Source organism: Phyllobates terribilis, unplaced genomic scaffold (genome assembly GCF_046119375.1).
Source record: "Phyllobates terribilis strain yellow unplaced genomic scaffold, ASM4611937v1 Scaffold_3__8_contigs__length_932513732, whole genome shotgun sequence".
In the NCBI taxonomy this organism is placed as follows: domain Eukaryota; kingdom Metazoa; phylum Chordata; class Amphibia; order Anura; family Dendrobatidae; genus Phyllobates; species Phyllobates terribilis.
The window spans coordinates 206,230,200-206,302,288 of NW_027362763.1; the positions used below are offsets into that span (position 1 = coordinate 206,230,200).

At 49.0% G+C, this 72,089-nt stretch overlaps 1 protein-coding gene across 1 annotated transcript; it reads right to left on the reverse strand.

Moving 5' to 3' along the window:
- Positions 1-6,152: 6,152 nt before the first annotated feature.
- Positions 6,153-56,445, reverse strand: LOC141258036 (dysbindin domain-containing protein 2-like). The gene is made up of 4 exons (XM_073673040.1): positions 56,298-56,445; positions 55,631-55,766; positions 25,275-25,412; positions 6,153-6,862 (listed from the first exon to the last, which is right to left on the reverse strand). The coding sequence occupies exons 1-4, from the start codon at positions 56,313-56,315 to the stop codon at positions 6,663-6,665; spliced, it is 492 nt and encodes a 163-aa protein (XP_073529141.1). The 5' UTR covers positions 56,316-56,445; the 3' UTR covers positions 6,153-6,662.
- Positions 56,446-72,089: the final 15,644 nt, after the last annotated feature.

The window sequence follows — 72,089 nt, forward strand, 5'->3', positions numbered from 1 at the left end:
TCAGAGCGCAGACTGTCCAGTTCTTTAGGGGACGTTACTGGAACCTTAGCTTCAGCAGCCACTGGGGAAAAGGTGGGTGTAGCAGGTACTGGGGTAGCCCCACCCTGGTAACATTGGATGGCATTTGTTTCCAGGGGCTGCAGTCCTTTTATAGCCATGTCCTTAAGATTATCAAAAATGGCATCTGGATGATCCAGGGACCACCAACGCACAGTCCTGCTCTCCTCTGGAGAACTCAGTCCCAGGACAAACTGTTCTTTCAGCATTTTGTTCTCATTCTCAATGCTGGTTGGACTAACCTGGTTCAGAGCCCGCAGGGCCCCCTGTAGACTCCTGGTCTGCGGCCGACCATGTTTCCACTTCCCGCTCCGCAGCACCGGTCAGTTGTCCTAATACAACGGCTGCTCTTTGTTTACCCGTCATGGAGTACATGTCCAAGATACCACATATCTTCCGTTTGAATCCAGACAGGGTATCTGGTTTGCCATTGTACTGGGGGAGCCACTTTGCTCCAGGAATGTACGGTAAAGTCATAGGAATGACAGGTGTTACAGGCGCTGCTGGTGGAGCGGCGGCTTCGGCCTGCTCATCATCTGGCGCGGGTTGAACCTCAGGGACGTTGACCGGCATGTCGGCGTTCTGCTGTTCGTCGGACATCTTGGCGCCCCCCTAGTTAACCGTGGCCTACTTTCTAGTTTTTCTTCCGGTAGGCCGCAGCTCCGCAGGTGACGGTCGTCTTCAGGACCTTGCGTCGCTTGCGTCCTACGTCAGCGCGTTCAGCGACGCTCCTTACAGGACCTGGCGCTTTTTGGTTTGACGTCGAGGCGTGGGGCGTGTCCGGGGCTTCGCGCTCTTTTGCAGGTACGCCCCTAATTTTCCCGTGGTTACGCCCTTCTTCTCGCTCAGCGGCCCAACAATGGCGGCAACCTTCACCACAACTTTACGTACACAGTTCAGAATAAAGGCGCACAGTACCCGGTGGCAACGGGCACCACACTTCGTCGTTGCAGCGGGCACGCTATCCTGTTCGTGACGCCAGGAGAAGATGACTAGCCCAGGGGATGGGGATGACTAGGTGGGCCTTTGCCTTGGGGATGTCGCAGTGGTCGGCTCCCGGGCCCGTACCCTGGGGTCTCTCTTTAAAAGGGTGGATATTTGTTAATTTTAAGAAAGAGTTCGTGACGCCACCTGTGGCTTCTGGTGAGGATCACCAGCGCTGCGCAGTCCACTGAGGCCGGTGATAAGGCAGCTTGATGGTATAGCTCCCCACAGTTGGAGCTAGGCCTCAGGGCAGTGTATGAAGGGCAATGCAGGACGGACGAGACCCAGCCGGGTCAGAGCAAGAACAGGGACAGACACGATAGTCACTTCAGTACCTTTTACTGATGGAAATTCAGGCACGTCCCGGAGCGCTGTAGGGTGAAGGGTGCATGTCAGGATCCTCCCCAATGAGTGGGTTTTAGGCCTCCTGTTTCTTGCCTCTGCGTAGTAAGTTTCTGACCTGCCTGGAGCTAGGCCTAACTTTATCTCTGTCCTGCGCTGGCTGACCTTGTGGTAGGGCCTTTTCTTGGAGGACACGCACCTTAGCTGCGGGCCTATGTGTCTCCTGGCTCTGTTACGTATCAGCACTTTAGCGATCCTTGGACTTGTAGTTCTCCAGGGATTCCGGTTATATCTTACTGGGTCGTGGAGATCCCGGTAAGCTTCGGACCCGGTGTCCGGTAAATTCTTCGGGGTGAGCCTGTTAAGCTCCTCTGCCCCCTATGTACTAACTCTCCACTCGCCTTCGGCCTACTCGGGCCCTCACTAGGCTACTCACACTAACGGCAGCTTGCCGCGCTTCACCGATCTAATGGCGCCTTCACACCTAAAGCTCACCTCTCCGAGTTACAACTGAGTCTGGATTGTGCTCCACTGCAAACTGACCTCTCTCAGGCTTCTTTGCTGCAGGAACTCTCTCAACAGGTTTGCTCTCTGTCGACTCCAGTCTAGACCAGACTGAACTAGACTCACAACTAACTGCTGCCTGGCTCCACCTTCCCTATTTATCTATCCATAACGGGCTCCCTCTGGTGGTCTGAGGTGGAAGGTAGAGATGTGTGAATGGTTATGGGGGCCTCTTGTGGAGGAATCCATCAATGCGCAGCTGGGCGTCACAAGAACGTCAGCTGTAAGTTACAATATATAACTGTGCTGTGATCTCTTATATGTTCTTCAGGACTGGCATCTATCAATATATGATCACCATATGGCGGTAATATCAGTGCTGGTCTTTGTATAGAGATTATTTTCAGTAACAGCGCGGTCATCTGCTGAGGTTCTCCTACATCCACTATTGGGGTGCGCCACCATAGCTGTAATCAGAGTTACCTGGTAAGGGACCCACTCAGAAGTTTCACCCCCCCCCCCCCCCCTGAACCAAAACCCTAGCTACGCCCCTGGGGCTGATTCATTTTTTAATATATCTTTATAGCAATCAGAGCATTGGAGTTGGATATGATGGATTCTAGTATGGCAATCCTATTGTGAGAGATAAGTCACTACCAGTGGTGCTTGGTAACAACTTATTCCCCTCCTGCACTGGAATAATCATATGTTCATGTTTTATAGTAGGATCTGAGAAAAAAACTCTATGCCAAATGACCATGTGTGTCGCCAGCTTATTAATACACAGGATTTGTTTGTAGTAAATACCATGGAGATACATAAGTTTGCATAGGAGCTGTAGACTAACAACGGTAGGACATTTTTTAGAAATATGAATTTGGGCAAAAATGTTGATTGCATGTATATATATCGTTCAAGAATCGTTATTCATGAGGCTTAAAAAAAATCATTACCGTACATTTATGACAGTCTCAGATGCAATCATAGAGATTTATTCCATATTCTTGTGGCTGTTGACGGACATCTATCTATAGCTGAGTAAATAAACAGCACTCTATCCTCATGGGGTCTTATTGTATGAGAAGGAAATTCAGATCCGGCTGTTTTCTCCTGCAGACTTCCATCCGGCCTTAATACACTGACTGAAAGCTGCCAAGAAAAATCTGAATGAACTTGTAAATATTCTCTGTAAATGTTCTGTAGCCGACCCCTCCACATGACATATGCTAAGAGACAATACGTAACAACAGGAGGGCGTCTGATTGGCTCCAAATTTATTCTACAGCACTAGGAACACCCCAAAGACACAGCCAATGTCATTAAGTATTGAAAAGTGCTGTGGAATATATTTGCGCTATAGAAATAAAAAAAAATATTACATTATTAAAACTTTCTTCAAATGTAAAGAAGAAGGAGTCCTGGAAGTGATGAGGTAGCCTCCACAGAGCCCTGGTCTCAACATCGAGTCTGTCTGGGGTTATATGAAAAAGCAGAAGGATTTGCACAAACTGACTTCCACAAACGATCTGTGGTTAGCTCTCCAAGATGTTTGGAACAATCTCCCTGCCGAGTCCCTTCACAAACTGTGTGCAAGTGTAAGGGTCACACTCATCAGCGTTAATAAAATCGGTCCGATGTAGTTCCTGAAAAGTAGTACAAGTGTCATGCGAGTGCCATGTGAGTGTTATGCGAGTACAATTTGATTTTTCTCACATACCATCCGTACGACATGTATAAACAATCCGTATCCAATGCTTTTTAACATCAGCTTGTACATAGAGAATTACTATATGTCATTTCAAGATAGTTTTCTAACTAATAAAAACTTATATACAGAGATAGATACAGTACATAGATGGTAGTAAAGAAATATGTCAGTGAAATTTATAGAATTAGTGCTTTGTGTGTGTAGTTTTCTGTACTTGTATTTCTGAATAAATAAATAAAAGAAAAAAAATGGTGTGGGGCCCCCCTAATTTTTATTAACCAGCTGAGGGAAAGCCGACCCCTGCGGGGTGATATTAATAGCCTAGGAAGGGGCCATGGATATTGGCCCCCTCCCAGACTAAGAACATCAACCCTCAGCCACTCTAGAAATGGTGCATCCATCAGATGCCCCTTAGCCTCGGCTCTTCCTACTTGCCCTGGTGCATTGGGGTTGATGTCAGCTGTTTTATGTCTGCTGACATCAAGCCCAGGCATTAGTAATGGAGAGGCGTCTATAAGACATACCCATTACTAACCCCATAGTCAAATGTAATAAAGACACACACAGAGTAAAATCTTTTAATTGAAATAAACACACAGAGTCCATTATTTTAAATAAACACTCCCCATCCTCTTTTTACCCATTTATTAGTGTAAAGTTAGAAATAATAAACCACAGTATTCCTCACCTGTCCACCGATAATCCATGTGTCCCTCGGCGAGCCCAACTCAGCTACATCTGGATGCCTTGCAGAGCCTTGGCATGATACGACCGTTCAGCCTGACATTCAGAAGACGCTGAGCGCTGACGTCAGAGAGGTGTCTGGAGTTCATAGCCGATTATTATTTTTAACTTTACATTAATAAATAGGTAAAAGAGGGTGGGGAGTTTTTATTTCAAATAAAAGACTTTATTACATTTGACTATGTGTTTAGTAATGGGGGTGTCTTATAGACACCTCTCCATTACTAACCGCTGGGCTTGATGTCAGCAGCCATAAAACAGCTGACATAAACCCCACAACTATTACCCCACTTTCCACTGCACTAGAGCAAGTGGGTAGAGCGGAGGCTAAGCATCAGAAATGGCACAACTGATGGATGCGCCATTTCTGGGGTGGCTAAGGGGTGATGTTCTTAGTCTGGGAGGGGGCCAATATCCATGGCCCCTACCTAGGTTATTAATATCAGCCCGCAGCTGTCTGCCTAGCCTTTGCTGGTTATTAAAAATAGGGGGACCCAATGCCATTTTTTTACAGGGTCACCCCTTCTTAATAACCAGCAAAGGCTAAGAAGCGCCTGAGAAGCGCCATGCTTATTACCCCCTTCCAAGACTATAAACATCAGCCCCCAGCTATTGGCTTTCCCTCAGATGATTAAGAAAATTAAGTGGGACCCAACACCATTTTTTTCTGTAATTTATTTAATTATTTATTTAGCTGAATACATGTACAGTAAGCTACACATGCACTGCACTAATTATATATCTTACTGACATCTTTCTATCTATATATCTATTCTATCTATATATCTATTTTGTTTTGACAGTTCATGCTGTGATTTTACTGTACTTGGCTGAAGAAATGTCGGGTTTCCTATGAGATGGGTGAGTCCCGTGTCCCCTGCGCTTTTTTTCTCGCACCCATTGACTTGCATTGGCGAGTCTCATCCGATACACGCGGCCACTAGCAGCATGTGCGATTATTTTCTCAGTCCGATCCGAGAAAAATCACAGATGAACACAGACAGATTCACTGACTAACATTAGTCAGAGGGCAATATGATTTTTATCGGATTGCACTAGTCCATTTTAAGCGCAGATAAGGATGGGCCGTAACTAGAAGAACTGATTTTGCTTTGAAGGCAAAGTGTGGTCAGATCAAGTACTGATTTGATTTAGATTTCTCTTTTATTCATTCACAGGTCTCCAAACCAAAATTATGTACGTACACATATAAATATAATGCAAAACTAATATCTACCGGAAAGGAAGTAAAAGCCCAGTTTTAACCCCTTCCCGACATGTCAAATTTTTATTTTTGCACTGTCATTTTTTTTTCTACCCCTTTTCCCTTTTCTGTATGTGAACATAGTCATACGAGAGCTTGTATTTTTTTTTGTGGAACGAGTTGTGGCTTTGAATCATACTGTTCACTTTACCGTTTGTATTGAAAATCTGGAATACAAGAGGGGTTCCACTAAAATGTTCAGTGCTAGCATGATTTTTTATATGAGCTAAGCCTTCTATATCAGTGTACGGCTTATTTAATATGTATATTGGGGGTGACAGACTCCTTTTAAATTAATCTTTGCACTAGAAACCAGTGCCAGATGATCAGACTCTCTGGAACATCTGATGGCACTAGATGAAATTTCACGTTTGTTTATCCAACAGTTATTCCCTGGACTAATGATAAATAGATTGTATCAAGAGGAATTATTAGAATATCACCGCTCCAGTAGAAACAATCTGCCCGGGTTCATTCAACCTGTTCGCCACTGACATTTATTAAATGCTTCATTTATTTTTTTCTAAGAAGAAATACAATATACAAAGCTTCTTTACTGCAAGCAGAGTTTTAATAAGAAAAAACAAATCCACAGTTAAACAATCTATATCTGAAAGAATCTGAATACTCAGAATTGCCACTTGTCATCATTAGTAGTTCCACTAGGGGGCGCCATAGGTAGGTTCTAATCTCGTGTTATAATCACTTGGGGATTATGATCATGTTACAGCTTCATCTGACTTCACATGGTGCGAACGGAAATAGAAGGATGTTAAACTTCAACACTCTCTTCCTAGACCATGATTATTAATAGATGGGGCCCCTGAAAGGGCAGCCTGACCTTACTCGCCAACAGACCCGAACAGAAATGTGCTGTGAAAATAAATACTGGAATGCATTAAAAACCCTTATTATTAAAATACAACTTTGTGCGGAGCTGACTGCTAATAAATGCCCATCCAATAGAGCCGTCAATAATAATTCATGGGGAACGCTTAGCATTATACATTTCTATTGGGCACTGGCGAGCACCATAGTCTTTTCAGAGGAGGCGGCAGGTTATTGTGGTTCAGACAAGGGCGCCTTGTTGTGGTCGCTGTGTTCAGATCCCAGATGGCGGAGGCGTTCTTTGGATTGCTCATCTGCAGCTTCCTCCTGTCTGTCACCGATGTCACCACTGTCATGGGCTGGAAGCTGCTGGCCGGGACTAGGAGAAAATGGGAAGCGAAGTCGAAAATAGTCAAGTCCTTGGAAGTCGCCTGGAACAAAAATGGAAAAAAAAACAACAGATCTTACACCAGGCACTGACACTAGTTCTCCAAATGCGAAGCAATAAAAGATCAGTCTGAGCACTTAGCCAAAAACATCAGCTAGGTAATATTCCAAATTTATATTTTACTGCTGCCATATTTTCCCCTCTTTTTTTTCAGATCGGGCCAAAAGAATGTCCTTTGGCTTTCGCTTGGTGTGAATACGCCTACATACAGTTTAGTCAACCATTTAGGAACGTGGAGCAGACGGTGCTTTCCTTTATGGAGGACCACCGGTTCCAGGACTGCTGATTTTAATGCAGACACATGCAAAGACAACCCTTCATTGACATCACTCACTTGGGATTCTCACTATATGGGCTCATTCACACGATCATATTTTGTGTCTTAGTGCCGTAAGTGAAAAAAAACAGATCACACTCGGACCAATGTTATTCAATGGGGACGTGCAGATGAGCGATTTTTTTCACTGACCGAATCTGTTTATAAAATAAAATGCAGCATGCGCTAGCTTCTTCCGTAAATCGGATGAGTCTCACCCATTCAGGTCTATGGGTGCGTAAAAAAAAAATCGGATGCCATATGGAGCCACAGTATAGAATCTGATTATTACAGATACATTGTAGTTCTGTAACAGGAACCTGTAAATAGTCCTGTAAATGCTTAATAGCTGCTGTACAAAAACGGATTGTATAGCGATGACAAGTGAGAATCAAAATCGACCCATTTTTCTAGATGAAACTGAACAATTTCTTATACTGAACCTACCCTATCCAGCACTGATGTATTCATTTGAGCTTAAATCCAGGCATTTGCTGAAGACACGTTTAATATCCCAAACAAATTATATTGTCCAAATGGAAGGTGAGTATAATACTTTTTTTATTTTTAAAACAAAATGCACGACAAATTATATTTGAAAGGGAAAAAAAAACATTAAAAAAACTTCATCAGGATTTTATACCCCAAACTTATGGCATGTATGTAAAGGTGCTTTATTGCTGATTAAATCCTAACCTTTCTTGCAGAAAGCAGTTTTGCTATTTCAGAGAAATCCATAGCTGAAAATGTATGCTAATGAGCTGCAAGTGCAGTGAGCGGGCCCTGCACCTGCAGCTTTCCTGCCCTCTCTCCCTGTTCCCCGCTCGCTGCTTCTAGGTCTCTCATATTTTAGTGACCCGTCAGTCAGAGACAGGGGGCAGGCAGCGGGTGGGGAATAGGGAGAGAGGCAGGAGAGCTATAGGTGCAGTGCCACGCCCACTGCACTTGCAGCTCATTAGCATACATTTTCAATTATGGATTTCTCTAAAATAGCAAAACTGCTTTCTACAAGAAAGGTTACGATTTAATCAGCAATAAAGCATCTTTACATACATGCCATAAGTTTGGGGTATTAAATCTTAATGACAGGTTCCCTTTAATTTCTCCTTTATGAAAGATGCCACTTTTAGCTCTTCTTATCCTCATTCCAGAGTCTGAGTGAAGCTCACACGATTGTTGTACTTATATCATGGCAAACAAACCCCTGCTTATGTGGCGCCCCTGCGGGTTCAGTCGCCACAGAGGTACTGCATCTCACCCAGAGGTGTGGTACCCCACTCTCAGGTAAGGAGGGAGTACTACCCGGGACCCACACATCCGCATTCAACACACTCCACTCCAGTAAGGAAGGGCGAGATTGCTCCTAAGGGAGAGCACAGTCCCTGTCCCTGGGTGGAGGGTGGAACCATGTAGTGGGTTTAATTGGAGGAAGGAGATCAGGGGAGCACCGTCAGAGTAGGAGTATAAAAGAGAGGGTGGAAGGTTCTGGAAGTGTTGAGAGTTCAGAGTCTAGAGTTGGGAGCAGGAGCTCTGGAGGAGCTTTTCTCAGGAGGAGTAGAGAGAAGAGAGTGAACCTGGTAAAAGAGGCCCAGGAGAGAGAGGATGGGAGCAGAGGGAATGCTCCAGAATCAGAGGGGATCCCAGGGGCACAGTGAGTGTAGGAAGCCACCCGTGCGCCCGAATCTACACGGACGTGGAGGGATCAGGCCGCAGAGGGGACTGGCCCCTATACTAGTGGAGAATAATCAGGCTCAGCTAGATAACCGGAGGCTGCTGTATTTGCAAGGTGCAGTAGCCAACCACCACGATTATATCGCCGAAAAGGTGGCCGCATAGGGTCCAGGGGACTGCACGTCGCCCGACAAGACCCGAGACTACCGGATTGGGACACTGATCGTGAGGCGCAGGGCAGGAGGGCGAGAGCCAGACGACCGTGAAAGGAATAACCATGAAAGGAACATAGAACGGGGTCCCGTTTAGTACTCCTGAGAGACTTGAGAGTTGCTGAACCCCTTCCCTGGTAAACACAGGACGCCATGGGAGGTTACACACTGGCCCTGGTAACCTGGAGTCTTGAACAACTGTGAGTAAACCTTGAAGAGTGCACCCCACTGTGTCCTGGAATTATTGCTGCGCCATCACCAGCCCTGCACTACACAGCACCAGTAACATCTACCTCATAAAATCACCATCTACTGCCCTGGAGCTAAGCTCTACCTGTGGAGAGCTGAACCAACTCTGCTGCATCACCATCAGCTCCAGTGCATCTGCACCGCAGCACCGGCCCCATATAGCCGCATACCACAGGTGGCGTCACAAACATTATCTCTAAAAACTTTATTCCCTTTTACTTTTCCCCGTTTTATTGACCGCCCTGGGTCACGGTCCGGGTCACTGCCACTGTGACATCCCCCAGCATCGACCGGCCCGGCTACCGAGTACCCCACGGCCCAGGGGGCACGTCAAACTTGGGATCACGAACAGGATAAACCGACCAGTTGCAATGGGTCCTGTGTGCCACAAAGACTGTTTATAACGGTATAAACCGCAGCAATTACTGTAGCACATACGGAGTTAATGATATGTGGGGTGTCCCATTGCGGGCGGAGCCTCAGAAACGGCGCCAAAATAGGCCTCTCCCACTTGCGTTGACTGTCACTCAGGCTGAAAGGTGCCAGCCTTCCCCTTTGCATCAGACTGAGGGGGAGATTGTCGCCTCCCCCTGAAGAGGGCTGTGTGATCCCATCCATCCCAGTTGCTGCAGCTCTGTGCTGTGTGATCCCATCCATCCAGCTGCTGCAGCTCTGTGAATACAACACAAGTGTGAGAATCTGTGCAGCATGAGTGCGGCTGTACAGTGACCAGCAGAGCAATCTCGGTGACCGGCTGTGTAAGGAGCGACGACATAAGCATCCGGAGCGGTGAGTCCTACCCCGGCAAGGGTGAACTAGGGAGGAAGAAAGATGCCCACCTTAGGAGAAGCTCCAACAGCGGATGCTGCCGCAGCTCTCATAATGCCACTGTCTATGCCATACATCCCAGGAGCTGCCTGGTTACCACAATACTCAGGAGAGAGGGGGTGTTACACCCTTGATGTGCAGAAGGCGAGCACGGAGGACATGCCCTTGACTTCTGGTGTCGATCACCCTGGCCGTCCACAAGGAGCTTCTGCTCCGGCTGCAGCTAAGTACCCTGGAGACAGGGTCACCTACACCATGGAGAATGTGGGTGGTACGCCCTGAATGTGTGCAGAATGGTGGAGGAGGAGAGCGTACCCCTGCCATCTAGAGCTGATGACCAGGCTGGGCCATCTAGTGGTGACCAATGCTTCCCCGGAGGGAGCACCACTACTAAATTGAACTGCACCAGTTAAAAGTCAAAGACTGTAAATAGTTACCCGGAAGGGTATTGATAATCATATAATCTGTGTTTAAAAAGTTTTTGCTCATTTAGTGTACCCGGTTAAAGTACAAAGGACTTATAGGTTGTGGACATTGAGCAGCCAAAAACTTTAATTGTAAATAGTTAGCACTTCTTAAGGTGCTTCATGTTGGTTTTATCATGACCACCGAACAAAAACCCGTTTGGCGTGGCCAAAGACGTGGTCCAACAACTGGATCAGTTATGCCCTGCAGCCACGCCCAGGGCCTACGTTGGGGGTTTGTTGTGGACGGGTCCCCCCACTTTGCACCTTCTTCAGTGAGATGGACACCCATCTACAGATCTCACTGTAGCTTGTTGAAAATGTGTTTTATATGAAAAATGTTTTATATATATGTCAAGGAAAATGTTATTTAAAAGGAAGTTTTATATCATAACATGTAACGTTCAAGGAAAGTGCCTCCCATAAAGGGAAGAAAAAGAGTTATGGTTATTCTTATATGTGATGCATCAAAAATTTTGTTTGTCTTAAAATTTGTTTTGCTCTGTTCCAGCCCGCGGATGGGGGGGTATGTGGCGCCCCTGCGGGTTCAGTCGCCACAAAGGTACTGCATCTCACCCAGAGGTGTGCTACTCCACTCTCAGGTAAGGAGGGAGTACTACCCGGGACCCACACACCCTCATTCAACACACTCCACTCCAGTAGGGAAGGGCGAGATTGCTCCTCAGGGTTTAGCACAGTCTCTGTCCCTGGGTGGAGGGTGGAACCATGTAGTGGGTGTGGGTGGAGGAAACAGGTCAGGGGAGCACCGTCAGGGTAGGATTATAAAAGGTTCTGGAAGTGTTGAGAGTTCAGAGTCTAGAGTTGGGAGCAGGAGGAGTAGAGAGAAGAGAGCGGGCCTGGTAAAAGAGGCCCAGGAGAGAGAGGATGGGAGCAGAGGGAAGGTTCCAGAATCAGAGGGGATCCCAGGGGCACGTTGAGTGCAGGAAGCCACCCGTGCGCTCGAATCTACACGGACGTGGAGGGATCAGGCCGCAGAGGGGACCGGCCCCTAAACTAGTGGAGAATAATCAGGCTCAGCTAGATAACCGGAGGCTGCTGTATTTGCAAGGTGCAGTAGCCAACCACCACGATTATATCGCTGAAAACGTGGCCGCATAGGGTCCAGGGGACTACACGTCGCCCGACATGACCCGAGACTACCGGATTGGGACACTGATCGTGAGGTGCAGGGCAGGAGGGTGAGAGCCAGCGCAGGGAAGAAGACCGTGAAAGGAACATAGAACAGGGTCCCGTTTAAGTACTCCTGAGAGACTTGAGAGTTGCTGAACCCCTTCCCTGGTGAACACAGGATGACGTGGGAGGTTACACACTGGACCTGGTAACCTGAAGTCTTGAACAACTGTGAGTAAACCTTGAAGACTGCACCCCACTGTGTCCTGGAATTATTGCTGCGCCATCACCAGCCCTGCACTACACAGCACCAGTAACATCTACCTCATAAAATCACCATCTACTGCTCTAGAGCTAAGCTCTGCCTGTGGAGAGCTGAACCAACTCTGCTGCATCACCATCAGCTCCAGTGGATCTGCACCGCAGCGGCAGCCCCATATAGCCGCATACCACAGGTGGCATCACGAACATTATCTCTAAAAACTTTATTAACTTTTACTTTTCCCCCTTTTATTGACCGCCCTGCGTCACGGACCGGGTCACTGCCACTGTGACATCCCCCAGCATTGACCGCCCCGGCTACCGAGTACCCCACGGCCCAGGGGGCGCGTCACTTACGTGACTTATTCTATTATGATCAATCTAGAAAATTATCTCAACGTCTGTAGAGTCTTAGTGAAATAAGAAGTTACTGAGAATAAAAACCACTAATCATATCTTCTATGTGAGCCGAGTGACTTTATACTGCCTAATGCCATCATCTTGCATATGTAAGAGCTTTGCTTTGTAATCTAAGTACAAGGATATTGACACCGCCTGATACTTATACAACCACATAAAAGAGCACTGGCTCCCTCAAGTCTTTATAAGCAAATCACATTTATGTAAGGACACAGTATGTTTATAAAGAATATCCAGTAAGTGTACTGTAGCAAATTATTGTCAGTGATTAAAGGGATCTGTCAGTAGGATGAGCCCTCCTAAGCCATCTATATGGGCATGTAGGTCATAGGAAGCTGAATAAAATGATACCTTGATATCTGCGATCTGATGTTTTATTCCAGAGATGGCCATGTTTTTCTTAATATGTAAATGAGCTGTTAAAATTTATGGGCCGGACATAGATCTCCCTGAAAATCTGTCTCCAGAGCTTATTGTAAATGAAAAGCAAGTGTTATCAGTGTGAGACATGTAGATCGGGGGAGCAGACTATCAGTAATTACATGTCTCACACTGGTAACTCCCCCTTTCATTTATAATAAGCTCTGGAGGCAGATTCTCAGGGAGATCTGCAAAGTAATACTAAATAAACCATGTGCATAAAGTATTATTGTGGCGAGAATACATAATCATTATATGGGGTGGGGAGGACTTAATAATAATAATTTGATTTATATAGCAACAACATGTTCCGCAGCACTTTATAATTAAGCGGGGACATGTACAAGCAAAAGAGACATCACAAATTAATGTCATAGGGCAGCAATACACAAAGGCCGTTGTTCTAGCAGATGGTATATTAAATAGACAGTTAGATTACTGTTATATAGGTGGTATAGAATACACTGCCAGACTGCTGTTATATAGGTTGTAGGCATTCACTCTCTCTTGGCAGGCATTAGGCATAAGGCCTTTGGTAGTGTTCACACAGGAAATGCAGATTTGGTCCAAAATGTGCAGTTTGTATTGCTTTCCACAGATTGCACAGCACCAAAACAAACTCAAAGACAAATCCCTAGCTTTGTCCTGTTGCTAAGTAAACAGAACAAACCCTGGCTACTCTGACAAGCTGAGCTAGCCCCAGCTTGGTCAAACAAAACAGCTATTGTCTATAGCAACCTGAGGTTCTCTGTACACAACCTATACAGACTCAGAGAGGGATTCTGTCCTGTCTCTCCTAGGCTCCAAGACACATCCAGTCTGGTCAGCTTCCCTGAGCTGACTGTCTAAGGAGAACAGCTAGCCTGGTTATATGCAGGGCTAGCCAGATGATCTAATCAGAAGCTGTAGAGCTAGGATTTAACCCTAGCTTACCTGGCTTTGCTACATACCCCCTCCTCCTGCCCAAACCCGGGGGCTGGGCACCATATGCCAACACAGTCTACAGAGCTTTAAATTGACCCAAAAGTGAGGCTCATGCTTGATGACACGAAGGTGACCTAGTACCTCCAAGAACCTGCCCCTATTTTGGTGTACAGATTTTTGGCTGTGCCGATTTTGGGAAAGCAGCAAATTTTCTGCCATTTTGATACCTGCCATGTTGGCTCCTGACTGGGTCAACAAGCAAGGGATTTTGAGCGGGTCACTACCCTTCCAAGGTTTTAGTACGTTGCCATAATATATGGGAAAGCGCTTCCTTTACTGTACTTTATAGTTAACCTAAACCACCTTTTCAACCACCATATGGGGCCTCTGCCACTAGGTAAGGAAATTGCTTTCCCTTGTGGGCACTAACACAAGTATCTGATCCCTAGGCTGAAATTGTCTCACTCAAGCCGACCAATTATACACCCTGGAGTTTTCCTCTTGGTCCTTGAGGAGGTGCTCTTTTACCTGTCCCTTCACTTTCTTCCCACAACAGAGCAAATCATTATGCCTGGCCCCTTGCAGAAATTGACTATCAGCTCCTGGGGAGCCTTATTTATATTTTCAAGAGTACCTTTTACTGTTAAGTCTCTGAGCTGGGCAGTCTCAAATTTGCCCTGGGACTCTTCCAGGTCTGAGTTATTGGCTTCAGGGTGTAGGAGGGTGAGAGGTCTGAGAAGACGCGGAGTCAAGAAGGGGTTACTGAGTTGTAGTTTTATGCTGAATTTGTGTCATGTGATATATGTGATAAAAAAGTTTTGATGTGTTTTATCCCTATGGCCGTTATTGTATGCCGGTTCTCCAATAGGCTATGCCTAAGGCTGTCCCTGGAATGCGAGAGGTCTGTCCGGAGCGGAGCCATACAATAGACAGGGATTCATATTAAACTACATTACTTAGATATTAGATAGTTAAATTCAGGCATTGCATGAAGCTGCATCATTAGCTGGGAGGGATTAGAACAGTTTTTATAGAAAAAAAATTTCGGGTTGCACACAGTTAGAGGGAGAGTCAGACAGAGTTAGGCAGTGAGGCTGCCAGGCGGTAGTCTGTGGCAAGACCACCCCAGTTCTGGGTCCACGACCGCAACAGCACAGGCCCGGTGCGGGTCCTGTTCCACACCAGAGAGAGTGGAGTGTTGGAGGAAGACTGAATAGACAGGGAGACAGATTCCAACAGCAGGTACAGCAGTGAAGAAAGTCTTTTAATAGTGCAAGTTGTCAGAACAGAAAGGGAACACATTTGATACTTGATCTGGACGCTGGCACAGTCCTAGGCTCATGGCCTGTCAGAGGTGCTCAAGGCGAGGCCTCTACGTCCTTCATGGGGAGATTCTCAGCTGGGTCGCAGAAGAAGTGGATTATGTTGGGTCTCAGGACGGGATGAGGACGAACACTGGAAAGGCAAATAACCAAGGGTACTTCACTAGATAAAGACTATGTCTTAATCTGTATGCTGCAGCCGTGTATAGAAGAATGGCACAGTAAAAGTGAGTCTGTTAATCCAGATCTAAGATCTCCTGTCTTGTTTGAAGTCGGTTCCGGTTCCGGTTCCATGGACGATGTAACAGTGAGTACAGAAAATGCTTCATCACACTACATATTCCACTGTCAATCCTTTATAGAAGAGGGAACACAGGGCGAAGAGAACTCAGTTCTGGCCCACAGCGTGTCAATAACGGCCCTGTGCCTCCCCCCTTCAAGGGGATGTTTCTCATGCTCCTTTCTAGCCAGTACAGTCAACGGAAATTCACCATTTACAACATGTGCCCTTGTTACCATAGCGATCCCTGGCGACATACTGCACTATTGGATGCTATAGCTTTAGCCCAAAAGTCCCAAAACAAAGGAAAATCTTGACTGATAACAATAGCATGCAACAAGTCCATTACCACTCCCACTTGGTGGGACATGGAACCACAGTCTGTGTGTAAGTCGACGTGGGTCATGGGATAGTTATTGGCATCTCCATAGATGCACCTTACCTACAATCCCTTCTCAGGGACTAGCACAAGTGTGGCTCTTGCCAGGGTCACCAAACTCTCTGAGTCTAGGAGTCCTGTCAATTTGACACCATTCACAGTCAAGTAGTATTCCTGAGGCCCCTCACCAGGAAGAGGTACAGTAATGCAGGCAGGGTAAGCAAAGTATGAGTAGCATCTGTTAGAATCTATGTTGTTTTACTTTTTAGCCATCTTTTTGTGGTTTGCTGGCTTCTAGTCTTTTCCTCTGGTGCTGGGTGTCTTGGTCACGTGATCTCCTCACTCTTTATTGCTCAGCACCTGTCTCCCATTCCTTGCTGGACATCAGTGTTGTTACGCTTGTGCTCTGGCTAAGTTGCCTCGTTAGTTCTTTGTGCTTAGGACAATTGATATCCTGGGACTTCTTGTTCCACCAGTTTTGTTCCCTTTAATCTTCGTTTCTGCAACTAACTTTTCTGTTAGCAGGTCTCCTGTTTTTGCTCCCAGTCATTAGATCTTTTAGGGACCCTTTTCCCCTTCCTTCAGGTCTTCTTTTGAGTTCAGTGCAGGAGTGTTGGTGGGGCTATTCACAAGGAATAGGGCACTCACCCCAGCGTAGGGTTTAAGCTGAGTCTCAGTGCAGGGACAGCTATTCCCTCCTATTCCCTAGTTCTTAGTTGCAGTACATAACAGCATCGACCTACGCTGCAGTCCATTGGCTCCTAGGTAAATGGACAAATGGCTGATATATAACCGAGGAATCGACACCCACAACAGATAATGATACGAGATGTATCCTTTAAACCCGGCTCTGACCCCTCCTGGGTCTTTGTACACCCTTAGACGTGGCCTTGGGCCCCCTCTTTTGGGATTCCCAGAAATGTGACCAAGTGTGACCAAGAAATGTAAGCCAAGTATCTTTCTACCAGGCTTACGAGATCATCTTTGTTCTGGGAATCTTCTTGGGCAACCCAGCTTTGCATGGATTTCGGTAGTGAGTGGCTAAATCGGTCCACTACCACTCTTTCCAGCATCTGTGCTGAAAAATAGCTCTCAGGCTGCAGCCATTTTTACACCAGGTGTAAAAGGTTGAACATCTGGTACCGGGGAGGTTTGTCCCTTTGTTAGTGCCAGAGGTGCATCCGTTGTGCTTGGCCTACCAGAATCACACCCATATGTGCCATAATCTCTGCTTTTAGCCTGTCATACTTCTTGGCATCCTGCAGGGCAAGGTCGTAGTATGCTTTCTGCTGCTCCTTCGTAAGATATGGAGCTAGGACCTTTGCTCATTGCTCTGGGGGCAGTTCCTCATTGTCTGCCACGCTCTCAAATACAGTCACTAAAGCCTCGACATCGTCTTCCAGAGTCATCTTCTGTAAGGCCTATCATACCGTTCGCCTCACCCAGATACCTTCACTTTGGCTCGCGAGTGATGCCATCTTCCAAGCCGGATAATTTCTGCCAGGAGAGCCATCTGTTGCTGATACTGTTGCTGAACCTGCTGCAAGTGCTGCTGATGTTACTTCTGTTGCATTTGCTGCTGCTGAAACAGCTAGATCAGGAGTTTGTTGGTTTCCTGTTGGCTTAGCTGCTGTTGCTGCACCTGGACTAATTACGTAACAAGCTCCACCATGCTTTCAGACGAGTGTTTGCAATGCCTTTACGCAGGACTTTCAATCTTTACACTGCAATCACCTGTGCTCTCTGGGACTTCATGCCCTCATTTTCCACCAATTGTAGAGATTTACTCTCTCTGGTAGGCATTAGGCCTTAGCTAGCGTACACACAGGCAATGCAGATTTAGTCCAAACACATACAGTTTTTATTGCTTTCCACAGGTTGCACAGCACTAAAACAAACTCATAAACATAAATCCTGTAGTGCCGGCGTCCCTGCCCTCTGCTAGGCAGGGACGCTGCTCCTCTCACCGCTCTGCTCCGTGCCCGGCCTCCTCCCCCCGCTCTGCTGTCAGCGCGCGCTCCGTCCCGGCGTCCTCCTCCTGCTCTGCTCTCAGCGCGCGCTCCTTCCCGGCCCCTGTGCTTAGGGCGCGCGCGCGCGCGCTCCCCTCCTCTTAAAGGGGCCGCGCGCGCCGCCCTAAAGAGTCCCCGGCCAATGGCCGGAGGACTTCATCATATATAAGGCACCTCCTCCAAAATGGAGGTGCCCGAGCAATGTTGTTTGCACCTGTGTCTCACCTGTGCTTCAGCCCTCAGGTCCCGTTGCCAGTTACCTGCCAGTTTCCTGCCAGTTTCCTGCTAGTTACCTGCCAGTACCTGCCAGTTACCTGCCTGATTCCTGCCTGAATACTTGTTACCTGTCTGCCAGTCTGAGGTCCGACGGTCTGCCTTACTACTCCTGTCAGTCTGTCTAAAGGACCAGCCTGCCCGCTCACCTGGGAGCGCATATCAGCTACCTGCCTGCTTGCCTGAGGTCCGACGGTCTGCCTTACTACTCCGGTCAGTCTGTCTATGGACCAGCTTGCCCGCTCACCTGGGAGCGCTTCTCCGTTATCTGCCTGCTTGCCAGCCCGGAGGCTCCGTTGTCACGTGCTGTGACCACCAGCTACTCCAGACTCTTGCCCGCTCACCTGGGAGCGCATCTCCGTTACCTGCCTGCTTGCCAGCCCGGAGGTCCCGTTGTCACGTGCGGTGACCATCAGCTATTCCAGAGACTCTTGCCCGCTCACCTGGGAGCGCTTCTCCGTTACCTACCTGCCTGCCAGCCCGGAGGTTCCGCCGTCACGTGCCGTGACCACCTGCTATTCCAGAGACTCTCGCTTGCTCACCTGGGAGCACACATCTACCACCTGCCTGCTAGCCTACCCGGAGGCTCTGCCATCACAGGTCGTACCTACCCCTTACCCAGAGACTGCCCTGATCACTTGCCGTAACTCCCTGTCCGTTCACCCAGAGACTGCCACCCGCTCCCTTACAAGGGCCGCCCCCTTGTATAGTAGCTCAGAGGTTCCGCCTCCCGGACCCGTTTCAGTCCGCCTCCCGGACCCGTTACAGTTTGCTCGGGCCATGGAACCCGGTGGCACCCAAGCTCCCTCGCTCTCGGACCTCTGTCTTGAACTGTCCCGTCAGAGGTCCCAACAGGAGGCCATCCTGGGTCACCTGCGGAATGTTAATACTCGCCTGAACACTCTGTCTGATCCACCAACAACCTCCGCCAGTGCCATATCTTGCAATCCGGCGGCTCCGCTGCTCACTAATACTATGGTATCCTACCCCGGACCCCGGCTTTCTGCACCTCCTCGCTTCGGAGGCGACCCCGTCCAGGCTCGGGGCTTCTTGAATCAGTGCACCCTGCATTTTGAACTTTTGTCCTACCAGTTTAACTCCGACCGGGCCAAAATTGCCTTCATCATGTCCCATCTCACCGGGGAGGCCCTGGCCTGGCTGAATCCTCTATGGGAGAGAGGAGACCCCCTGGTGTCCAACTTGCCTGCTTTTCTCACGGCTTTCCGGAAAGTCTTCGACGAACCCGGACGGAAGACCTCATCTGCATCATCGTTGCTACGCCTCCGTCAGGGGAGTCTCACCGTGGGCCAATATGCCATACGGTTCCGTACCCTTGCCTCGGAGCTGGCCTGGGATAACGACGCTCTGGTTTCCGTCTTCTGGGAGGGTCTGTCCGGCCGTATTAAAGATGAACTTGCCGGTCGGGACATTCCTACCACTCTCGATGACTTAATAACTCTTGCCACCCGAATTGACCTACGGTTTCAGGAGCGTGCCAAAGAGGTCACCCGTGAGAGAAGGATTCCACGTTTAGCTCCTACTTTCCAGAAACCCGTCATTCCCTCCATCTCTCCCCAGGTACACTCTCCTGAGCCTATGCAGGTCGACCAGACCAAGATGGTCAAAACCCGTCAGGACTCACGCCGTGCCGAGGGGAGCTGCTTCTACTGTGGCAGTAAGGAGCACCGGATCCGTGCCTGCCCGGAGAGGTCGGGAAACGCCTGTGTCTAGGTTCGCTCAGAGAGGTCCACCTAGACAAGAATAAATCCTCTCCATCCCTGCTGTTGTCAGTTTCGATCATCTACGGGGAGAACCGTTATTTCGAACTAGCCCAACTTGACTCTGGAGCAGCCGGGAACCTTATTTCACAGTCCCTGGTTGAGAAATACCGCATCCCCACCAAACCTCTGGCTGTACCCTTGTCTGTCGCTGCCGTGGATGGGGGCCTCTTACCTCGCCCCATTCAACTCATCACCGAATCCATTACCCTGCAGGTGGGAATGCTGCATTCTGAAAGTATCTCCTTTCATGTTCTGCCTGGACTCTCTCACGCCCTCTTGCTAGGTCTGCCCTGGCTCCAGAGACATGCACCCGTGCTAGACTGGCAAACCGGAGAGGTCCTTCGCTGGGGACAAGACTGTCATAAAACCTGCCTGGTTCCCGTCCATCCCGTCCGTCCCTCTCCTACCCCAGCTAATCTACCTGGACTTCCGATTCCTTATTGGTCTTATGCAGATGTCTTTAATAAAAAGGAGGCAGAGACATTACCACCACATAGACCATACGACTGTCCCATCGATCTGCTACCCGGTACTACTCCTCCCCGTGGGCGTATCTATCCTTTATCCGCTGCTGAGACCCGGTCAATGTCCGAATATATTGAGGAGAATCTGGCCAGAGGATTCATCCGGAAATCTACCTCCCCGGCGGGAGCAGGCTTCTTTTTCGTCAAAAAGAAGGACGGCTCTCTCCGTCCCTGTATAGACTATAGAGGCCTAAACCTGATCACGGTGAAGAATAAGTACCCCCTTCCGCTCATTCCAGAATTATTTGATCGTCTGAGGGGGGCTAGGATCTTCACCAAACTGGACCTTCGTGGGGCGTACAACCTGGTTCGTATTCGTCAGGGGGATGAATGGAAGACGGCATTCAACACCCGGGACGGCCACTATGAATACCTGGTAATGCCCTTTGGTCTCTGTAACGCTCCTGCCGTCTTTCAAGAGTTGGTCAATGACATCTTCCGGGACCTTCTCTACTCCTGCGTAGTGGTGTACCTGGACGACATCTTGGTCTTCTCTCCGGATCTCCAGACTCACCGGAGGGACGTTCGTCAGGTCCTGCTCAGGCTAAGGCAGAACCATCTCTACGCTAAATTTGAGAAGTGCCTCTTTGAGCAGACCTCGCTTCCGTTTCTGGGCTACATTATCTCTCAGACCGGCCTTCAAATGGATCCTGAGAAACTGTCTGCCATCGAGAAATGGCCCCGACCGGAGGGGTTGAAGGCCATTCAGCGTTTCCTGGGCTTCGCCAACTACTACCGCCTCTTCATACCACACTTCTCTTCCCGGACGGCCCCAATTTCTGCGCTCACCCGTAAAGGTACTAATCCCAAAGAGTGGCCACCCGAAGCAGAGGAGGCCTTTCTTTCCCTTAAACAGGCCTTCTCTTCCGCCCCGGTGCTGCATCGCCCAGATGGCAACAAGCAGTTCTTCCTGGAAGTTGACGCCTCCTCCTCTGGAGCCGGAGCGGTACTTACTCAAAAATCATCTTCCGGGAGGATGGTAACTTGTGGCTTCTTCTCTAAACTCTTCTCCTCCTCTGAGCGCAACTATTCCATAGGAGACCGAGAGTTATTGGCCATCAAACTGGCATTGGAGGAGTGGCGTTACCTGCTCGAGGGGGCTCTTCACCCGGTAATAATTTACACTGACCACAAGAACTTGGCTTACCTCCAGCATGCCCAGAGACTTAACCCGCGCCAAGCCCGGTGGTCCTTGTTTTTTGCTCGTTTTGATTTTGTCCTTCATTTACGCCCGGCTGACAAAAACGTCAAGGCGGATGCCTTGTCTCGATCCTTTCTGGTGTCTGATCTCGAGGAGGATCCGAAACATATCATCGATCCCGCCAGAGTAATGCAGGTGGCTCCCGTGAGTCTAAATCGTCTTCCTCCTGGTAAGACGTTCGTACCAGTACCTGATCGGGAGAAGATTCTACACTGGGGTCATTCGTCTAAACTAGCTGGCCACGCCGGTCAGAAAAAGACCCTCCAGCTTATTACCCGGCACTACTGGTGGCCTAACCTGCACAAGGATGTAATAGACTTTGTTTCTGCCTGTGTGTCCTGCGCCCGCAACAAAGTTCCGAGACACCTGCCGGCCGGCCGCCTCCTACCTCTGCCAGTACCTGCTGCCCCCTGGCAGCATATAGCGATGGACTTCATTACTGATCTGCCCGTCTCTGCCGGTTGTACGGTCATTTGGGTGGTCGCTGACCGCTTCTCCAAGATGGCTCACTTCATTCCACTGCCAGGTCTTCCGTCTGCACCCGAGCTGGCTAAAGACTTTATCCGCCACATCTTCCGTCTTCATGGCCTGCCCCGTCACATCGTGTCGGATCGTGGGGTACAGTTCACTTCCCGTTTCTGGAGAGCCACTTGTAAATTGCTGGACGTCACCCTGGACTTCTCCTCCGCTTACCACCCACAGTCTAATGGTCAAGTGGAGCGGATCAATCAGAACCTGACCAGTTACCTTCGGCACTTCGTTAATGCCCACCATTCTGACTGGGTGGATCTCCTGCCATGGGCCGAATTCTCGTACAACAATCACGAGAGCGAGTCTTCCTCCAAATCCCCGTTTTTTGTAGTCTACGGTCAGCATCCTCGGATCCCGTTTCCCGTCTCCACCTCGGCGGACAATCCGGCTGCGGAATCTCTTGTTAACAAATTTTCCTCCATATGGGAGAGTACCCGGTCCGCACTCCTTCTGTCATCCGAGCGTATGAAAAGACACGCTGACAAAAAACGTCTGGACCCTCCTCAATTCCGCCCTGGGGATAAAGTCTGGCTCTCGTCCAAATATGTCCGGCTCAAGATCCCTTCCTATAAGTTAGGGCCTCGGTTCATCGGCCCACTGGAGGTCATCAGTCAGATCAACCCGGTGGCCTATAAATTGAAACTCCCGGCCAACTTACGGATCCCTAACTCCTTCCATGTGTCTCTCCTCAAACCTGTGGTACTTAACTCTTTTTCCAAGTCTACAGGTACGCCTCCTGCTCCGGTTTCTGCTGAGGACGAGTTTGAGGTAGAGAACATTCTTGCCACCAAAAGGGTAAGAGGAAAGACCTTTTTCCTGGTAGATTGGAAGGGGTTTGGTCCTGAGGAGAGAACGTGGGAGCCCCGGGAGAACATCCATGCCCCTCTCATCCTAGCTAAATTTCTGTCTGGCCTAAAAAAGGGGGGGCCTAAAGGGGGGGGTACTGTAGTGCCGGCGTCCCTGCCCTCTGCTAGGCAGGGACGCTGCTCCTCTCACCGCTCTGCTCCGTGCCCGGCCTCCTCCCCCCGCTCTGCTGTCAGCGCGCGCTCCGTCCCGGCGTCCTCCTCCTGCTCTGCTCTCAGCGCGCGCTCCTTCCCGGCCCCTGTGCTTAGGGCGCGCGCGCGCGCGCTCCCCTCCTCTTAAAGGGGCCGCGCGCGCCGCCCTAAAGAGTCCCCGGCCAATGGCCGGAGGACTTCATCATATATAAGGCACCTCCTCCAAAATGGAGGTGCCCGAGCAATGTTGTTTGCACCTGTGTCTCACCTGTGCTTCAGCCCTCAGGTCCCGTTGCCAGTTACCTGCCAGTTTCCTGCCAGTTTCCTGCCAGTTTCCTGCTAGTTACCTGCCAGTACCTGCCAGTTACCTGCCTGATTCCTGCCTGAATACTTGTTACCTGTCTGCCAGTCTGAGGTCCGACGGTCTGCCTTACTACTCCTGTCAGTCTGTCTAAAGGACCAGCCTGCCCGCTCACCTGGGAGCGCATATCAGCTACCTGCCTGCTTGCCTGAGGTCCGACGGTCTGCCTTACTACTCCGGTCAGTCTGTCTATGGACCAGCTTGCCCGCTCACCTGGGAGCGCTTCTCCGTTATCTGCCTGCTTGCCAGCCCGGAGGCTCCGTTGTCACGTGCTGTGACCACCAGCTACTCCAGACTCTTGCCCGCTCACCTGGGAGCGCATCTCCGTTACCTGCCTGCTTGCCAGCCCGGAGGTCCCGTTGTCACGTGCGGTGACCATCAGCTATTCCAGAGACTCTTGCCCGCTCACCTGGGAGCGCTTCTCCGTTACCTACCTGCCTGCCAGCCCGGAGGTTCCGCCGTCACGTGCCGTGACCACCTGCTATTCCAGAGACTCTCGCTTGCTCACCTGGGAGCACACATCTACCACCTGCCTGCTAGCCTACCCGGAGGCTCTGCCATCACAGGTCGTACCTACCCCTTACCCAGAGACTGCCCTGATCACTTGCCGTAACTCCCTGTCCGTTCACCCAGAGACTGCCACCCGCTCCCTTACAAGGGCCGCCCCCTTGTATAGTAGCTCAGAGGTTCCGCCTCCCGGACCCGTTTCAGTCCGCCTCCCGGACCCGTTACAAATCCCTAGCCTTGTCCAGGCACTAACTAAAGAAAGGAGACCCTGGCTACTCATACACAGCTGAGCTTGCCCCCGCTCAGTAAAACAAAACAGCAATCCTTGCAGTTCCTGCACATGGCCTGTGCAGACTCTTCTCAGAGAGGGATTCTGGTCTCTCTTTTCAGCTCCAAGACACATCCAGTTTGGTCAGCTTCACTGGGCTGACTGACTAAGGAGAACAGCTAGCCTGGTTAAATGCAAGGCCAGCCAGTTGATCTAATCAGAACCTGTAGAGCTAGGATTCAACCCTAGCCTATCTGACTTTGCTACAAGGTGGTATAAAATACAGAACCAGACAGCTATTATATGGGGAGGTATAGAATACACAGCCAGACTACTATTATATAGGAGGTATAGAATACACCGCCAGACTGCTGTTATATAGGAGGAATAGAAATAGGAGGTATAGAATACACTGCTAAACTGCTATTATTTAGGAGATATAGAATACACCGCCAGACTACCATTATATATAGTGGTATAGAATACACTGCCAGATGCTGTTATATGGGAGGTATAAAATACCCGCCAGACTGCTGTTATATAGGAGGTATAGAATATACGCCAGACTGCTGTTACATAGGAGGTATAGAATACACTGCTAGACGGCTGTTACATAGGAGGTATAGAATACACTGCTAGACGGCTGTTACATAGGAGGTATAGAATACACCGCCAGACTACCATTATATACGGTGGTATAGAATACACTGCTAGACTGCTGTTATATGAGAGGTATAGAATATACCGCCATACTGCTGTTATGTAGGAGATATAGAATACACTGCCAGACTGCTGTTATATAGGAGGTATAGAATACACTGCCAGACTGCTGTTATATAGGAGGTATAGAATACACTGCCAGACTGCTTTTATAGAGAGTGGTATATATTACACCGCTAGACTGCCATTACAGAGGGGCTTCCAGGCTACATCTATTTATTTAAAATTTAATCTGAACCTGTTTTTAGTTCTATGAAAGTTGATTATTTGCTATTACTTTATATTACTCTGTCCCCTGTATGTTTATGTTAAACTTTTGACAACCTAATTAAAGAGTATATTACTAACCAGGAGTAACTAACGGGCTCATGGGGTCTTCAGACTGGTGAAAAGCATCGCTGGGTTCCAGCTCACTAATGTCCAGTGGTTCAGACAGTTCCAGTGAGTCAATATTCACTTCCATCGATGATACACTGTCCAGTGGAGCTGCAGGAGAGAAAAGAGGAATTTACCTTTACCATGCACAATGCACAAAATATGACTTATATCTGATGAATGAAGCTCAGTTATATCTGCATCTCGCATTATATGTTACATTTTTTGGTTTCGGCATCTTCATGAAGTGCATTCTTTCTTTTATGATGGACACATTATAAATTTCTAGTTACCCTTGTCACACGATAAACACTAGGGCCCCAATTCGCCACAACCCTAACCCTAGAGTTTATTTTTTACGCCGTTCCTCATGCGGTATAAGTGATTAGACGACTTTATTCTTCGGGCCGGTACGATGACAATAATACCAGATTGATATCAGGTTTTTATGATTGACAGCTGTCACACACTAAAAAAAAACATTTTTTTTGCAAAGACTAGTTTTTGCATCAACATATTTTGAGAGCTATAATTTTCCAGATTTCGGCCGACAGAGTCATGTGACGGCTTGTTTTTTTACGGGACAAGCTGACGTTTTTCTTTGTATAATTTTCGGGCACGTGACATTTTTTGATCGCTTTCTATTCTGATTTTTGGGAAGAATCTTTTTTTTTTTTTATGCTGTTCTGCGTGTGGTAAAATTGAAAAAGTAGCTTTATTCTTCGGGTTAGTACGTTTACAGCAGTCCCACATTTATATTGTTTTTTAATATTTTGGCGCCTTTACACAACACAATAAAAAGTATTTTATAGAAAAAAAAAATTTCACTTTCTGACACTTTTCCTACTTTTACACATTGTCTCACTATGGGACTTTCACTTTTTGCAGTCTGATCACCTGTATAGCAAAGTGATGCAGCAGCATCCCTGTGCTATACAGCCTGTCAGCGCTGCACAGGGAGAAGTTACTTTGCGCACTGTGCATGATCAAAGTAACTTCCTCTTGTCTGGTGACCCAGATGTCATCATGAGAGGAGGTAAGTATCGGCGCTTACCTCCCCGTGCTCGTGAAATGCTGCGATCGACTTTGATCACTGCATTTCAGGGGTTAATGTGCAGGGAGCGGTGCGCGACCGCTCCTTGCACATAGTACCGGGTGTCAGCTGTGACAATCATCTGACACCCGGCGGCGATCGCCCTGCACTACTTGTGTGCAGGCACGATCCCATTATGCAGTAATAGTACGTCCCTGGCCCAATAGGCCCAGGGCACAAGGACGTACTATTACCACAAATGTCAGAAAGGAGTAAATGTATAAAATAAGGGAAGTGGAAGGGCTAATTTTAAAGGGGTTGTTCTGTACTTAATATTGATGGCAGGCCTGGACTGCTAATCTGCCTTATCGGGCAGATGCCCGGTGGGCTGGTCTGTTAGGTCATAAAATGGGCTTCCTGGCTACTGTTGTTAGTGTACCATTGTGTATCAGTGAGTCATGCATTCTGTGTGGAGTCTGAGTTTATCTGCATATATATATCTGTATATATACACTGCACAGTACCAGTTCTCCTGTGCTGTATATACACTGCACAGTACTACTTCTCCAGTCCTGTATATATATACTGCACAGTACCACTCCTACTGTCCTGTATATACACTGCACAGTACCACTTCTCCTCTCCTGTATATATACACTGCACAGTACCACTTCTCCTGTCCTGTGTACATACACTGCACAGTACCACTTCTCCTGTCCTGTATAAATACACTGCACAGTACCGCTTCTCCTGTCCTGTGTATATACACTGCACAGTACCACTCCTCCTGTCCTGTATATATACACTGCACAGTACCACTCCTCCTCTGCTGTATATATACACTACACAGTACCACTTCTACTGTCCTGTATATATACACTGCACAGTACTACTTCTCCTGTCCTGTATATATACACTGCACAGTACCACTTCTCCTGTCCTGTAAATATACACTGCACAGTAATACTCCTCCTCTCCAGTATATATACACTACACAGTACCACTTCTCCTGTCCTGTATATATACACTGCACAGTACTACTTCTCCTGTCCTGTATATATACACTGCACAGTACCACTTCTCCTGTCCTGTAAATATACACTGCACAGTAATACTCCTCCTCTCCAGTATATATACACTACACAGTACCACTTCTCCTGTCCTGTGTATATACACTGCACAGTACCACTCCTCCTGTCCTGTATATATACACTGCACAGTACCACTCCTCCTCTGCTGTATATATACACTACACAGTACCACTTCTACTGTCCTGTATATATACACTGCACAGTACTACTTCTCCTGTCCTGTATATATACACTGCACAGTACCACTTCTCCTGTCCTGTAAATATACACTGCACAGTAATACTCCTCCTCTCCAGTATATATACACTACACAGTACCACTTCTCCTGTCCTGTATATATACACTGCACAGTACTACTTCTCCTGTCCTGTATATATACACTACAGAGTACCACTTCACCTGTCCTGTATATATACACTGCACAGTACCACTTATTCTGTCCTGTATATATATGCACTGCACAGTACCACTTCTCGGAGAGGCGTCAATATTGGTTTAGTATTTTCAATATTACTATGGCCAAATAAAAATAAATATTGAAAAACCTGTTTAAATTGATTATCCCAAGTAATCCCCTCTACTCTGGACTGACTGTTGGGACCCCCATGACTGAATCAGAGCTCTGTAGAGCACCATGTAAATGGTGCTGCGGCCGATCATACGCACTGTGGCGCCATTCACATGCGGCTCTTCAAATAACTCCTTTTAGGAGAGTGAGGGGCACGACAAAGTAAAGCAAAATTCACTGATCGGGGGTAATGAGTGATAGGGTACATGCACACGATCAGTAATTGCTGCGGATTGCACGCAGCCAGATGTTACAGCATAGAGGATTGAATTTGTAGAAATCCCATGTCCACTATGCGCCTCCATGCTCCTGCGGATCATCCGCGGACATGGATATGTGGTGCGTCTTTCCAGACCGCAGCATGTCAATTTCGCTTGCGGAGATGCTAGTCACCGCAAGAGAAATTCTATCAGTGCAATGTATAAGATGCAGTGAATCCGCATGGTTCAATGAACACATGGACGCAGCATAAAGTATACAAAGCGCTGCCAATACCAACCATGTGCACATACCCTTATAGTATGTGGGCTGGTGGGGTTTGTGTGGCAGGGTTGCTTTTTTGACCCAGTCCGGCCCTGATTGACGGTCTATACTTAGGATAGGTCATCAATATCAGATTGGTGAAGCTGCTCTCTATATGCAGAGCGGTGACTGAATCCGCACCGCCGCCACCCCTGTGACTGAACGCCGAACACTGGTGAGACAAATAAAGTTAATTTCCTCTTGGCAGCGGGGGTCTAAGTTCCTGCGCCTGGCAGGTTCAGAACACTATTAACCTGCTGATTAACCCCATATCTGCAGATTAATAGCATTTTTTCACATGACAGATTCCCTTTAAAAAAAAAACCCTATACAACGTCTTTGCACTGGTCCTGATCCTGATATCTCTTAGTCACTTTTAAATAGAAATTTAGCAGAAAAAGTTATTTCCTGTGAAGCCCATTCACATGGGAGAGGGCATAAATTACTAGATTTTTAAAATGTTCCACTCTCTTGCCCTGTACAAAAAGAAAGTAAATGAAAGCAGAGGGGAACCCCGAGCCCTTTCAAATGGGGGTTTCCATACAGAAAGCTTAACCATTTCATAGTGACAATTTATGTAAATCTATAATGTACTTTATGTTTCAATTCCTTATTTCTAGTCTCATCTTGATGTTAGGATGGAAATGGAAGAAATTCTTGTATCTACAGGGTGAAGTCTGACGGCTCGAGTCTTTCCTCTCTGTAACCCTGACATTATTGGAGTAGGACACCTCTCCGCTGGATGTCATGAAACGTGCACCTATCAGACATATCCATCCAGGATATGCCAGACATTTTTAAAAAGTAGAATCAGAGTAGGTAAACTCTATCACTTCTGATTCAGGACTATTTAACCTAGGGCTCATCCAGACGTCACTATTACGACTTATGAGAAAAACGGACCAATTATTCTGATCAGAGTGTGGTCTGAGTGGCATCAGGACGTGGAGAGAAAAAAAACAAGTTTCTCTACCTTCTCCATTCCGAAAGTCCATGAAAATCAGACCACACTTGGATGTCATCTGAGTGCGGTCCAATTTTTTCACAGACCCATAGACTTCCATTGCCAAAACTCGAATCAAAATCGGAAGTGTCTCTGATATTTTCGGTTTGAGGAAAAAAATCGGACATGTGCTTAACCCCATTGAATACATTTCCTAGGTAAAAGTGCTATCTGAGTAACACTCGTCTGAGAAAATCGGACGTGTGAACGAGCCCTTACAGTATATACCTAGACAGGACACGTAGCAACCTGTCAGTTGTGAGTCTGCAAAATAAAATCCACACTTTAAATTGTATTGCTTTTTTATAATCAATATCATGTTTTGTGGGTTTTGTTATTGACCTCGAAACTAGTAAAACAACTTCAAACCTACAATGCTTTACATAAAACTGCCACGTGTGTGTGACGCTCGCAAGCCCTGCCCTGGGAAGATGGGGTACTCGGAGCCGGGTCAGATGTTGAGAACGGGGATGCAGTCGTGGCCTGGACCCGTTCCGTGCCCAGGGCCGTCACATTGAAAATGATGTTAGGGCTTTCCGGGTTGAGTGGTAATTGTCGACTACGCCACCTGTGGTGTCTGGTGATGCGCCACCAGCGCCGCTACAGTTCGCTGAGGCCCGATGTCATGGCGGCTAAAGTTCTCGCTGCTCCCCACAGGCGGAGCGCGGCCTCAGGGCAGGCAAGGCAGGATGAAGGGGGTAGTAGTAGTAGCGCGGGGAGTGCGGGCACCGCGTCACGTGGTATGGCGCGTAATGAACAGTCCGGAGGCCATAGGGATGAATTTCCAAGGCTTTACTCACAGTTCTCATAAGCAGCGCAAGGCTTCTCCCTGCTCCTCGCGGAGTCCTGCGGCCACCAGGGACGGGGGTCCGACTACCTTCGAGGAAGTCCAGTGTGAGGTAGCATCCCTACACCAGAGTGTTCCTGCACTACAGACTTTACCCTTTCCCGTCTGTGCGTGTGTAGATAGGCCGGGTCTCCCTCTGAGCTCCTCTCAGGTGTAGGGCTCAGGTGGCAATTCCTCTCCAGCCGAGGCCCGGCGGGATCCTCAGGGCCTAACCGGGCTTTCCCGTCCTGGACATAGAGTACGAGGTCGGGGGCCGGTACCCCTCTCGCAGCCGGAATCCCTCTGAATAGATCAGGTAGGCGAGGACAGGTGGCGTACTCCACTCCGTCTGCATCCTCCCCGGGACCCATTTGCTAGGGAGCCACACTCTAAAGCTCCCGGGCCTTCTTGATCCTGGTACTTGGCCGGGTTGAGACATTCCTCGTCTGCAACCTACCTCTCGTCCCATAGATCGGGGTACGAGGGCTGTGTCCCTTGCCGGTGCAGGCCCACACAGGATCGACCACTTGACAGACACACTGTTAGAGACCAGAGAACAGACCGACGAAGAACCAAAAGACCAAGCAAGATCAAAGATGGCATTCTATTAAGTATGAAATTAGAAGTGTCACTAACTAACTGTTCCTCCACCCACACCCACTAACTGGTTCCTACCACTTTGTGTTCCCCAGTCTCCTTGTAACCAGGGGAGCCGCACCTAGTGCATACTAGCTCCCTCTGTTGGAGTGTGGTGTTGGATGCAAAAGGCTGGAACACTACCATTACACCAGGCTTACCTCAGAGGAGGAACACCACACTCCATTAAAGAAGTGCAGCATTCCTGTGGCGGCCGAACCCTCAGGGGCCCCACACTTCCCCCTGGTAAAACACAGCACGTCCGCGGGCTGCAAAGGAATAGTACCCAGGAAAATTTCTTTTTATATAACAAGTAAAACTATCATCCCTTTATGGGAGGCACATTTCTTGTAACGTTGCATAACAGTTATAAAAGTACAAAAGTGCAAAGTATAAAATTATAAAAGTATAAAGATATAAAAGTGCAAAATTATAAATTAAGACAAGAGACTTTTTGATCAAGGCAGCGGACGGCTTAAAGGTGATGACGGTCAGTTCAGTAGCAAGAGGGACCTGCCCTAAACCCTCTTCGTGGGCCCTGGGGTGGCTGCAGGGCATGAAGATCCGGAGCTGGACCCCCACACAAGCCACTCCAGACAGGTTTTGCTTCTGAGGTCTGAGGTAGAAAGTAGGCACGGTTTTGTATAAAACCAATAGGGAGCACCTAAATAGATGCATAACTATTTACAATGCAGTCCGCCGCCTGCCATAGTCCGCAGGGACCAAAGTCTCTATAAATGAAGGAACACACAAAAGTAGCAGCAATAGTCAAACTTCAAACAATAACTACAGCAGCCGGGGCTGCTTTAGACTTGGGGCTCACGTGGAGGGAAAGGCTCATTCCTCCCGACAGAGGCTAGCCGGTCACCTGAGGTTGAGGGCGTGGTGGCGTCACTCCCAGACACTTTGTGAACGTCCAGGGCGTACCACCCACGCTCCCCCTGGTGGCGAGTGAAAGTCACAGTATCGCCCGGGAAGAGGTTCCGGCCGGGATGTCCCTTCTTAAGGCGCGGCTCGACGCCCCGCCTGCTGACTGTGATGAACCTGTAGCCGCCATCTTGGTAATGATAAATCATATCCAGGGATGGCCACACTTCAGCAGCCCCCACCCTTGGGACCTTCTGTTAAAACGTCAACTAGATAGTTTCCCCCCATCCAGGCTCCTGTAAGATAAGAAGCCTACTTAACACTTGAATGCTAGGAGCTTCAAAGACTTCGAGAGGAAACACAGCCAGCAGGGGGGGGTGCTTCTTCTATCTGTACCTGACCATTTGTCCCATAGGACTAGTTTCTTTGTCTGTCACAAGCATGGAGGCATAAGATATAGAAACATGAATAGTACACGCATGTTGCGTGGGATGGGCCAATAAAAAAATATCACGGCGTCCCGGAGCCATTGCGCACACAAGCCTCCGCGGTAGACGTTTGTACGTGCTCTGGAAGCCAAGATATAGCGCGGAGCCATTCCTGAGGACCGTATGGTATCATAATTGATATCAAAAGGTCGGTTACGGCGGCCCGAATCCATGGGAACCCCTGGGGGTATCATGAGACCATCCCAGAAGAAGTTATTGGGTTCCATAGAATTTGGGCTTCTGATCGAAGTTAGACCTGAGGGTGGAGACTGAGCCAGCTGACCTCACCAGCAGTGGGCGGGACGGGGCAGGTAAGATAGCAGGACAGACAAGAGATAAGTCAGTCTTGACCCAAGAGTGGGGTGCTGAACATCTGAGCACCAGCTGAGGCCACCAAGGGGAGGAGCAGTTTGACCATGCGGTGGTAGGCCTCAGCCTGTAACAAAGAACCGTGCCTGCGACCGCAGAATCCTCTCCCTGCGTCACAAGAAAATCAAGAAACCGGTAACTGATATGCTGTGGTGATTCTGTGTGTTGTATTCCATTGTTGTATAGTTTAGCCTGACCTTATACCTGTGTATATTTAGTTGTATATCGTGTATCTAGTGTATTATTATAATCAATTACCTCAAGTAATTGTGGGCCTGCCTTTTATTCTGCATAACGAACGCACGTCCGTGTGAGCTCGGCTCAAGCCAAAAACGCTACCCAGGGTTGGTTCCTGACCCGATATAGGCCCATTCACGGACTGGGCGTATATCTAAAATAGGGACTGGTGGCAGCATACCAACTGGGGATTGGGGAAGGCTGGTAGGGACGGTCGGAGGTTCAGATATATATATTCCTGGCGCGGCCAAGGAAGATATATATACCGCCCTCACTACAGAGGGCCCCGATACCCAGTAGGTTACAGGACAGTCTCCCTGGCGACCGCTTATCCTAGGTGCAGTTCCTTGACTGACCTGAGGCTAAGAGGGCGCTAGCGAGTTGTGCTGTGTAGTGACGTTACGGTTTAGTGACGTTGAAGGGATAACACACTACCGTGTTCCCTGCGCTGGTTGCAGCTTCCTGGCACTACTTTCTCTAGGTGCAGTACCTTGACTGACCTGAGAGGTAAGGGGGCGCCAGAGAGCTGCACCCACCGGCCGGCTTTCATCACATTGGTGGCAGCGGTGGGATTGCAGAATAATAGTGTTGTGGGACCCCTACTCCCAGGCACTAAAGACTGCCAGTGGTAACTTCCACTGCTGGAGTCTTAAGGTCAGCCCAACGTTAGACGGTCAGGCTAAAAGTATAACAAGGTGTGTGCAAACTCAGGGTTGCAGCGGTGTCGGTTACCAAGATGGCAGACGGCACCAGGAGCAAGACCCTGCAGGAGGCTAATGCTACGGTCCGTGTGGCAGGAGGGGAGGACATTGTTACTCATGGCGAGGAGGAGTCCAGCCCGGGCACCTCAGGGAGCCAGTCCCCAGTATACGGTCCCGCAGTGGGCTGCCCACCACCTACCCAGCCCAGCCTGTCCAGATCACAAGCCCTTTTACAAGCGGCTATGGCAAGTCTCCAGTCTCATGGCGATGCCGTCTACAAAACCCTCCTGGCAGCATCAGAGAAGGCAGCGGAGGAGGAGCGCGAAGCTGCGGAGCGCCGGGAGGCTGCGGAGCGTGCAGAGCGGGCTGCAGAGCGCCGGGAGGCTGCGGAGCGTGCAGAGCGGGCTGCAGAGCGCCGGGAGGCTGCGGAGCGTGCAGAGCGAGCTGCGGAGCGCCAGCACCAACTGGACCTGGCCCAGCGGGGGCTTCCGCTAGAGCAACCAACCCATCAGGAGACCAAGTCGTCCAAAGTCCGAGCTGAGGACTTCCCTCTACTGGAGAAGGATGGGGACCTGGACTCCTTTCTGGTGGCATTTGAACGGACCTGTCTTCAGCACCATCTGGCCCGGGATCAGTGGGCCAGATACCTGACCCCCCGTTTGAGGGGTAAGTCCCTGGATGCCTTGGGGGACTTACCTGCCGGGGAGGTACAGAACTACGACTGCATCAAGCGGGCCCTGATCCGGCAGTACAACCTCACTCCCGAGTCGTACCGCCAGAAGTTCCGGAGCCTGCTGCGTGGCCCCAAGGACACCTGGACCGATCATATGCGGGCGCTGTTGAGAGCCGCAGAGCACTGGACCTCGGGTCTAGCGCTTACTACCCGCCAGGAGGTCCAGGAACTGTTCGTCACGGAGCAGTTCTTGTGGAACTGCCCAGAGGACCTCCGACAGTTCCTCCGTGACCGAAAACCAACAGGGGCTTCTGCTACAGCCGCCCTGGCAGACGAGTATGCCAATAATAGGGCGCCTGAGCTGAAGAAGTCTGCCAGCAGCACCTGGAGAGGGGGTAAGCCCAGTCATGCCCCTGTTTCCCCGGCCCCTAGAACACAAGGGGTGTATCCCCCTGTTGCCCTCTCCAGGCAAGGACCAGACGTAAGACGTTGTCATCTATGCAACAAACCAGGACACTTTAGGGCTGAGTGTCCCCAGCGCCAAAAGACCCCATCCCAGTCCCAGAGAGCGCCCAATGTTTTGTGTGTGGGAGGGGGTGGTGGTAGGTCCCTGGACAACATCCAACCCGTCACCATAGGCCGTTCTGCGGTCATGGGACTGCGGGACACGGGCGCTGAACGAACACTGGTACGGCCTGAGGTGGTGTCCCCCCAGGACTTGGTACCAGGAAAGACTCTTTCCGTCTCCAGGGTTGGAGGCGTGGAGCCGGCACTTCCCGTTGCCATGGTGTATTTGGACTGGGGTGCCGGAAGGGGGATGCGGGAGGTGGGAGTAACGCCAAATATTCCCGCAAATGTTTTATTAGGGACCGACTTGGGGCGTCTAGTATCGCAGTATGTACCCTCTGAACCCCCAAGTTCGGCCCCCCAAGAGTGTATTGATTTGTCTGCTGCTAATGCCAACCATGTTGTATGTAGTGTGTGTCCTGCTGAGGAGGAGGGAGTGAAACCTGAGGGTAACACCTGCACAGACACAACACAAACAGGGTTAGTGAAAGCAGGTGGGGAGTGTGGGGATGCCCGCAGAGGTGCTCAGCCGGCGTGCCGTGACCTCTTGTCCTCCGGTGAGGGAGGGGGCGGGCAGGATTCTGTAGAGGGAAGCTCAGGGATGGAGAGGGGGGCAGCTACCGGCAGTGTAGGGCTCCCAGGGGTATCCAGGCTGCTGAGTATAGGCCCACTGCAGGGGGAGGAACAGGCCATGGGAGGTGGGGGTGTCCCAAGAGAGGAGCCGCCAGGTAAGACCCCAGGGCAGGAGTTCCCCACATCCGAGATGTCCAAAGGCCTAGGAAGCCTGCCTGATCGGGCGGCTTGGTCAGAAACAGAGGGGAAGCAGGCACTACCCACGGTCACAGCGGTCATAGCCGCTGTCACCAGGAGTGGGAGCGCCGGAGCCCAAGGAGCCTTGCAGAGGTCCGACGGCTTCCCCACTTCTGACCAAGTGTCTGCCGGGTCAGACAGCGGCCAGGTGACATGCCCGGAGGGGCTGACGGAGGATGTGGCAGTTTCGTCGATTCTGGCCACATCAAGTCAGGAATTTCAGGCTGCGTTGGAAGCAGACGACAGCCTGAAAGCTCTCAAGGAACAGGCGGCACAGCCTCCCATGGAGTCAGACTGCGAGCGCGTGGTCTGGGACCAGGGACGGCTGTACCGGGTAACGGTCCAGCAGGGTTCACCGGAGGCGTGGCCCAGGGACCGACAGTTAGTGGTACCCTATCCGTTCAGGGCGGAATTGTTGCGGATCGCACACGAGATTCCGATGGCCGGACACCTAGGGATCGCTAAAACCAAGGCCAGGATAGCTCAGCATTTCTACTGGCCTGGGATGGGAGCCGCGGTGGGTGCCTACTGCCGTTCGTGTGACACCTGTCAGAGGGTGGGGAAGGCGGGGCCGCGCCCCAAAGCCCCACTGGTAACTCTGCCAATCATCGAAGAGCCTTTCTCGAGGGTCGCTGGTGATCTTATTGGACCTCTGTCCACTCCCAGCCACTCCGGGAAATGCTTCATACTCACGGTAGTGGACTATGCCACCCGGTACCCGGAAGCGGTAGCTTTGTCGTCCATTCGGGCCGACAAGGTGGCTACCGCCTTACTGGAGATCTTCTCCAGAGTGGGTTTCCCCCAAGAAATGCTCACCGACCGAGGGACCCAGTTCATGTCGCGGCTGATGGAGTCCCTCTGTAAGCAAATGCAGGTGCAACATCTGGTGGCCAGCCCGTATCACCCACAGACTAATGGCCTGTGTGAGCGGTTCAATGGCACCTTAAAGCAGATGCTTAAGATGTTGGTCGACTCCCACGGGAGAGACTGGGAGCGTTACCTCCCACACCTCCTATTTGCTTACCGGGAGGTTCCGCAGGCCTCAACGGGGTTCTCCCCCTTTGAGCTCCTGTACGGGCGACGGGTACGGGGCCCCCTGGCTCTGGTGAAGGAAGCATGGGAAGGGGATTTGGCCACCCCCGAGGTGTCGGTCATCGAGTATGTCGTGCGCCACCGGGACAGGATGATGGCCTTGGCAAAGCTGGTGCAGGACAATATGGCCCAGGCCCAGGCCGACCAGAAGCGGTGGTACGACCAGAATGCTTGTGAGAGGACCTACCAGGTGGGTCAAAAGGTGTGGGTACTGGTCCCCGTACCACAGAACAAGCTTCAGGCAGCCTGGGAAGGTCCCTACTTCGTGCACCAGAAACTCAATGCCGTCACCTATCTGGTCACCCTGGATCACGCCCGTGGAAGGAGGAAGGCCTTCCACGTGAACATGATGAAGGCTCATCATGAGCGGGAAGCGACTGCCCACCCAGTGTGCAACCTTCCCGAGGAAGGAGAGGTAGAAACCCTCCTGGATCTGCTCACCCAAGCCAAGGCGGGTGGGTCCATCGAGGATGTGGGGGTTGGCCACCAGCTCACGGAGGACCAACGGTCCCAGCTGGGGACCACCCTGCACCCCTTCCGGGGGCTGTTCAGCAGCCTGCCCGGAAGGACTGAGATGGCTGTCCACGACGTGGACACTGGCGATCACCCGCCGATCCGGCGTTCAGCATATCGGGTCTCTTTCGAGGTGCAGGGAAACATGCGCCAAGAGATAGACGAGATGCTGAAGCTGGGGGTGATCCAGGCATCCAGCAGCGCGTGGGCCTCGCCTGTAGTCCTCGTACCAAAGAAGGACCGAACTACACGGTTCTGCGTGGACTACCGGGGGCTCAACGCTGTAACGGCCACCGATGCGTTCCCCATACCACGCATCGATGACCTGCTCGATCGGATGGCCGGGGCTAAGTACCTGACCATCATGGATCTGAGCCGGGGGTACTGGCAGATTCCTCTGACCCCCGCGGCAAGGGAACGCTCTGCCTTTATCACCCCTTTTGGACTGTACGAGTCCACAGTGATGCCATTCGGCATGAAGAATGCCCCTGCCACTTTTCAGCGGATGGTCAATACGCTGCTTGAGGGACTTGAAGGGTACGCGGCTGCGTACTTGGACGATATTGCAGTCTTCAGTCCCACTTGGGAGGATCACCTAGAGCACCTGCGGCAGGTGCTCGGTCGGATCCACCGGGCAGGCTTGACCATCAAGCCGGAAAAGTGCCAGCTGGGCATGAGTGAGGTCCTCTACCTGGGTCACCGGGTAGGCGGGGGGGTTCTGAAGCCAGAACCGGGGAAAGTGGATGCCATCGCATCCTGGCCCACTCCTAGGACCAAAAAGCAGGTGATGTCCTTCTTGGGGACCGCCGGGTACTATAGGAGGTTCGTCCCACACTATAGCACCCTGGCCAAGCCCCTGACGGACCTCACCAAGAAGAAGCTGCCCGTCGCAGTCGACTGGACAGTCGCCTGCGAGACAGCTTTCGGGGCACTCAAGGCCGCCCTAAGTAGCTCCCCTGTACTGCAAGCTGCCGACTTCGACCGGCCGTTTGTGGTACAGACCGACGCCAGTGACTTTGGCCTCGGTGCTGTGCTAAGTCAGGTCAACACGACAAGCCAGGAACATCCTGTCTTGTACCTGAGCAGGAAGCTACTGCCCCGGGAGGTGGCTTACTCCACGGTGGAAAAAGAATGCCTGGCAATTGTATGGGCCCTGCAGCGTCTGCAGCCCTACTTGTACGGGAGCCATTTCACCGTGGAGACGGACCACAACCCCCTCAGCTGGTTACACACGGTCTCTGGGTCGAATGGCAGGTTGCTACGCTGGAGCCTCGCTCTCCAGCAGTACCACTTCTCCATTCGCCACAGAAGAGGCCGTGACCACGGTAACGCTGACGGGTTATCCCGGCAAGGGGAGGGTGCAGAAGGACGCACGGGGGAACACAGGAATGTGCTACCCCCTCGCGCCCTCGTATAGGGGGAGGTGTGATGAACCTGTAGCCGCCATCTTGGTAATGATAAATCATATCCAGGGATGGCCACACTTCAGCAGCCCCCACCCTTGGGACCTTCTGTTAAAACGTCAACTAGATAGTTTCCCCCCATCCAGGCTCCTGTAAGATAAGAAGCCTACTTAACACTTGAATGCTAGGAGCTTCAAAGACTTCGAGAGGAAACACAGCCAGCAGGGGGGGGTGCTTCTTCTATCTGTACCTGACCATTTGTCCCATAGGACTAGTTTCTTTGTCTGTCACAAGCATGGAGGCATAAGATATAGAAACATGAATAGTACACGCATGTTGCGTGGGATGGGCCAATAAAAAAATATCACGGCGTCCCGGAGCCATTGCGCACACAAGCCTCCGCGGTAGACGTTTGTACGTGCTCTGGAAGCCAAGATATAGCGCGGAGCCATTCCTGAGGACCGTATGGTATCATAATTGATATCAAAAGGTCGGTTACGGCGGCCCGAATCCATGGGAACCCCTGGGGGTATCATGAGACCATCCCAGAAGAAGTTATTGGGTTCCATAGAATTTGGGCTTCTGATCGAAGTTAGACCTGAGGGTGGAGACTGAGCCAGCTGACCTCACCAGCAGTGGGCGGGACGGGGCAGGTAAGATAGCAGGACAGACAAGAGATAAGTCAGTCTTGACCCAAGAGTGGGGTGCTGAACATCTGAGCACCAGCTGAGGCCACCAAGGGGAGGAGCAGTTTGACCATGCGGTGGTAGGCCTCAGCCTGTAACAAAGAACCGTGCCTGCGACCGCAGAATCCTCTCCCTGCGTCACAAGAAAATCAAGAAACCGGTAACTGATATGCTGTGGTGATTCTGTGTGTTGTATTCCATTGTTGTATAGTTTAGCCTGACCTTATACCTGTGTATATTTAGTTGTATATCGTGTATCTAGTGTATTATTATAATCAATTACCTCAAGTAATTGTGGGCCTGCCTTTTATTCTGCATAACGAACGCACGTCCGTGTGAGCTCGGCTCAAGCCAAAAACGCTACCCAGGGTTGGTTCCTGACCCGATATAGGCCCATTCACGGACTGGGCGTATATCTAAAATAGGGACTGGTGGCAGCATACCAACTGGGGATTGGGGAAGGCTGGTAGGGACGGTCGGAGGTTCAGATATATATATTCCTGGCGCGGCCAAGGAAGATATATATACCGCCCTCACTACAGAGGGCCCCGATACCCAGTAGGTTACAGGACAGTCTCCCTGGCGACCGCTTATCCTAGGTGCAGTTCCTTGACTGACCTGAGGCTAAGAGGGCGCTAGCGAGTTGTGCTGTGTAGTGACGTTACGGTTTAGTGACGTTGAAGGGATAACACACTACCGTGTTCCCTGCGCTGGTTGCAGCTTCCTGGCACTACTTTCTCTAGGTGCAGTACCTTGACTGACCTGAGAGGTAAGGGGGCGCCAGAGAGCTGCACCCACCGGCCGGCTTTCATCACACTGACGAACACATCGTCCTGGAGCATGGGACTCCGGATAAACCCCCACCCCGCCTCATGGTGAAAACGCACAACCTTGCCTTCATACTGGGGACTGGGACAGTTGGCCTCCTTCTGTCGCGACCGAGTTTTTGCAGCCTTGGTCCTGACTTCGAGGCGCTCGCAGCGTTGCTCCCGCCGACGTTGTTTCCGTGCTAGCTGGAAGATTTGGTCGCTGCACCATTGGCTCCTCCTTCGCGCTTCCGCTCGGGTCTCCCGCGGGAAGCCCATTAGGTCGCCCCCCTGGTTTTCCCAGGCCCACTCCTCGGCCTCGGACCAGGTCACCGCTGGTGCAGTTAGCGGGGCGAGGACGGGTTGCTGCAAGTCCTCGGAAGATGCGGACCAGTCCGGGTTGGAGCCGGTAGCCTCCTCCGCTGCTCCAGGCACCTCCGTTACCGAGCTCTCGTGACAGCGTAAGTTCCCACCAATAGCTTCCGGTTGCAGCTCAGGAGCTAGTGCTTGCTCCCAGGTGACTGCGTAGGGGACTATATACTCTGCCATGAGGTCCAGGATCGTCTCTGATGGCTCCGCAGCCAGGGCAGGGGTTGCACTCTCACCTGCCTATAGGTCACTCTTGACTTCGACCTCCGGGCCGACTGGTCCTGGAACCTCCTCTCCTCGACGGCGGTCTCGGATCCGCTGCAGCATCTCCGCTTTCCACGCAGCCGTCGCCGCCTCCTGGGCCTCCTTCTGCCTCCTTGCAAGTCCCGGAGCTTCCGAGTGGAGAAACTCAATATCTCCCGGTGTTAATACGCCGCAACTTCGCTCTCTGCCAGTTGAAGGGCCTGGACCGGGTTCAGTGGTCACGTGGTCTCGCTCCCCAGAGGCATCCATGACTGCCTCCGTTGACTGCCAAGCTCCGACTGACATGGCCGCACCTTGTTGCTTTCCTTCTTCCTCCTCCTCTTTCGGGGCGGTTCCTGGGCGGCATGCTACAGGCCCACCTTCGTTCAGCCCATCCTGTTTGACGGGCATTACCCCGCGGACCGTCTCTGATGGAAGGGGCAGTCCACATTTTTGGCGCCAAGCGGGAGCCCAGCCCACGATGGGAGGTGTACAAAGACAGTCTTTTCACAGCATTATGGCGCCTGTTCTTCTTGGGCGGGCGCCATTTTAAGTTTAAAACAACAGTCCAAGGTGTAAGGTACACAGTACCCGATAGCAATGGGCACTTTTCTCCGTTGCTGCGGGCACGCAATCCTGCCGACTACGCCAATGATGTGACGCTCGCAAGCCCTGCCCTGGGAAGATGGGGTACTCGGAGCCGGGTCAGATGTTGAGAACGGGGATGCAGTCGTGGCCTGGACCCGTTCCGTGCCCAGGGCCGTCACATTGAAAATGATGTTAGGGCTTTCCGGGTTGAGTGGTAATTGTCGACTACGCCACCTGTGGTGTCTGGTGATGCGCCACCAGCGCCGCTACAGTCCGCTGAGGCCCGATGTCATGGCGGCTAAAGTTCTCGCTGCTCCCCACAGGTGGAGCGCGGCCTCAGGGCAGGCAAGGCAGGATAAAGGTGGTAGTAGTAGTAGCGCGGGGAGTGCGGGCACCGCGTCGCGTGGTATGGCGCGTAATGAACAATCCGGAGGCCATAGGGATGAATTTCCAAGGCTTTACTCACAGTTCTCATAAGCAGCGCAAGGCTTCTCCCTGCTCCTCGCGGAGTTCTGCGGCCACCAGGGACGGGGGTCCGACTACCTCCGAGGAAGTCCAGTGTGAGGTAGCATCCCTACACCAGAGTGTTCCTGCACTACAGACTTTACCCTTTCCCGTCTGTGCGTGTGTAGATAGGCCGGGTCTCCCTCTGAGCTCCTCTCAGGTGTAGGGCTCAGGTGGCAATTCCTCTCCAGCCGAGGCCCGGCGGGATCCTCAGGGCCTAACCGGGCTTTCCCGTCCTGGACATAGAGTACGAGGTCGGGTGTCGGGGGCCGGTACCCCTCTCGCAGCCGGAATCCCTCTGAATAGATCAGGTAGGCGAGGACAGGTGGCGTACTCCGCTCCGTCTGCATCCTCCCCGGGACCCATTTGCTAGGGAGCCACACTCTAAAGCTCCCGGGCCTTCTTGATCCTGGTCCTTGGCCGGGTTGAGACATTCCTCGTCTGCAACCTACCACTCGTCCCATAGATCGGGGTACGAGGGCTGTGTCCCTTGCCGGTGCAGGCCCACACAGGATCTGCGCTCCCGGAGGGAAGTCACATTACACACAGTTCATGACAGCACAGTACGACCACTTGACAGACACACTGTCAGAGACCAGAGAACAGACCAACGAAGAACCAAAAGACCAAGATCAAAGATGGCATTCTATTAAGTATGAAATTAGAAGTGTCACTAACTAACTGTTCCTCCACCCACACCCACTAACTGGTTCCTACCACTTTGTGTTCCCCAGTCTCCCTGTAACCAGGGGAGCCGCACCTAGTGCATACTAGCTCCCTCTGGTGGAGTGTGGTGTTGGATGCAAAAGGCTGGAACACTACCATCACACCAGGCTTACCTCAGAGGAGGAACACCACACTCCATTAAAGAAGTGCAGCATTCCTGTGGCGGCCGAACCCTCAGGGGCGCCACATGTGAACTTGTCTTAAAGGTGACTGATTATGTTTTCAGAAGGGAAAAAATTTGCTGCGGATTTCTCCTCAGGGATATATTAACACACATTAAAGCACCACTCCAGCTGTTTTTTTTTTATTTCCACACTGGAGTGGAGTCACTAATCTGAGTTCTCTGCCCTTAGTATTATACTTACCAGCCACCATCTTCAGCTCTTCCTGTTGCCGTTTCAGTCCCACGCCGCCATCAACTTCTAACTGACCGGATGTGAGAGGTGACTGTCACAAGTTCGTAATGTAAGTCTATCAGGCCTCGTTCTAGCCTCGTTCTGCCTCTCATAGACTTACAATGAGTTGTGACCTCTGGATCACCCAGCAAACAAAAGAGCGATCCGCCAGGTCACAAACTGCTGGAGACCGACGGGAGCGGCGCCGGTAACAGATGAGAATGGCGGTTGGAGAGTATAAGACCGGGGGCAGGGAATTTAGTTTAGTAGCACCATTCCGATGCGGCAGTAAAAAAAAAAGCTAGAGTGGTGCTTTAAGAATTTACAGCAAACATTTCCTTGGTACAAAAACCCAGTGTAAAATATGCGGGTTTTTGCTGTTTTTTTGAGTCCGTTTCTGAGTTTCATTTGAATGGGTGAAAAAAATGCTGATAAAAACCCTGAAAGAATTGACATGTGCAGGATTAGATTTCAGAAATAGTATTCATTTTGCTGGTAAAGTAAAATGCTGCAGATTTTTTGCTGAAAAACACAAAAAACAGTCCCTTAAGGCTTGTCTGAAACCATGACGCTAACATGTTTGACACCACATATCTCTAGCAAAATTCTCATGTAATACCTGCAGATTGTCAGTAGATTGCAGCCGTTGCATTGCAAAATTCCACACCAGTAATTTTCTATAACATGTAGGTGAGTCTCTTCTACTGCATTACACACAAAGCTGCGGAAAATATGTAATGTGTGAGCATACCCTGAGTGTGATCAAAAATGTTACAATTTTTAATGTGGTTTTCACAAAATCGCAAGTTATCCCTTATCCATAGGATAGAGGAAAATTTGCTGACCACAGGGGGTCTGACCATACTATATGGAGGACTATGGGGAGTGCATTATACTATATGGATGACTATGGGGGTGCATTAAACTATATGGATAACTATGTGCTGTGCATTATACCATATGGAGGACTATGGGCTGTGAATTTTTCTATATGGAGGACTATGGGATGCATTATACTATATGTATGATATTGTAGAATTTACAATAGATATCACTCATGTAATATAAGAAGTAAATGAAATCTTTGGCATTGTACGATACCTATATTTCTCTGCCGTATCTGTGCATCATAAATCCTGGAGCCGGCCCTGGGTCTGACCAGTGGGATTGTAGAGCCTCGTCTTGAATGTAGAGGAGATGCACATGCTCAGCTTCCACTCCCTTCATTGCCAATGGGACTGCTGGAAATAGTGGAGAACTGTACTCGGCTTTCTCTGGCCTTGCCATTGACAATGAATGGAGCAGAAGCCGACCATGCGTACCTCAGCTTCATTCAAGACGAGGCTCTAGTGAGATTCCGTTTGCTGTTCCACAGCCATGTACTTGGGATCACTGGGATTCCCAGCGGTTGGACCTCAATGGATAGGGAATAACTTGCAATTATGGGAAAACCCCTTTAAGATAGTTGTAACTGCTTTTTATAATTGAGCTTATGAATTCAGTGTTTGACCCTAGACAGTGATTGAAAATTTTCTAAAAAAAATTGATACATATAAAGATATAGCTGTCCATCACGGAGCAGGACCACTCAGTTTGAGCTCATAAGTTTAAATTGAATATTACTGTCACGGTTCCACCCCTCAGTGTGTCTGGGAAGCAGGTACTGACAGCTCAGCCATCTAATCTGGTACAGGGGCATGCTGAAGCTGTCGGTACTTTGATTGACAGCTCGGTCATCCAGTCTGGTGCAGATGTGTGCAGAGCTGTCAGTGTGGTGATTGACAGCTCGGCTGTCCAATCTAAGACTGGGAGGTGCTGGCTGTCTCCAGGTGTTCATTATCCCAGGTTATTGCCAGGCTACTTAACTGAGCTGTTACTCCTAGACCTCTGCCAGACATGTGTGTGGTTTGTTCGCTGTGTCTTGAGTTCTGTGAACTGATCATCCATCTGTTTAACCCCTTCTACTCTGATCCGCTATTCTCCCGGTATTCTGACCTCAGAACGTTACCTAACTACGCCTTTTTCTCTTCCTTCTGTTTACGATGTGCCCTCCCGGCTTTTGACTTCAGACTCCTTGACTATCTGTCTCACGGCTTGGCAGTGAAAAGTGACTCAGCATCACATTTACTTTACAAAACAAGAAGTAAATCAGCATCGTGTATCCTGCTCTATGATATGTTGTCCAGTGGAATATGACAAGATCCTTTCATATTTTAGTTAGATAATATTTAGATGACTGATCTATTTTTATCACTTTGTTTATCTGAAAACCATTGATCGGGTTGCGGCATCCACAAGAGACTTCCATATGATTTCTGCATTATATCACAGTAATGTATGTGCAGCTGATCTTACTCTGAAGAAAGACATGCCTTCCATTATAGATCTCCGCCTCAGGAGCACACTGCATGTTTTCACATTTACAGTATAATTTGAGATACTGCACATTTTTTTTAGTGACGTTTGGAATATATAACATTCCATTCTGTATTTTTTTCTCTTTTTGGGGGGTTGCAGCAAAGTTGGAAGCAGTACAGTATGTATTTTAATTCCTTGTATGATATACAGTACATACACTTAAAGGAAATCTGTCAGCATAATATAGAGCAAGAGCCTGATTCCAGCGACGTGTCACTAATTGGGCTGTGTTTAGTTTCAATCAGTGTTTTTTCAGCAGGAGATTATCACATCTGACCAGATCTCACATGCAAGCCAGTCAGGCTAATCTGTGTAACTTCGCCCCCACCACTGTTGACAATATACAGTGTACACAGGAAGCTGCCAATCAGGGATGTGGGCGGAGTTATACAGAGCTCAGCATTCCAAGCTCTGCTACATCTTCGACAGAGAAAACAGGAATTCTGTGATACATCATTGGAATCAGAGTTTTTTTTTACCTTATTTTATGCTGCTCTTGGATTACATGGCAAAAAAATTGCAGACAGATTGCCTTTAAAGAGGACCTGTGATCAGGTCAAAGGTAGAAAGTTTTTGCTATTATTTTATTCCGGCTGCTCCTCCTGTGTTATCTTTTTTTTTTTTTTTTTTTTACGGTTCCAGAGATATGGACCTTTTTCTCATAATTTTTATGCTCTTTACAACAGATTGTGGTTCACAGGATTCTCGGGGAGGGCATGTTTAAAGGCTGCTCTGTATAATTACCCTATGAGCATTGCCCCCTTGGTAGAGACCTTAAAAATTAACATAAAATTAAAAAAAGCCCATATCGCAGGAACTGTACAGTGGTGGCCAAAAGTATTGGCACCCCTGCAATTCTGTCAGATAATACTCAGTTTCTTCCTGAAAATGATTGCAATCACAAATTCTTTGGTATTTTTATCTTCATTTAATTTGTCTTCTATGAAAAAACACAAAAAGAATTGTCCTAAATAGTGTTGAGCCACCTCCGTAGTGTTCGGGTTCGGTTCGGTTCGTCGAACACCGGGATGTTCGAGGAACTGTTCGTCGAACTGTTCGTCGAACACCTTAGAACACCGTCGAACACCGTTAAAACCAATGGCAGGCAAACAAAAACACATAGAAACACATAGAAAACACCTGCAAAGGTGTCCAAAAGCTGACAAACTGCTCAGAAGACACTCTGTTTAAAAAAGCCGGCCGGCAAATTCAGCAGCGGCATACACCGGTACCCGACAATTTAGACAAGAAGGAATAGAGCATCACACATAGATTAGATAGATAGAAACATGTCAGTCACACATATAAGAAGCACAGTGACAGTGTTGGTTACTGCATTTGTCATTTAGTGTAAAGGATTTATTAAAAAAAATATTAGTGTTTTCATGCACCGTCTCTTTAAAAAAGCCGGCCGGCAATTCAGCATCTGTACCCGACAATTTAGAACAGAAAGAATAGAGCTTCACACATAGATTAGATAGATAGAAACATGTCAGTCACATATATAATAAGTACAGTGATAGTGTTGCTTACTGTACTTGTCATTTAGTGTAAAGGATTTATTTAAAAAAATAATAGTGTTTTCATGCACTGTCTCTTTAAAGCCGGCCGGCAATTCAGCAGCGGTACCCGACAATTTAGAACAGAAAGATAGAGCATCACACATAGATTAGATAGATAGAAACATGTCAGTCACATATATATGAAGTACAGTGATAGTGTTGGTTACTGTACTTGTCATTTAGTATTAAAATAAAGGATTTATTATTAAAAAAATTGGCGTGGGGTTCCCCTTAATTTTAGGCTCTAGCGGAGGTTAAGCAGACGGCTGGGGCAGATGTTTGAAGCCTGGGAAGGGGGTAATACCCACGGAGCTTCCCAGGCTACTAATATCAGCCCCCAGCTGAATACATAGCCTTTACTAGCTATTAAAATGGGGGACCCCCCCAAAAAAATGACGTGGGGTCCCCCCTAATTTAATAGCTAGCAAAGGCTAGGCAGACAGCTGAGGGCTGATATTAATAGCCCAGGAAGGGAGCCATGAATATTGGCCCCCTCCCAGGCTAGAAACACCAGCCGTCAGCCGCCCCAGAAATGGCGCATTCATAGGATGCGCCAATTCTGGCACTTAGCCTCGCTCTTCCACGCTGCCCTGGTGCGGTGGCAGGGGGTAATAGGGTTGGGGTTGATGTCAGCTTATAATGCCAGCTGACATCAAGCCCAGGTTAGTAATGGAGAGGCGTCTATAAGACACCCCCATTACTAACCCCATAGTCAAAGTTAAAAAAAACACAAACACCCAGAATAAAGTCCTTTAATTGAAATAAAGACACAATCCTTTATTGTTCTAAATTAAACCATACCTACCATCACGCCCATTCCATCTGAAGCCAACGATCTCCTGCAATAAAAGAAAAATAATAAAGCAACCTCATCCTTACCTTTCCATGGTTCCCACGACAGCTTCAGCTCTGCTAAATCGAGATGACAGGCTGGACCGCAGCAGAACGCCGCCATCCAGCCTGTCATCCCGCAGACACTGAGAAGCGCAGGCTTGCTTGCGCTGCTCAGCGTCTCTCTGTGACGACATCCAGATGAGCCGAGTTCATGTCCAATGAACTCGGCTCACCTCATGCACGTCACTGACAGCGTGGGAAAATTCTCACGCTGAAGCGCTGATTGCAGGAGAATTTTCCCACGCTGTCAGTGACGTGCAGGAGGTGAGCTGAGTTCATTGGACATGAGCTCACCTCATGCACATCACTGACAGCGTGGGAGAATTCTCCTGCACTCAGCACTTCAGCGTGAGAATTTTCCCACGCTGTCAGTGACGTGCATGAGGTGAGCCGAGTTCATTGGACATGACCTCGGCTCATCTGGATGCCGTCACAGCGAGACAGTGAGGAGCGCAAGCATGCCTGCGCTTCTCAGTGTCTGCGGGATGACAGACTGGATGGCAGCGTTCTGCTGCGGTCCAGCCAGTCATCTCGATGTAGCAGAGCTGAAGCTGTCGTCGGAACCATGGAAAGGTAAGGATGAGGTTGGTTTATTATTTTTCTTTTATTGCAGGAGATCGTTGGCTTCAGCTGGAATGGGTGTGATGGTAAGTATGGTTTAATTTAGAACAATAAAGAATTGTGTCTTTATTTCAATTAAAGGACTTTATTCTGGGTGTTGTGTTTTTTTTAAATACTTTACTAGAAATTCATGGCGGTCATGTCTAATACTGGCGTGACCCCATGAATTTTGGGCTTGGGGCCAGCTGATAATACCAAGCTGGCCCTAACCCCTTTATTACCCAGTGAGCCACCGCACCAGGGCCCTGGATGAGTTGGGTACAGCGCCAGAAGATGGCGCTTCTATGAACGCGCCATTTTCCGGGGTGGCTGCGGACTGCAATTTGTAGCGGGGGGGGGCCCAGAAAGCTTGGGCCTCCCTGCGCTGCAGATTCCAGCCCCCAGCTGCCTAGTTGTACCTGGCTGGACACAAAAATAGGGCGAAGCCCCACGTACTTTTTTTTAAATTATTTCATGAATTTCATGAAATAATTAAGAAAAAAAGGCCTTCCCTATATTGTTGTGTCCGGCCAGGTACAAATAGGCAGCTGGTGGTTGGGGGCAGCCCGTTCCTGCCTGCTGTACCTGGCTGGACACAAATATAGTGCGAAGCCCCACTTCAATTTTTTTTAATTATTTCATGAAATTCATGAAATAATTAAGAAAAAAAGGGCTTCCCTATATTGTTGTGTCCGGCCAGGTACAAATAGGCAGCTGGTGGATGGGGGCAGCCCGTTCCTGCCTGCTGTACCTGGCTGGACACAAATATAGTGCGAAGCCCCACTTCAATTTTTTTAAATTATTTCAGGAAATTCATGAAATAATTTAAAAAAAATTGACGTGGGGCTTCGCACTATATTTGTGTCCAGCCAGGTACAGCAGGCAGGAACGGGCTGCCCCCAACCACCAGCTGCCTATTTGTACCTGGCCGGACACAACAATATAGGGAAGGCCTTTTTTTCTTAATTATTTCATGAAATTCATGAAATAATTAAAAAAAAAGTACGTGGGGCTTCGCCCTATTTTTGTGTCCAGCCAGGTACAACTAGGCAGCTGGGGGCTGGAATCTGCAGCGCAGGGAGGCCCAAGCTTTCTGGGCCCCCCCCCGCTACAAATTGCAGTCCGCAGCCACCCCGGAAAATGGCGCGTTCATAGAAGCGCCATCTTCTGGCGCTGTACCCAACTCATCCAGGGCCCTGGTGCGGTGGCTCACTGGGTAATAAAGGGGTTAGGGCCAGCTTGGCATTATCAGCTGGCCCTAAGCCCGAAATTCATGGGGTCACGCCAATATTAGACATGACCACCATGAATTTCTAGTAAAGTATTTAAAAAAAAACACAACACCCAGAAAAAAGTCCTTTAATTGAAATAAACACACAATTCTTTATTGTTCTAAATTAAACCATACTTACCATCACGCCCATTCCAGCTGAAGCCAACGATCTCCTGAAATAAAAGAAAAATAATAAAGCAACCTCATCCTTACCTTTCCATGGTTCCCATGACAGCTTCAGCTCTGCTACATCGAGATGACAGGCTGGACCGCAGCAGAACGCTGCCATCCAGCCTCTCATCCCGCAGACACTGAGAAGCGCAGGCTTGCTTGCGCTCCACAGTGTCTCTCTGTGAGGGCATCCAGATGAGCCGAGTTAATGTCCAATGAACTCGGCTCACCTCATGCACGTCACTGACAGCGTGGGAAAATTCTCCTGCACTCAGCGCTTCAGCGTGGGAGAATTCTCACACTGAAGCGCTGAGTGCAGGAGAATTCTCCCACGCTGTCAGTGACGTGCAGGAGGTGAGCTGAGTTCATTGGACATGAGCTCACCTTATGCACGTCACTGACAGCGTGGGAAAATTCTCCTGCACTCAGCGCTTCAGCGTGGGAGAATTCTCACGCTGAAGCGCTGAGTGCAGGAGAATTCTCCCACGCTGTCAGTGAAGTGCAGGAGGTGAGCTGAGTTCATTGGACATGAGCTCACCTTATGCACGTCACTGACAGCGTGGGAGAATTCTCCTGCACTCACCGCTTCAGCGTGAGAATTTTCCCACGCTGTCAGTGACGTGCATGAGGTGAGCCGAGTTCATTGGACATGAACTCGGCTCATCTGGATGTCGTCACAGAGAGACGCTGAGCAGCGCAAGCAAGCCTGCGCTTCTCAATGTCTGCGGGATGAGAGGCTGGATGGCAGCGTTCTGCTGCGGTCCAGCCTGTCATCTCGATGTAGCAGAGCTGAAGCTGTCGTGGGAACCATGGAAAGGTAAGGATGAGGTTGCTTTATTATTTTTCTTTTATTGCAGGAGATCGTTGGCTTCAGCTGGAATGGGCGTGACAGTAAGTATGGTTTAATTTAGAACAATAAAGGATTGTGTCTTTATTTCAATTAAAGGACTTTATTCTGGGTGTTTGTGTTTTTTTTAACTTTGACTATGGGGTTAGTAATGGGGGTGTCTTATAGACGCCTCTCCATTACTAACCTGGGCTTGATGTCAGCTGGCATTATAAGCTGACATCAACCCCAACCCTATTACCCCCTGCCACCGCACCAGGGCAGCGTGGAAGAGCGAGGCTAAGTGCCAGAATTGGCGCATCCTATGAATGCGCCATTTCTGGGGCGGCTGACGGCTGGTGTTTCTAGCCTGGGAGGGGGCCAATATTCATGGCTCCCTTCCTGGGCTATTAAGATCAGCCCCCAGCTGTCTGCCTAGCCTTTGCTAGCTATTAAATTAGGGGGGACCCCACGTCATTTTTTTTGGGGGGTCCCCCATTTTAATAGCTAGTAAAGGCTATGTATTCAGCTGGGGGCTGATATTAGTAGCCTGGGAAGCTCCGTGGGTATTACCCCCTTCCCAGGCTTCAAACATCTGCCCCAGCCGTCTGCTTAACCTCCGCTAGAGCCTAAAATTAAGGGGAACCCCACGCCAATTTTTTTAATAATAAATCCTTTATTTTAATACTAAATGACAAGTACAGTAACCAACACTATCACTGTACTTCATATATATGTGACTGACATGTTTCTATCTATCTAATCTATGTGTGAAGCTCTATTCTGTCTGTTATAAATTGTCGGGTACCGCTGCTGAATTGCCGGCCGGCTTTTTTAAAGAGACAGTGCATGAAAACACTATTATTTTTTTTGATAAATCCTTTACGCTAAATGACAAGTACAGTAAGCAACACTTTCACTGTACTTCGTATATATGTGGCTGACATGTTTCTATCTATCTAATCTATGTGTGATGCCCTATTCTTTCGGTTCTAAATTGTCGGGTACAGGTGTATGCCGCTGCTGAATTGCCGGCTTTTCATGTTTCACTGTTGGCACTGTTCCCATCGATTTGGGCAACCACTGTAATGCCACAACCACCATGGCTGTGGCATTACAGTGAGTGGCAGACAATCCCTGCATGATTGGTGCTTTAAATAGCGCCAGACATGCAGGACACGCTTTTGGTGCACGAACAGTTATCGAACATAACCTCGAACAGCCGAATTTTTTGCAAATCGTTCGGGTTCGTGGAACAACTCGAACACCGCCCAAAACAGCTCGAATTTGAGATTGGCGAACAGTTCTAGTCGAACACCGCTCATCTCTAGTCCTAAAGCCAAATTGGATACAATTCCACACCAAACCTAAAAAAGGGGGTGGACAAAAGTATTGGCACTGTTTGAAAAATCATGTGATGCTTCTCTAATTCGTGTAATTAACAGCACCTGTAACTTACTTGTGGCACCTAACAGGTGTTGGCAATAACTAAATCACACTTGCAGCCAGTTAACATGGATTAAAGTTGACTCAACCTCTGTCCTGTGTCCTTGTGTGTACTGCATTGAGCATGAAGAAAAGAAAGAAGACCAAAGAACTGTCTGAGGACTTGAGAAACCAAATTTTGAGGAAGCATGAGCAATCTCAAGGCTACAAGTCCATCTCCTAAGACCTGAATGTTCCTGTGTCTTCCGTGCGCAGTGTCATCAAGAAGTGTAAAGCCCATGGCACTGTGGCTAACCTCCCTAGATATGGACGGAAAAGAAAAATTGACGAGAGATTTCAACGCAAGATTGTGCGGATGGTGGATAAAGAACCTCGACTAACATCCAAACAAGTTCAAGCTGCCCTGCAGTCCAAGGGTACAACAGTGTCAACCCGTACTATCCGTCGGCGTCTGAATGAAAAGGGACTGTATGGTAGGATACCCAGGAAGACCCCACTTCTTACCCCGAGACATAAAAAAGCCAGGCTGGAGTTTGCCAAAACTTACCTGAGAAAGCCTAAAACGTTTTGGAAGAATTTTCTCTGGTCAGATGAGACAAAAGTAGAGCTTTTTGGCAAAAAGCATCAACATAGAGTGTACAGGAAAAAAAAAGAGGCATTCAAAGAAAAGAACACGGTCCCTACAGTCAAACATGGCGGAGGTTCCCTGATGTTTTGGGGTTGCTTTGCTGCCTCTGGCACTGGACTGCTTGACCGTGTGCATGGCATTATGAAGTCTGAAGACTACCAACAAATTTTGCAGCATAATGTAGGGCCCAGTGTGAGAAAGCTGGGTCTCCCTCAGAGGTCATGGGTCTTCCAGCAGGACAATGACCCAAAACACACTTCCAAAAGCACTATAAAATGGTTTGAGAGAAAGCACTGGAGACTTCTAAGGTGGCCAGCAATGAGTCCAGACCTGAATCCCATAGAACACCTGTGGAGAGATCTCAAAATGGCAGTTTGGAGAAGGCACCCTTCAAATATCAGGGACCTGGAGCAGTTTGCCAAAGAAGAATGGTCTACAATTCCAGCAGAGCATTGTAAGAAACTCATTGATGGTTACCGGAAGCGGTTGTTCGCAGTTCTTTTGGCTAAAGGTTGTGCAACCAAGTATTAGGCTGAGGGTGCCAATACTTTTGTCTGGCCCATTTTTGGAGTTTTGTGTGAAATGATCAATGATTTGATTTTTGCTTCATTCTCTTTTGTGTTTTTTCCTTGCAAGCAAATTAAATGAAGATAAAAAATACCAAAGAATTTGTGATTGCAATCATTTTCAGGAAGAAACTGAGTATTATCTGACAGAACTGAAGGGGTGCCAATACTTTTGGCCACCACTGTATGCAGGATTTAAACAAAGATGAATTGGTGTAAGGGTGATTGGAGTTAATAGCTGAATGTGCATTTGGCTGAGGGATATTTAGTTTTGCTAAACTAGACAGGACAGGAGAGCTGACCTGCGATTCATGCTGCCCATACCATAGGCAGCATGAATCAGAACCTGGCTGCACAATTGCATCCAGTTTTATTTCTCACTGATTTGCTCCCGTCGGGGACAATGGCCAGAGACCTTACTAGTCAGGTCCCGTCCCCATTCCACTTCTCCCAGCACCACTGCAGGTAACTGACAGGTCTCTGCCACAGTAAGAGATCTGTCTATCACCTAAATCAGTGCTGGGAGAACACGGCTGGACGAGTCTCATCTCACCCTTTGGTCCCCAGCCAGATCTTTTAAGTACATTGTGTCTGAAATGCTGGTGTGGTTCAGAGGAAAATATACCCCTCTGCCATCGTGCAGCCAGGCTCTGATTCATGCTGCTGTGGTTTAGGCAACATGAATTAAGTGACACAGTTCGAAAACTCTTAAAGGGGTTGTCCACGGCTTTAATGTTGATGGCCTATCTTTTGGATGCATCATCAATGTCTGATCTGTGGGGGTACGACACCTGGCTCCCCCACCAATCAGCTATTCTCGGCAGTGTCCAGAACGGCTCAGTTAAAGAGTTGCACAGCTCCGTCGATGGAATAGTGGCCGCAGTCGGGAATTGCACATCTGTCATCTATTCAGATTAATAAAGAGTGGATGTGCAGTACCCAGCTGTGGCCACTATTGCATCGACAAAGCTGTTCTGTATCCGGAACAGAGCAGTTCCGGCCGCCACCGGGAAAAGCTGATTGGCGGAAGTGTAGGGTTTCGCACCCCAACCGATCAGACATTTATGACCTATCCTAGGAATAGGTAAATAATGTTAAAGTCCTTGACCCACCCCTTCAAACAAGACTCAGTTATCCAGTAATTGCACTGATGTGGTGATGAATGTGTGAATGTGGCTCTAAACAAACAATACACGCTGTTATGTCCGCTGTTATAAACCTGTATGACAGTGATGATGAGCACAGACGCATCCCGAGAGTACTGTGGGTACAGGAATCTTTGTCCTACAAGCCCTCTCTCCACCCAGTGCTCTCTAACCCACCCAACCCATAAACCTGACACACACTGACATTCACTCAAACTGACGGAACGCTGGAAATTTCATAAGAAGAATAGTAATTACTGTAACCTTGATGTCAACGTCTATCCCACACGACTACCTCCTCCGCCATCTGCCTACTCCCACTAATCCCGACTGCGCACCTCTCATCCCTTTCCTCCAGTCTAATAGAGCAACAGAAATGTATAGCAGTAATTACTGGTATTTATATATCTGCGCTTCATACCTTACCATGGCCTTTCCCTGTAAAGTCATTACATTACGAAGCCAACATTTACACCTCAACGTGACCACTGCTCCACCCAGCCTGGATGTTGCCACAGCCGGCTGTTCCGCTTGCAGGACGGAGGTCGTGAGATCCTTATTCCCACATAGACATTTATAGGATACTGTATAGATTCCCTAACCAAATAGATGCTCCTTTTCATATTTTTTTTCTTTTAGGTCCATCACACATGAACGTTCGCTCAAACATTTTTCTATAAATCATTTTTGACAAGTGCTCTTCTTCAGGCTTCAGTAAAATTGACGGATGTCACCCTACTTCTCGTATTCTCAGAATATACTGCACTTATTCCTTTCCAGATCTAATTCCTAGTAGCTGCATTATTTATTCAGTGCTACACGGGAGGTGTTGGCGATTGCAATCTCTCCTTTTTTTTCTCACAATGTGAAGCACATTATATATTGATAGAAAAGAAGATTTCGGCTATTGTCTATGTATACATACTGTATATAAGAAAATCAGGTAAAAAAAAAAAAGTATACACTCTATTTAACCATTTCTTAACATATCATGCAAAAGTAAAAATCAGAAGCTATGTGTCATCTAACACTACAGGACCACGTCAGATGAGTGTCCAGCCGCAGCCCAGCACCCTGCACTCACGTCTCCATCGCTCGTTCAGCACGTGGATTTGGGGGTAGTACATGTCTACGTCATGCGCCAGGACATCCTCAAAGAAGCGCTGACGCTCCCTCAGGTGTTGTGTGCTGGAGTTCTGGCTCTGGAAGACAGGATGTCCCTGCAAGACAAGCGGGGAACTTGAGGTTACAGGAGATGCACATTTTAAGGTCATAAGTCAACCACCAATACCGTGTAATCCAAGCATCTAGGACAAAAGCTATTAGCTCAACTAGTGGGAAAAAAATTACAAAAAAAGCCTTAAAAAAGTATTTTGCTAGATAGGCATTGCCTTTCTGATCAACTGCTCTTGTTTAGAGCAATGTGAAACTGGAGAATAAAATCGCTCTTACATGGAAAAATACAGAAGTTACTTATAGCAAAAATATCATTGGATTAAAGACTATTGTTCCAAAATGAAAACGTTCATCTGATTATGGTCTTTATGTAGGATCTGGTCATTTAAATGCCCACGTCATGTGACGAGCATGCTGTGATATCACACAGGATGCCCCCATTGTCACTACCAGGCACGCACATGCTGCTATTGGGGGACAGACATAGATAAATGTATGATGATCACTCGCAGAACAGGAGACTCTGTATATAGTTCAATATATAGGGGAATGGACCCAGAATACAGCTGACATACCTGGGATCTGGCTGTCATGTCTGAGCCGGCTGCAGTGTGGAGCTCCCTCCTAGTACACAAGTTGTCAGGAGTTCAGTACAATGTGAGCACAGAGCTGGGCGGAAACATTCACGTCTTATTACTCATCTGCAGAGAATGGAGTGTCACACACTGCTGACTATATATACAGATAGAGCAGAGCTGAATTTCGTAACTCTTTCGGGGGCTTTGTTTTTAACTCTTTTGGGTGAGATAAGATATTAGATTTATTTGAAGTTCTCATAGAACATTGTGATTGCGCTATTCATTATTGCACTTGCACCTGTTTTTTTTTGTCTTGTAGCTGTTTGCCAAACTCTTCGTACTCTGAAGTCTATTTTCTATTTGTTTGCCTGTTTTTTTTCCTCCTTTCACCATTGTGGGAGTGATTTTTATACACCAGATGTTTGCAGCCAATTCAACATTGGCAACTTTTTTATAAAAGTCGTTACATTTTTGTGCAAATATACTCCAGTTTCCCAAACAGAGAAAAAGTAGAGAATAGACTGAGAAAAAGACGTGATTTAAAGGGGTTGTCTATTATATGTTCAACCCCTTCTTAAATGCTGTATTTTCAGGTTTAAAATAATAATAATAATATTATTAATAAGAATAAAAAACAGATACTCCCCTCCTGCACAAGTGCTGCTAGGCTATGTGCCCACGATGCAGAAATGAAGCAGAAAATTTCTGCAGCATTTCTGCATCTCCCTGGCAGAAAAAACGCATGCAGATTGTGCATGCAGATTGTGCATGCAGATTGTACATGCAGATTGTGCATGCGTTTTTCCTGCAGAATAGATGCGGATCCACATGCGGATTCACTTGCGTTTCCGCATGCAGATTGACAAGCGCTTTCCAGGCGATTTTAGCATCACTTGGAAAGTGCTTGACAACTAGGTCACACTGTATAAATCCATGCAAACTGCATGGATTTATACAGTGTGACCGTAAAAATTAAAACAAATAAAGCTATACTCACCCCCGAGGCCCCGGCGTGGCTGCAGCGCTCGTTCCCGTCTGGTTCCCGGCTGCCGGCATATCGCGAGACAGAGCGGTGAAGGGCCTGCGGTCACATGACTGTGACGTCACCGCAGGTCCTCAAGCGATGCCGGCATTCAGAGAAAAGCTGCCGGACAGGTGAATATAAACTTTATTTGTTATTTTATTCTTTTTTCACAGGTACAATGGTACCCAGGTCTGGATGAGAGTCTCCTCTCCTCCAGAACTGGGTACCATCCGCACATTGAACCGCATATAAAATCCGCTTGTCAAATGTACAGACGCGCATTCTATGCGTCTCAATGCAAGTCAATGGCGGGAGTTCCGCTGCGCTTCCGCAAAATTAAATGACATGCTGCAGATTTTTGTACGCAGCATAAACGCTGCGGAAAAATCCGCAGCATGTGCATAGAACATGCGGAATCCCCTTGGGGACCATGGGGTGCGGATTACCTAGCGTTTCACCAGTGTTTACGCTGCGGAAATTCCGCAGCATAAACGCTTGAAAAACGCTACGTGGGCACCCAGCCTAACTATGACATTTCTGGGTCTGCCCGCACTCACCGACATTGTTATGCCACATAAGCACTGCAACCTATCAGTGACCGCTAATGGGCTGCAGCACTCACACTTTCTTCAGATGAAATTCGAACTTAGCTGAGGTGATTACATTTTTTTTTTATTTTAAAATGGTGGAATGCAGCATTTATGAAGAGGTTGTCCACATAATGGAAAACCCCTTTAAGTTGCTCCTATTCTGAAGTCTATTTTCTATTTGCTCATCTATTGTTTTCTCTGTTCGTCATTATGAGCATGGCTTTTATAATCCAGATGTTTGTGGCCGATTCATCATTCGTGACTTTTTAAAAACAGCACCAGTTCAGGAGGAATCTGTCTTTTCATTTTAAACAGAGAATACAATGTTTATTAGATAAAAATTAGATGCAAATGCAATATTAAATTGGACCCAAAGAGAATTTTTGATTCTGCACAAAATTCATGAACCCATGTGTGCCATTTTTCAAAAATGGCAACGAATACCACAAGATAAAAATGATAAATGACTGGAAAAACAAAAATAATGAATTGGGTGATATGAGTGACAGCACTCATGGGTAAGGGTGATAGCAGACGCTGCGCCTGGTTGCATAAATCCGAGACTCTGGCATCTGTTATGTCCAGCGACTGCAGAATTTGGTTTCAAAATTTCGTACTTATTGGGCATCACAGTGGGTGAAATTTCAGAGGCATCCTAATGTCCTTTTTTCATATTTAAATGGGCTTTCCCTCGAGCAAAGTACATTTTAATTAGCCAATAGTCAAAGGAAAAAGTAGAAATTTTGCACTTCCTTCCAACGATTAATAAAAATTCTGACTTTATTGGAAAATCATAAAAACTTGGAATCCAATTCACATATTTAAACCTGACGCATGTCTGGCACACATTGGCGCCCTTAGTCATCCAATAAAGTCTGAATTTTTATTAAGCATTGGATGAAAGTGCCGAATTTCTCCTTTTTCCTTTGACCATTGCTGTGCTTTACTAGCAGTACCGGCAAACACCACACAGACCACAACCGTAAGATATGGACTACACAGCGTGGTGAGCTCTCTTTTTCCTCTACATTTTAATTAATAAATCTTAGAATTATAATAAGTTCCATAATTGGATGTGTTAAAAAAATGTTCCTGTGCTTAGATAATCTTATAAATGTTCCCAGGGCCGCCATCAGGGCAGTAATGCCCTGATGGCGGCCCGGTGAGCAGAGCCCTCGGACGCAGGTTCACTTTAAATCTATTTAAAGACTCCCGCACGGCAATAGTTAACGGCCGCCATCCAATCACAGGCCGGCAGCTGAAGTCGCACGCACGTTGCTGGCGTATGACGTCAGTGCCGGCCTGTGACTGGCTGGCGTCCGCGCTTCAAATCGAGGCTGGAGCGGCAGCAAGGTAAGGAGGAACTTTTTTTTTTTTTAGACACATGGGGGGCAGAGCTGAGACATGGGGGGGAGAGCTGAGACATAGGGGGGGAGCTGAGACATGGGGGGGGCGATAGCTGAGACATGGAGGGGAGAGCTGAGACATGACAGGAGGGCAGGATGAAGTCACATGGGGACCACAATGGCGTACATACAGTGGGAGAAATAAGTATTTGATCACTTGCTGTTTTTGTAAGTTTGCCCACTGACAAAGACATGAACAGTCTATAATTTTAAGGGGAGGTTAATTTTAACATTGAGTGATAGAATATCCCCCCAAAAAATCAAGAAAATCACATCGTTTAAATTAGATAATTTTTTTTTGCATTTTGCAGTGAGAAATAAGTATTTGATTCCTCTGGCAAACAACACTTAATACTTGGTGGCAAAACCCTTGTTGGCAAGCACAGCAGTCAGATGTTTTTTGTAGCTGATGATGAGGTTTGCGCACATGTCAGGAGGAATTTTGGTCCACTCCTCTTTGCAGATCATCTCTAAATCATTCAGATTTTGAGGCTGTCGCTTGGCAACTCGGAGCTTAAACTTCCTCCATAAGTTTTCTATGGGATTAAGGTCTGGAGGCTGGCTAGGCCACTCCATGACCTTACTGTGCTTCTTTTTGAGCCACTCCTTTGTTGCCTTGGCTATATGTTTTGGATGGAAGACCCAGCCCCGACCCATCTTCAGTGTTCTTACTGAGGGAAGGAGGTTGTTGGCCAAAATCTCACGATACATGACCCCATCCATCTTCCCTTCAGTACGGTGCAGTCATCATGTCCCCTTTGCAGAAAAGCACCCCCAAAGTATAATGTTTCCCCCACCATGCTTCACGGTTGGGACGATGTTCTTAGGGTTGTACTCATACTTCTTCTTCCTCCAAACACGGCGAGTTGAGTTAATGCCAAAGAGCTCAATTTTTGTCTCATCTGACCACAGCACCTGCTCCCAATAGCTCACAGAATCATCCAGGTGTTCATTGGCAAACTTCAGATGGGCCTGCATATGTGCCTTCTTGAGCAGGGGGACCTTGCAGGCACTGCAGGATTTTGCACCTTTAAGGCGTGATGTGTTACCAATGGTTTTCTTGGTGACTGTGGTCCCAGCTGCCTGGAGATCATTAACAAGTTCCCCCCGTGTAGTTTTAGGCTCATCTCTCACCTTCCTCATGATCAAGAATATCCCATGAGGTGAGATTTTGCATGGTGCCCCAGATCGATGTCGATTGACAGTCATTTTGTATTTCTTCCATTTTCTTACTATTGCACCAACAGTTGTCTCCTTCTCATCCAGCGTCTTACTTATGGTTTTGTAACCCATTCCAGCTTTGTGCAGGTCTATGATCTTGTCCCTGACATCCTTAGAAAGCTCTTTGGTCTTGCCCATGTTGTAGAGGTTAGGGTCTGACTGATTAATTGAGTCTGTGGACCGGAGTCTTTTATACAGGTGACTATGTAAGACAGCTGTCTTTAATGCAGGTAACGAGTTGATTAGGAGCGTCTAACTGGTCTGTAGGAGCCAGAACTCATAATGGTTTGTAGGGGATCAAATACTTATTCCTCACTGCAAAATGCAAATAAATTTATCTAATTTATACAATGTGGATTTCTTGATTTTTTTTTTTTTTTGTGGATATTCTATCTCTCAATATTAAAATTAACCTACCCTTAAAATTATAGACTGTTCATTTCTTTGTCAGTGGGCAAACTTACAAACACAGCAAGGGATCAAATACTTATTCCCCCCACTGTATGGGAGCAGGATGTGGGACATTATTACTATAGGGGCTAATTATGGATATTATTACTGCTGTGATGTATTTTTTTTTTAAGATACTGTTTTCAATGGGGGGGGGGGGTGGTCTTGTTACTGTGCAGGGCGGCACTATGTCACTTTCTTCATCTGGTGTAGTGTAGAAGTTGGGGAAAAAGTGGGGAATGTGCTCTGGAAACTGCTGTAGATAACTGTGTGCTATTTTCTGCAGAGACGAGTCTAGGCTGGAAGAAGGGGTGGTGGTCTATGATGGATGAACAAGAAAAGCTAAGATGAAGGACTTCATTTAGAGACATCACCGGTGAGTCAGTGTGTTACCTGTACACTGATACTATACACTGTATACTATACACAGGGCCCCTGTGTATAATGTCACTGGTGATCACTCTATTACCTGTACACTTACACTATAAACAGAGCTCATGTGTATAATGTCACTGGTGATCACTGTATTACCTGTATACTGACAATATATAGAGTTCCTGAGTATAATGTCACTGGTGATAACTGTATTACCTGTACACTTACACTGTACATTATGTGCAGAGCTCCTGTGTATAATGGTACTTATGGTAATATTTGTTATGATCTGCAACATGTACTAAGGAAAGATAGGGGAAAGCTGTCCCTACAGTAAGACTAAGATGAATCCCTACTATGTAGCGGGCTGCCTGTTCCTAGCGAACAGACCCACCTTAGTCCTCAGCTAGTCTGAACGAAGACCTATAGAATTAAGGGAGGAGTACCTAAAAGAACTAAGGACTGGGACAAAAGTGGGACAAATCCTAAACAGAGAAGTTGTTGCAGAACACAAAAAGACAAACTGACAAAAATGTACTAGAGGTCCCAGAGGACCAAGCGAACTTGACAGAGAAAGTCACCGAAGCACCCGGCTAGAGAAACAGTCAAACACTGAAGTCCAGCACAGCCACAAGGGCGGAGCTGGAATATAAAGGCAGATGGTCACATGACCGCAAAACACAAGATGGAAAAAACAAACAGGAGGGTTCTAACAGTACCCCCTCTTTTATGAGGATCCTCCGGATCCTCCAGGCCCAGGCCTATCCAGAAACCTCCTGTGGAAAGCTTTAACAAACCTAGGAGCAGAGACATCATCTGTCCTTACCCAGGAGTTGTCTTCGGGACCGAAACCCTTCCAGGAGACAAGATACTGTAATCTCCCTCTGTGCCATCTAGAATTCAAGATACGAGAAATTTCATATTCGCCGTCTTCCACAACAGGAGGAACTGTGACAGTGGCGTCCCTATCAGATACATCAGCCTTTTTCAACAAGGAAACATGAAACACAGGATTAATCTTCCAGGAAGTAGGGACATCCAACCTAACAGCAGACGGGTTAACAACCTGAAGCACTTTAAATGGACCCACAAACTTAGGACCCAGTTTTTTAGAGGGAATCCTCAACCGCAGGTTCTTCGAGGACAACCAAACCATGTCACCCACAGTAAACAAAACCTCCTTACGTTTCCTGTCAAAATACTTCTTGGACTTCTTGTTAGCCTCTTGAAGGTTGCAACGTACATTAGTCCAAACTCTCTCCAAATCACTGGAAAAATTCTCCTCCTCCGGCACCGCCGACCCCAATTTGGAGAAAGAACCAAAAGACGGATGTCTCCCAGTACAACAAAAAAAAGAACACCCAGCAGAGGAGGATGTATGATTGTTAAGAGCAAATTATGCGAGAGGCAGAAACTCAGACCACACCTCTTGATTGTCCGCCACAAAACAACGCAAAAACTGTTCAACATCCTGGTTCTTTCTTTCAGTCTGTCCATTAGACTCAGGATGATAACCAGACGAAAATGACAAATGAACTCCCAACCTGTCACAAAAAGCACGCCAAAAGCGAGCCACAAACTGAGGTCCTCTATCGGAAACAATATCAGTGGGAGCGCCATGGAGCTTGACAATCTCCTTAACAAACGCCTTAGCGAGTGTCTTGGCGCAGGGCAACTTAATGAATGGAACCAAATGACGCATCTTACTAAAACGGTCCACGACCACCCAGATGACAGTAAAACCCTCAGACACAGGAAGATCAGTAATAAAATCCATTGTGAGATGCGTCCAAGGCGCACTAGGAACCTCCAGAGGGCAAAGCAACCCCGCAGCAGGAGTATGTGAAGCCTTTGACCTAGCACACACAGTACACTGACGCACCCACTTGATGACTTCCTTCTGCCATCCAGGCCACCAAAAACTGCGACTGATAAGACTCTTAGTCTCCGAAATTCCTGGATGACCTGCCAACCGAGACTCATGAGACTCCACAAACAAATCTCTCCTAAAGGCTCTAGGCACGAACAACCTCCCATGGGGAGTGTTAGATGGAGAATCATCTTGAGCTTTCAGAATCCCATTCTCCAAAACGGAGTCCAATGCCGCCACCACAACTCCTTTCTGTAAAATGGTCTCCTCCTCCTCGGCACCGACCGTAGGAGAGAATCTGCGAGATAAAGCATTGGCTTTAACATTCTTAGTACCAGGGATATAGGTAACAGAAAAATGAAACCGAGAAAAAAAAAGTGCCCACCTACCTTGACGAGCATTCAAGCGCTTGGCAGCATCCAGATAGATCAAATTCTTATGATCTGTGAAAACCTGAATAGGAAATCTAGCACCTTCCAAAAAATGACGCCAATGTTCAAACGCAAGTTTAATAGCCAGCAACTCCTGATTCCCAACATCATAATTCAGTTCGGTTTCCGAAATTTTTTTCGAAAAGAAGGCACAAGGATGTACTCCACCCTTGTTCTCCTGAGACAAAACTGCTCCGACCCCCACCGATGAAGCATCAACCACGACCAAAAAAGGCTTGGTCTCATCAGGCTGCATAAGGATAGGGGCAGAACTGAACCTCTCTTTGAGATACTCAAACGCTTCAATGGCCTCAGTAGTCCACTGGGCCGTATTCGCACCTTTCCTGTTGAGATCGGTTAGAGGTTTAACAATTACAGAAGAATTCTTAATGAATTTCCTGTAATATTTCGCAAAACCCAAAAATCTCTGTATAGATTTCAAACCAATAGGCCTAGGCAATTCCTGCACAGCCTGAACCTTCACATGGTCCATCTCAAAGCCCTCGCTGGAGACAATGTAGCCCAAAAAACTAATTTTCTGCACAGCGAACTCACATTTCTCCAGCTTAGCAAAGAGTGAATTATCCCTCAATAACTGCGAAACTTCACGTACACTCTGCCAATGGGACTCTAGATCTGGTGAGTAAATCAAAATGTCATCCAAATACACAACCACATTCTTACCAATCAAAGTTCTCAGGATGTCATTAATAAGGTTGTGAAAAAAATGCAGGTGCATTGGTAAGACCAAAAGGCATCACCAGATTCTCAAAATGACCTACCGGAGTGTTAAAAGCAGTTTTCCATTCATCACCCTCCTTCACTCGTAACAAATTGTATGCCCCCTGGAGATCAATTTTGGAGGACCACTTGGCCCCCACTAACTGGTTAAACAAGTCAGGAATTAACGTCAATGGGTAGGAATTGCGTACGGTAATCTTATTAATTTTACGAAAATCCAGACATGGACGTAAACCGCCGTCCTTTTTTTAACAAAGAAAAATCCAACTGCCACAGGCAACTTAGAAGGTTTAATGTGACTAGCAGCCAGGCTAGTCTGTATGTACTCCTCCAAGACCTTTCTTTCAGGGATAGTCAGATTAAACAAGCGACTCTTGGAAAGAGTAGCTCCCGGAACAACCTCAATGGCGCAATCATGATCCCTATGAGGAGGTAAAACTTGCGACTTCTCCTCCGAAAAAACCCTCCAAAAATCTTGAATAGGTACCGGTAATTCCCCTTTTTCCACAGCCGCAATGCGACCATTACAACATTTATCATAACACTTCGGACTCCAAGAGTAATCACATTAGTAGACCAGTCCAATAAAGGATTGTGCAGTTTTAACCAAGGAAAACCTAGAATGACCGGAGAGGGTAAATTATCAAATACAACAAAGTCCAAAATTTCTTGGTGAACTCCATTGATAGTGAGGGGAAATGCAGCAGTCTTGTGAATAATACATTTCAAAGGAGTGTTATCAATTGCAATCACAGAAATAGGTGATGATGATGACAAAAGTTTGGATTTCAATTTAAGGTTTTCCAAAAACCCTTTATCAATCACATTAAGTGTTGAACCACAATCCACAAATACCTGAAATTCAATCAAATCTCCCTGCAAAGTAGTACTCCCAGAAAGAAATACTCCTGCAGAGCGTAAACAAGCTATACGGACGTAACTGACCTTTTTTTTTTCTTTACTTAAACGACACTCACAATACTTAATCAAATGGTCAGCTTTACCACAATAAAGACACAATCCCTCGGCGAACCTCCGGTCTCTTTCCTGAGACGGAGTGACATCCCCCCAACCTCCATCGGTTCTCTGCCGTCAGAGCAGATTTTCTGGGGACTAGGAGCTGACATTACAGGAGTCTTTACCTCATTGAGCCTGCACCTCAGTCTCCTGTCTATACGAACAGCTAACTGCATAGCATCCTGCAGAGTCTCAGGTGCAGGGAATGCAATTAGCAAATCCTTAACCCTTTCACTCAGACCAGCAAGAAATAAACATCTCAGCGCAGGATCATTCCACTTAACTTCTGAAGCCCATCTCCTGAAGTGTGTGCAATAATTTTCAACATCATCTGACCCCTGACTCAAATGCCTGAGTTTTGTTTCAGCAGATGAGATTCGATCAGGATCGTCATATAATAGCCCCATAGCAGAAAAAAATTCTTCAACAGACCTTAAACACGGATCATTAGGCTGGAGAGAAAAGGCCCACCCCTGTGGTTCATTGCGCAAAAGTGACATAATAAAACCAATGCGCTGTGATTCATTCCCAGAGGACCTTGGTCTCAAACAAAAATATAACAAACAAGCTGTAGCATCGGCGTCTCTGCCCCTTGTTAGGCAGAGACGCCGTCCCTCTCACCTCCCCGCTGCTGGCGCGGCGTCCTCCAGCGCTTCTCTCCCCGCTGCTTCCGGCACGCGCTCCTTCCCCGGCAGTGTGCTTAGGGCGCGCGCGCGCGCTCTCCCCCTCTCTTAAAGGGACCGCCGCGCCGTCCTTAGGAGTCCCCGGCCAATTGCCGTTGGACCTCCCATATATAAGGCACCTCCTCCAAAATGGAGGTGCCCGAGCAATGTTGTTTGCACTGTGTCTCACTTGTGCTTCAGCCCTCAGGTTCCGCTGCTAGCCTGACTTCTCGTCCTGCCTGCCAGCCTGTTACTTGCCTTGTCCGCCAGACCGCTCACCTGGGAGCGTCCTTCAGTTACCTGCCTGTTACCTGCCTCGTCAGTCAGACCGCTCACCTGGGAGCGTCCACCAGTTACTGCCTGTTACCTGCCTTGTCTGCCAGACTGCTCACCTGGGAGCGTCCACCAGTTACCTGCCTGTCTCCTGCCTCGTCTGTCAGCCCGCTCACCTGGAGCGGCCACCAGTTACCTGCCTGTTACCTGCTGTCTCCGTCAGCCCGCTCACCTGGGAGCGCCCGCCAGTTACCTGTCAGGTATCCGCCTCGCCTGTCTACCCAGAGACTGTCCCGGTCACTTGCCGTGACCACCTGCCTGTCTACCCAGAGACTGCCCCCGTTACTTGCCGTGACCACCTGCCTGTCTACCCAGAGACTGCCCCCGTCACTTGCCGTGACCACCTGCCTGTCTACCCAGAGACTGTCCCCGTCACCTGCCGTGACCACCTGCCCGTTTACCCAGAGACTGTCCCCGTCACTTGCTGTGACTACCTGCTTGCCCTCCCTGGGAGTCACCCGCTTCCTTACAAGGACTTCCCCCTTGTATTGCAGCTCAGAGGTTCCACCTCCCGGACCCGTAACAGTTTGCTCGGGCCATGGAACCCGGTGGCACCCAAGCTCCCTCGCTCTCTGACCTATACCATGAAGTCTCCCGTCAGAGATCCCAGCAGGAGTCCATCCTGAACCACCTGCGGAATGTCAACTCCCGCCTGGACACACTGACTGCTCCACCAGCAACCACCGCTTGTGTCACGGCTCGCACCCCGGCAGCGCCGCTGCCCACCAATACCATGGCATCCTGTCCCGGACCCCGGCTTTCTGCACCTCCTCGCTTCGGAGGCGACCCCGCTCAAGCTCGGGGCTTCATAAACCAGTGCACCCTGCACTTTGAACTCTTGGCTCACCAGTTTATCTCCGACCGGGCCAAAGTGGCATTCATCATGTCCCATCTCACTGGGGAGGCACTGGCATGGCTTAACCCCCTGTGGGAGAGAGCGGATCCCTTGGTGTCCGAAATGTCGTCTTTCCTCACTGCTTTCCGGAGAGTCTTCAATGAACCGGGATGAAAGACCTCATGTGCCTCCTCTTTGCTACGTCTCCGCCAAGGGAGTCTCACCGTGGGCCAATATGCCATACGCTTCCGCACCCTCGCTTCTGAGCTTGCCTGGGATAATGAGGCCCTGGTGTCCATCTTCTAGGAGGGTCTTTCCGGTCGAATTAAAGATGAGCTCGCCGGTCGGGATATTCCTACCACCCTGGATGACCTGGTGTCGCTGGCTACCCGGATTGACATCCGGTTTCAAGAACGCACCAAAGAGACCACCCGTGAGAGAAGGTTTCCCCGCCTAGCTCCTACTTTACAGAAACCTGTCTCCTCTTCTGTCACTCCCCGGGTGCACTCACCCGAGCCCATGCAGATCGACCAGACCAAGATGGTCAAATCTCGCCAAGAGTCACGCCGAGCCGAGGGGAGCTGCTTCTATTGTGGCAGTAAGGAGCACCTGATTCGTTCCTGCCCGGAGAGGCCGGGAAACTCCAGTGTCTAGGACCGCTCGGAGAGGTCGCACTAGACAAAAATAAGTCCTCTCCAACCCTGACTTTGTCTGTATCTATCTCCTGGGGAGAGAACCGTTACTTTGAACTCGCCCACCTGGATTCTGGATCCGCTGGAAACCTCATCTCCCAGTCCCTGGTTGAGAAATACCGTATTCCCACCAAGTCTCTGGCTGAACCTTTGTCTGTCGCCTCCGTGGATGGAAGACTCCTTCCGGTGACCATCCTGCTCGCCACGGAACCCATAACCCTGCAGGTGGGAATGCTGCACTCTGAGGTAATCTCCTTTCATGTGTTGCCCGGACTCTCCCACTCCCTATTGCTAGGTCTGCCTTGGCTCCAGACACATGAACCCGTGTTGAACTGGCATTCTGGTGAAGTACTCTGGTGGGGGCCGGTCTGCCATAAGACCTGCCTGGTTCCGGTTCGTCCGGTTCGTCCTCCACCTACCCCAGCTAATTTACCCGGTCTTCCGGCTCCTTACTGGCCCTATGCTGAAGTCTTTGGTAAAAAGGAAGCAGAGACATTGCCACCTCATAGGCCATATGATTGCCCGATCGACCTGGTACCTGGCGCCACTCCACCCCGTGGGCGTATTTATCCGTTGTCTGCGGCCGAAACCCGGGCCATGTCTGAGTACATAGAGGAGAATCTGGCCAGGGGATTCATCCGGAAGTCTACTTCCCCGGCTGGAGCCGGATTCTTCTTTGTCAAGAAAAAGGATGGCTCGCTACGCCCCTGTATTGACTATAGAGGACTCAATCAGATCACGGTTAAGAATAAATACTCCCTTCCTCTCATCTCTGAGTTATTTGATCGCTTTAAAGGCGCCAGGATCTTTTCCAAGCTGGATCTACGTGGAGCGTATAACCTGGTCCGTATCCGTCAGGGAGACGAGTGGAAAACGGCATTTAATACCCGGGACGGACACTATGAGTACCGTGTGATGCCCTTCGGTCTCTGCAATGCTCCCGCCGTCTTCCAAGAACTGGTCAACGACATCTTCCGTGACCGTCTTTACTCCTGCGTGGTGGTATACCTGGACGACATCTTGGTCTTCTCTCCGGATCTTCCCACACACCGGAGGGATGTTCGTCAGGTCCTGCTTAGGCTCAGGCAGAAGCACCTCTATGCTAAATACGAGAAGTGCCTTTTTGAGCAGACCTCTCTTCCATTCCTGGGCTATGTTATCTCCCAGACAGGCTTGCGAATGGATCCCGAGAAGCTCTCTGCTGTTCTAAAGTGGCCCCGCCCGGAGGGCTTGAAGGCGATACAGCGATTTCTGGGCTTCGCTAATTACTATCGTCTCTTCATTCCTCACTTCTCGTCTCGGACTGCGCCCATATCTGCGCACACCCATAAGGGAGCAAATCCCAAGGTATGGCCACCCGAAGCTGAGGAGGCCTTCCTTTCCCTGAAGCAAGCCTTCTCCTCTGCCCCTGTGCTGCACCGTCCGGACTGCAACAAACAGTTCTACCTGGAGGTTGATGCTTCCTACTCTGGAGCCGGAGCGGTGCTCACCCAAAAGTCTTCATCCGGGAGAATGGCAACCTGCGGCTTCTTCTCTAAAATCTTCTCCTCCTCTGAGCGCAATTACTCCATAGGAGACCGAGAACTGTTAGCCGTTAAATTGGCGCTGGAGGAGTGGCGTTACCTGCTTGAAGGGGCTCTATACCCAGTGATCATCTACACGGATCACAAAAACCTGGCATATCTCCAAAATGCCCAGAGACTTAATCCACGTCAGGCCCGGTGGTCTTTGTTTTTTGCCCGCTTCGATTTCATCCTTCATTTCCGCCCGGCGGACAAGAATGTCAAAGCTGATGCGTTGTCCCGATCCTTCCTGTCCTCCGACCAAGAGGAGGAGCCTATGCACATTATCGACCCCTCCAAGGTAATGAATGTGGCCCCCTTGGATTTGACTCGTCTTCCACCTGGCAAGACGCTCGTGGCGCCTCCTGACCGTGAGAAGGTTCTTCGCTGGGGTCACTCTTCTAAACTAGCTGGCCATGCCGGCCAAAAAAAGACCTTCCTACTCATTTCCCGGCATTACTGGTGGTCTACTCTGCGTAAGGATGTGGTAGACTTCGTCTCTGCCTGTTCATCTTGTGGCCGCAACAAAGTTCCCAGACACTTACCAGCTGGTCATCTCCTGCCGCTTCCCATACCTGTTGCCCCGTGGCAACACATCGCTATGGACTTCATTACCGACCTTCCTGTCTCTGCCGGGTGTACTGTCATTTGGGTGGTCGTGGACCGCTTTTCTAAAATGGCCCACTTCATTCCCCTGCCTGGTCTTCCGTCTGCACCTGAGCAGGCTAAGGACTTTATCTGCCATACCTTCCGTCTCCATGGCCTACCCCTCCACATCGTGTCGGATCGAGGGGTTCAGTTCACCTCATGCTTCTGGAGAGCCACATGTAAACTGCTGGACGTCACCCTGGACTTCTCCTCCGCTTACCACCCTCAGTCAATGGTCAAGTGGAGCGGATCAATCAGATCCTTACCAGCTATCTCCGGCACTTTGTTAATGCCCACCATTCTGATTGGGTGGACCTCCTCCCTTGGGCTGAATTCGCTTACAATAACCACGAGAGTGAATCCTCTTCCAAATCCCCGTTCTTTATTGTCTATGGCCAGCACCCCCTGATTCCGTTTCCCGTCTCCGCTTCTGTGGACAACCCTGCCGCGCAGTCTCTTGTCAGCGAGTTTTCTACCATTTGGGAGAGTACTAGGTCCGCACTTCTTCTGTACTCCGAGCGGATGATATGCTGATAAGAGACGTCTGGATCCGCCTCAATTCCGTCCGGGAGACAAGGTTTGGCTCTCCTCCAAACATGTACGGCTCAAGATACCCTCCTACAAGTTAGGTCCTCGCTTCATCGGCCCATTCGAAATCCTCAGGCAAATTAATCCAGTGGCCTACAAATTAAAACTCCCGGCCACCTTACGGATTCCCAACTCCTTTCACGTATCTCTCCTCAAACCCGTTGTCTTTAACTCTTTTTCCAACAATCTAGGTACTTCCCCTGCTCCGGTTTCCGCTGAGGACGTCTTTGAGGTAGACAGTATTCTGGCCACCAAGAGGGTAAGAGGAAAGACCTTTTTTCTGGTAGATTGGAAGGGGTTTGGTCCTGAGGAGAGAACTTGGGAACCCAGGGAGAACATCAACGCCCCGCTTCTCCTTGAAAAATTTCTTTCTGGCCTAAAAAAGAGGGGGCCTAAAGGGGGGGGTACTGTAGCATCGGCGTCTCTGCCCCTTGCTAGGCAGAGACGCCGTCCCTCTCACCTCCCCGCTGCTGGCGCGGCGTCCTCCAGCGCTTCTCTCCCCGCTGCTTCCGGCACGCGCTCCTTCCCCGGCAGTGTGCTTAGGGTGCGCGCGCGCTCTCTCCCCCTCTCTTAAAGGGACCGCGCGCGCCGTCCTTAGGAGGTCCAATTGCCGTTGGACCTCCCATACATAAGGCACCTCCTCCAAAATGGAGGTGCCCGAGCAATGTTGTTTGCACTGTGTCTCACTTGTGCTTCAGCCCTCAGGTTCCGCTGCTAGCCTGACTTCTCGTCCTGCCTGCCAGCCTGTTACTTGCCTTGTCCGCCAGACCGCTCACCTGGGAGCGTCCTTCAGTTACCTGCCTGTTACCTGCCTCGTCAGTCAGACCGCTCACCTGGGAGCGTCCACCAGTTACTGCCTGTTACCTGCCTCGTCTGCCAGACTGCTCACCTGGGAGCGTCCACCAGTTACCTGCCTGTCTCCTGCCTCGTCTGTCAGCCCGCTCACCTGGAGCGGCCACCAGTTACCTGCCTGTTACCTGCTGTCTCCGTCAGCCCGCTCACCTGGGAGCGCCCGCCAGTTACCTGTCAGGTATCCGCCTCACCTGTCTACCCAGAGACTGTCCCGGTCACTTGCCGTGACCACCTGCCTGTCTACCCAGAGACTGCCCCCGTCACTTGCCGTGACCACCTGCCTGTCTACCCAGACACGGCCCCCGTCACTTGCCGTGACCACCTGCCTGTCTACCCAGAGACTGTCCCCGTCACCTGCCGTGACCACCTGCCCGTTTACCCAGAGACTGTCCCCGTCACTTGCTGTGACTACCTGCTTGCCCTCCCTGGGAGTCACCCGCTTCCTTACAAGGACTTCCCCCTTGTATTGTAGCTCAGAGGTTCCACCTCCCG

Bases quoted from the DNA above. Each gene is read 5' to 3' on its own strand.
- LOC141258036 (XM_073673040.1), bottom strand. The intron at 25,413-55,630 runs GTGAGTGCAGGG...TCTCTCCTGCAG, and splicing joins GCTGAACGAGCGATGGAGAC to CTCCACTGGACAGTGTATCA. The intron at 6,863-25,274 runs GTTAGTAATATA...TTTTTGTTCCAG, and splicing joins GAGCCCGTTAGTTACTCCTG to GCGACTTCCAAGGACTTGAC.